General features: G+C 46.2%; 4 protein-coding genes, 1 non-coding gene and 1 pseudogene across 10 annotated transcripts; 1 reads left to right on the top strand and 5 right to left on the bottom strand.

Moving 5' to 3' along the window:
* The first annotated feature begins 13,256 nt into the window (after positions 1 to 13,256).
* Positions 13,257 to 13,335, top strand: TRNAL-UAG. The gene has a single exon. It is a non-coding gene; the product is annotated as a tRNA-Leu (tRNA).
* Positions 13,336 to 37,154: 23,819 nt separating this feature from the next.
* On the bottom strand, positions 37,155 to 44,858 carry LOC120665335 (protein transport protein sec24-like). 2 transcript variants are annotated; one of them, XM_039944876.1, is made up of 15 exons: positions 44,368 to 44,858; positions 44,223 to 44,294; positions 43,793 to 43,846; positions 43,503 to 43,678; positions 43,312 to 43,420; positions 43,204 to 43,281; positions 42,910 to 43,055; positions 42,675 to 42,829; positions 42,479 to 42,560; positions 42,284 to 42,399; positions 39,644 to 39,739; positions 38,892 to 39,015; positions 38,165 to 38,430; positions 37,717 to 37,931; positions 37,155 to 37,619 (listed from the first exon to the last, which is right to left on the bottom strand). In XM_039944876.1, the coding sequence occupies exons 1-15, from the start codon at positions 44,693 to 44,695 to the stop codon at positions 37,393 to 37,395; spliced, it is 2,244 nt and encodes a 747-aa protein (XP_039800810.1). In that variant the 5' UTR covers positions 44,696 to 44,858; the 3' UTR covers positions 37,155 to 37,392. The 2 variants fall into 2 exon arrangements, with proteins under 2 accessions (XP_039800810.1, XP_039800809.1); XM_039944875.1 differs by having other exon boundaries at positions 43,204 to 43,420.
* Positions 44,859 to 49,585: 4,727 nt separating this feature from the next.
* Positions 49,586 to 53,604, bottom strand: LOC120665337 (glucan endo-1,3-beta-glucosidase 14-like). Its single transcript, XM_039944877.1, has 4 exons — positions 53,423 to 53,604; positions 51,280 to 52,325; positions 50,946 to 51,092; positions 49,586 to 49,923 (listed from the first exon to the last, which is right to left on the bottom strand). Exons 1-3 carry the CDS (start codon positions 53,487 to 53,489, stop codon positions 51,042 to 51,044), a joined length of 1,164 nt encoding a protein of 387 aa, XP_039800811.1. The 5' UTR covers positions 53,490 to 53,604; the 3' UTR covers positions 49,586 to 49,923; positions 50,946 to 51,041.
* A 3,390-nt stretch (positions 53,605 to 56,994) lies between these two features.
* On the bottom strand, positions 56,995 to 58,373 carry LOC120665339 (ferredoxin-6, chloroplastic-like). The gene is made up of 2 exons (XM_039944883.1): positions 58,081 to 58,373; positions 56,995 to 57,724 (listed from the first exon to the last, which is right to left on the bottom strand). The coding sequence occupies exon 2, from the start codon at positions 57,692 to 57,694 to the stop codon at positions 57,239 to 57,241; it is 456 nt and encodes a 151-aa protein (XP_039800817.1). The 5' UTR covers positions 57,695 to 57,724; positions 58,081 to 58,373; the 3' UTR covers positions 56,995 to 57,238.
* Positions 58,374 to 59,316: 943 nt separating this feature from the next.
* Positions 59,317 to 62,975, bottom strand: LOC120665338. Of its 4 annotated transcripts, XM_039944879.1 has the most exons (6): positions 62,919 to 62,962; positions 62,669 to 62,815; positions 61,496 to 61,628; positions 60,722 to 61,369; positions 60,445 to 60,565; positions 59,317 to 59,895 (listed from the first exon to the last, which is right to left on the bottom strand). In XM_039944879.1, exons 2-6 carry the CDS (start codon positions 62,743 to 62,745, stop codon positions 59,870 to 59,872), a joined length of 1,005 nt encoding a protein of 334 aa, XP_039800813.1. In that variant the 5' UTR covers positions 62,746 to 62,815; positions 62,919 to 62,962; the 3' UTR covers positions 59,317 to 59,869. The 4 variants fall into 4 exon arrangements, with proteins under 4 accessions (XP_039800813.1, XP_039800812.1, XP_039800814.1 ...); XM_039944878.1 differs by having other exon boundaries at positions 62,669 to 62,975; XM_039944880.1 differs by lacking the exon at positions 62,919 to 62,962 and having other exon boundaries at positions 59,317 to 59,948; positions 62,669 to 62,888.
* A 2,963-nt stretch (positions 62,976 to 65,938) lies between these two features.
* LOC120665336 lies at positions 65,939 to 69,726 on the bottom strand (annotated as a pseudogene). The gene is made up of 8 exons (XR_005671147.1): positions 69,547 to 69,726; positions 68,233 to 68,935; positions 67,792 to 68,091; positions 67,153 to 67,243; positions 66,847 to 66,971; positions 66,655 to 66,747; positions 66,451 to 66,516; positions 65,939 to 66,380 (listed from the first exon to the last, which is right to left on the bottom strand). The product of XR_005671147.1 is annotated as a cell division protein FtsZ homolog 2-2, chloroplastic-like (transcript).
* Positions 69,727 to 70,004: the final 278 nt, after the last annotated feature.

Below are 70,004 nucleotides of genomic sequence, written 5' to 3'. Positions count from 1 at the left end.
CTGCCCCGCAAATTCAGCAAGCAAGACTACCCTGAAACCGGCTGCAACTACTTCATCAGTGGCTTCAACCGGTAGAACAAGGGACGTTCAATGTCACCGGTGCAAGGGGTTTGTACATGTCATGCGTGACTGCCCAAGTAAATGTGTTTTGATTGTAAAAAATGATGGTGAGTACTCCTCTGCTAGTGAACTTGATGAAGATACACTTGCACTTCTTGTGACTGACCATGCAGGTAGTGAGGAGTGTCCAAAAGAACATATTAATGCATGTGCAGCCGACCGCTATGAGAGCCTCATTGTGCAGCATGTGCTGAGCGCGCAAATGGAGAAGGCGGAGCAGAATCAGCGGCATATATTGTTTCAAACAAAGTGTGTCATCAAAGAGCGTTCGTGCCATGTGATCATCGACGGAGGTAGCTGCAACAACTTGGCTAGCAGCGACATGGTGGAGAAGCTTGCACTTACCACCCAACCGCACCCACATGTATATTGCATTCAATGGCTGAATAATAGTGGTAAGGCAAATGTAACTAAACTTGTGCGAATCAATTTTGCCAATGGATCCTATAAAGATATTGTTGAATGTGATGTTGTACCAATGCAAGCATGTAGTATTTTGCTAGGAAGGCCATGGCAATTTGATAAAGATTCTATGCATCATGGTAGATCAAATCAGTATTCCTTCCTATACAATGATAAAAAGATTGTGTTGCATCCAATGTCTCCTGAAGCGATTTTAAAAGATGAATTTACTAGAGCTAGTAGAATGAAGAATCAGGAACAAGCTAAAAGTGAAAATCAGATTGTGGCAAACGAACTTGAGAAGCACAAAAAGAGAAGTGACAAATCTGTTCATGATAATAAAAATGAGATCAAGCTGAAAGGGGCATGTTTCATTGCTACTAAATCTGATTTGGATGAGATTGATGCTACCACCACTATTTGCTATGCCTTGATTTGCAAACAAATGTTGTTTTCACTTGAGGACATACCTCTTTCCTTGCCTCCTGTTGTCACTAACCTTTTGCAGGAGTTTGCGGATGTTTTCCCAAAGGAGGTGCCCTCGGGGCTGCCACCAATTCGTGGGATTGAGCACCAGATTGACCTTATTCCTGGGGCCTCCTTGCCTAACCGTGCACCATACAGGACAAATCCAAAAGAGACTAAAGAGATTCAGCGCCAGTGCAAGAATTGCTCGACAAATGTTATGTGCGTGAGTCCCTTAGCCCTTGTGCTGTTCCCGTGCTTTTAGTTCCTAAGAAAGATGGGTCATGGCGCATGTGTGTGGATTGTAGAGCGATAAACAATATCACAATCAGATATTGTCATCCTATTCCTAGGTTAGATGATATGCTTGATGAATTGAGCGGTTCAATTGTGTTCTCTAAAATTGATTTGCGTTGTGGATACCACCAGATCCGCATGAAGCTAGGAGATTAATGGAAAACCGCATTTAAAACTAAGTTCGGCTTGTATGAATGGTTGGTCATGCCTTTTGGGCTCACTAATGCACCTAGCACTTTCATGAGATTGATGAATGAAGTTTTACGCGCTTTTATTGGCAGATTTCTGGTAGTATATTTTGATGACATTCTAATCTATAGTAAATCACTAGAAGACCATCTTGATCATTTGCGTGCTGTCTTTGATGCTCTATGTGATGCACGCTTGTTTGGTAACCTTGAGAAGTGCACCTTTTGCACAGATCGAGTATCTTTTCTTGGCTATGTTGTGACACCGCAGGGAGTTGAAGTTGATCAAGCAAAGGTTGAAGCCATTCACAGCTGGCCGGTTCCCACAACGGTCACCCAAGTGCAAAGCTTCCTAGGACTCGCTAGATTTTATCGTCGCTTTGTGAAGGACTTCAGCACCATTGCAGCCCCGCTGCATGAACTCACCAAGAAGAGTACGATATTCACATGGGCTGCAACGCATCAGAATGCTTTTGACATGCTGAAAGATAAGTTAACACATGCACCATTACTCCAACTCCTCGATTTCAGCAAAACCTTTGAGCTTGAATGTGATGCTAGTGGGATTGGTTTGGGAGGTGTGCTGCTGCAAGAGGGCAAACATGTAGCATATTTTAGTGAGAAATTGAGTGGGCCTAGTTTGAACTATTCTACTTATGATAAGGAATTGCTTGCTTTAGTTCGAACTTTGAAAACTTGGCAGCACTATTTATGGCCTAAAGAGTTTGTTATACATTCTGATCATGAGTCCTTGAAACACATTCGCAGCCAAGCAAAACTGAATCATAGACATGATAAATGGGTTGAATTCATTGAATCTTTTCCTTATGTCATCAAACACAAGAAAGGGAAAGAGAATGTCATTGCTGATGCTTTGTCTAGGCGTTACACAATGTTGTCCCAACTTGATTGCAAAATTTTTGGCTTGGAAACGATTAAAGCACAATATGCTCATGATGATGACTTCAAGGATGTGATACTGAATTGCAAGGAGGGGAAAACTTGGAATCAATTTTTTCTAGCTGATGGGTTTGTTTTTAGGTCTAACAAGCTATGCACTCCAGCTAGCTCCGTGTGTTTGCTATTGTTGCAGGAAGCGCATGGAGGAGGGCTAATGGGACACTTTGGTGTGAAGTCATTTCTTTTGGCCCAAGATGAGGAGAGAAATGGAGAGGTTCGTTGCTCGCTGCACCACATGCCAAAAAGCTAAGTCATGTCTTAATCCTCACGGTTTATACATACCTCTTCCTGTTCCAAGTGCAACTTGAGAAGATATTTCTATGGACTTTGTTTTAGGATTGCCTAGAACAAAGAAGGGGAGGGATAGTGTGTTTGTTGTTGTGGATAGATTTTTGAAAATGGCCCATTTCATACCATGTCATAAGAGTGATGATGCTACACATGTTGCTGATTTGTTCTTTCGTGAAATTATTCATTTGCATGGAGTGCCAAACACCATAGTTTCTGATCGTGATGCAAAAATTATTAGTCATTTTTGGATAACTTTGTGGGCCAAGCTGGGAACTAAGATTTTGTTTTCCACTACTTGTCATTCCCAAACTGATGGACAAACTGAAGTTGTGAATAGAACTCTATCAACCATGCTTAGGGCCATTTTGAAAAAGAACATAAAAATGTGGGAAGAGTGTTTGCCTCATGTTGAGTTTGCTTATAATCGATCACAACATTCTACTACTAAGAAATGCCCTTTTGAGATTATTTATGGTTTTATGCCTCGTGTCCCAATTGATTTGTTGCCTGTTCCGACTTCGGATAGACTGAATTTTGATGCTAACCAATGTGCTGAGCTGATGTTAAAAGTGCATGAAACCACAAAACAAAATATAGAACAAATGAATGCTAAGTATAAACTTTCTAGTAGCAAAGGAAAGAAGCATGTTACTTTTGAACCAAGTGATTTAGTTTGGCTCCATTTGAGAAAGGATAGGTTCCCTGATTTATGAAAGTCGAAACTAATGCCTAGAGCCGATGGTCCTTTTAAAGTGTTAGAGAGGATTAATGATAATGCATACAAACTTGAGCTGCCCGCAAATTTTGGGGTCAGCCCCACATTTAACATTGCAGATTTGAAGCCATATTTGGGAGAAGAGGATGAATTTGAGTCGAGGATGACTCAAATGCAAGAAGGGGAGGATGATGAGGATATCTCTTCCATTAATACAACCACACCTGCTACACAGCAAGGACCTTTAACTCGAGCAAGAGCACGACAACTCAATTATCAGGTAAAGTCATTTCTTGCTATCCAAACAAGTTCTTCCATGAATGGGGTACTACTAAATCCTTGTGATGATTTTCTTATGCTTAGGAACTTGGGACTTGAACCAGATTGGAGGGAGAGCAAACACGACAAGAAAGCGAGTGTGGATGATCAAATCGGACCATACCAGTTCGGAGCTCTAGGCAGGGGCAATTTTGGAAGGCCATAACTCTTAGCTCTGAATATTGTTTGAATCCCATGAGTACTTGTTGGAAAGCTCTTGAAGTCTATTTTCAGATGGATCCAACTTCATGGCGAAATTCTAAAGGAGCTAAGAAGAATCGCCAAAACGACGTTCAGTCTTCCAGTCTTGGGCTGAGGCCCTTGTATCTAGTTCGGCCCACTAGGGGCCCTTTCTAAGTTAGGGTTTACCCCCCCCCCCATGCCTATTGGCTGCCCCCTCACCTATAAAAACCACCAACAGCCGTCATTTGAGAGCTGGGTTTTGTTTTCATGAACTAGCACTTGCTACTTCTCCTGGAGCGCGCGTGCTGATCCAGCCGCCCATCTCCTTGTATTCGGAACCCCACTTTCGTTCAATCCAGGCTGAGTTCTTGTTATTTCCCTTGCGATTTCAGTCCTTGTTCACTTGTTCTTGCGAGTTCTTTGATTTGCTTGCAGGTTCAAGGTTGTTCTTGGTACAACAAGAATAACACAAATCGGAGGCGGTGTAACTGTCGCTAAGACGCAGCGCAGCCCTTGTGGTGTTGTAGTCGGGCAGCACAACGTTGATCCTCCACAAATCGAGTTATCCCCCCCCACTCTCATCGAAAGATCGGGAACAAACCCCAACGGGTTCTATCATGAACGATATGTGCGAGACCATTGAAGACTTCGGTGATTTTGATAAGTTAGGCCAAGGTTTTATATTGGCTGATCCTTTAGAAAAGGTAGATATTGGAGATGGTTCTATTCCTAGGCCAACTTTTGTAAATGCAAACTTATCGGATCATTATAAAGCCTATTTAATAGTTATTAAAAGAATATATCGATTGTTTTGCATGGGAATATTCTGAGATGACTGGTTTGAGTCGTGATTTTGTTGAGCATCGGCTGCCGATTAAGGCCGATTTTAGAACTTATAAATAACCTTCTAGGCGTTTTAATCCTGTTATGTATGACTGAATAAAAGAAGAAATCAATCGTTTGTTAGATGCTGGATTTATTTAGTCTTGTCATTATGCGGAGTAGATCTTGTTGGCATTTGTTAACGCAAATAGATAAATCTACAAGCGCACGGATGCCATTGTAGCTTTCACCCAAGAATATTCTAGGGTATCGTATTTATCCTCAGGGAAGCAATGGTTAAAGAAGTTGATAGATAGCCATCACGTAACTGCTAGCTAGTATACCGACTAGACTATTATGGGGTAAGAGAAGGAATAGGAAGTTTGGATAAGTGACACACACAGGAGAACTCCAGGTTAAGATAGCAAAGCAGAAAAGCAGAGCTAGGAGGTCAACGAGAGAGGTCAAGGTTCTTATTTACTTCTCCATTACTACGGTTCTACTCTAATTCACACCAAAGGGGTGAACTAAGCAAAGGTCAAACAAAGCGATCACACCTTAGCACATCGGGGCGACGGTACCTTTCCAATCCTCGACAAGACTGGGAAGGGGTGATCGGGGTCAGGTTGCCAACAGCCCTACAAAACACCAACCCGAATGTGGTGGAATACAAAGGCCTGGTCGGAGCTGTCACCTCCGGGGCTACCACAACTATCCGTGGGGTTGGGCGCAACCTCAGGTAACCGAAAGTATAGACACCACGTCTACACTATCGATTACTACTCTAGCCACAATTGACAACCAGAGCATTCGGTCGAACGGAGATCCCGTGCCAAAATATAAACACTACACTTAACCATGCTTAACTAACACACTATGGTAAGAAATAGATAACCATAAAGACATTTCAGTAAATAGAGAAGAATAAGATAAAGCACTTGAGTCTTACAAAGGGGCCAAGACAAGATTTGCCAGACCGCCGAGGGCTCCTCCGAAACCTTGCACTACTCTCCCTAACTCCCAACTCCAACTAGTACTACTCTACTACATCTTGTAATGGTGGTGTTGCTCCTTGGTGGTGTGTGTTGGAGTGGAGGTGTGGGTGTCCATTTATAGCTCTTCCAAGGCGGTGCTAAAGCTAGCGCGTGCACTTCACGTAGGTAGGTCGGCAGCTTAGCTTCCACGTGAAAGATGGGCTCGAGGTGTGACAAAGTGAGGCCGGCCGGCCTCCCCTAGGCCGGCCGGCCTGGGATCTCCGCCAAATCTGCACCGCCTTTTCGTAGACGCTCTTGATCACTCCTGGAGGTCGGTAGTGGTTGCGTCGGGTTGAGGCATGACAGTTAGTAAGCCGGCCAGCCTCTCCTAGGCTGGCCGGCCTGGGATTGGCTCCTCTCAGCCTTGCTTTGCACCAACGTGTCCACCGACGATTGTGTGTTCCTGTTCGAGTTGGTTTGGGTCTTGATACTTAGTTTGGTCACTTTGGAAACCCATTGGAGGGACATATGAGGCCTTTCAGTCATAGTTTCACTTTTGGCTTGCCTCCCATGTGTTAAGGGACCATTGGTGAGTCCCTAATGGTCCTGTGGCAAGGGAGGATGTGTTTGGCAAAGGTGTCGGGCCGGCCGGCCTAGGTGAGGCCGGCCGGCCTGTAGCCTCTGCACAACACGTGTCCGAAACTTGTAATTTGCATAACTTTTTGCGTCTGGACTCCAAATTGGGTGAACCAAATGTCCAATTCGATCATCTCGACGTGCTCTTCAACATAGCAATGTCAAATTTGGCATTTGACAATGTTTATAATGGTGTCATCTTATATCCATGTTTCACCATCCTTGTAGATGCTCCAATTAGTGTTGTTTCTTGCATATTCTGGGCATAATCCTGCAAAACATCTCAAACCACCAAAACTCATGGAATTCGTTAGTAATAACTCCTACCACTACTATTTGTTGTTCATTCTTCATGTCTTTCTGCAGGAATTGACGGCATATATTTTGCACTTAAGGACCGTCAACAAATCTCTAACATTGTGCCCGTTGAGAAGAAAGATTCAGGCAAGATTAGGGTGTGCATTAATTTTAGAGATCTTAATAAAGCTATTCCTAAAGATGAATATCCTATGCCTATAGCCGATATGTTAATCAATGAGGCTTATGGACATCGTGTTATCAGTTTTCTTGATGGTAATGTGGGTTACAATCAAATATTCATGGCCGAAGAAGATACGTCTAAAATGGCTTTTAGATGTCCTGGTTTCGTTGGTTTATTTGAGTGGGTTGTTATGACTTTTGGATTGAAAAATGCTGGTGCTACTTATCAAAGAGCTATGAATTTGATCTTTCATGATTTGCTTGGCATTATATTAGAAGTTTATATTGATGATATTGTGATTAAATCGGCCAGCTTGAGTTATCATTTGGCTAATTTAAGACTTGCTCTTGAGAGGATGCGACAGTATGGATTGAAGATTCCGCTCAAATGTGCTTTTGGTGTATCGACTGGGAAGTTTTTGGGCTTCATTATTCATGAGAAAGGCATAGAGATTGATTCAAAGAGAATTGAAGCCATGAAAAAAAGTAGAGGCTCCTGCTTGCAAAAAGGACTTGCAAAAGTTTCTGGGCAAAGTAAATTTCTTAAGGAGGTTTATATCTAATTTGTCCGGAAAGATAGATGTTTTTACTCCTATTCTTCGGTTGAAAGATGAAGCTAATTTTACTTGGGGGGCAGAACAGCAAGAAGCTTTTGATAAAATCAAGAAGTATTTGTCTTCACCACCGGTTCTCAAGGCGCCTAAGAGAGTTGTTTCTTTTAGGCTTTATGTGGCTGCGGAAGATAAGGTTATTGGTGCTGTTTTGACTCAAAAAACCGAAGGAAAAGAGTATATTATATTATTATCACATATATTGGCCGGCGGCTTATTGATGCAGAAATAAGGTATACATTTATTGAAAAAGTGTGCTTATCATTATATTATGCTTGTACCAAGTTGAGGCATTATCTTTTATCAAGTACTTGCATAGTTACTTGTCAAGCCGATGTTATTAAGCATATGCTACAAAAGCCGATTTTGAGTGGTAGAATCGGAAAGTGGGCTTGTGCACTTGTTGAATATGATTTGGCCTATGAGTGTTTAGGAGCTGTTAGAGGCCAAATTATAGCGGATTTGATTGTTGAACATCGGATTAATGATGAGCATGATTTGGAAGTCGGCTATGTTACTTGCACACCATAGAAGTTGTTCTTTGATGGATCGGCTGGTGATGATGGTCAAGGAATTGGTGCCGTTCTGATCTCTCCGAGTGGTACTATTTTTGAGTTCTCAAACCGATTGGAAGAAGAGCGCACGAATAACCAAGTTGAGTACGAAGCACTTCTATTTGGCTTGAAATTCTTGGAATCAATGGGTGTTAAATATGTGGAAGCTTATGGTGATTCACTTCTGGTGGTGCAGCAAGTATCGGTATGCCAATGCTATAACGGATCTTTAAATACATATCTTGATAGATGCATTGATATTATCTCTTACTTTGATGAGTTTGTAATCCGACATAAGAAGGCAAATGCTCTGGCTCAGCAAGCATTGGCTATAATGTTACCAAAAAATATTTTAACATGAGGAAGTCGATGCGAGCAAAAGCCGAGTTACTAGTTCTGGACGAACCGGTCAGACCGGATGCTCCGACCGGTCTGACTGCTGAAAACAGCAAGTCGGCCGATTCTTCTGTTTGCAAAGAGAAGGCCGGGGTTGCTGATTGGAGGGTACCTATTGTGACATATTTAAAGGACCCTGGTCATGGTGCAAAAAGGAATATTTGGCATTTAAATATATTTTGATCGACGATGAGCTTTATCGTCGGACCGCCGAAGATGTGCTTCTCAAGTGCTTAGATTCTGATCAGGCCCGTGTTGCTATGGGAGAAGTTCATGAAGGTATCTGTGGTACACATCAATCGGCTCCTAAAATGAAGTGGTTGCTTAGGAGAGCCGGTTTTTATTGGCCAACTATAATGGCAGATTGTTTCAGGTATTACAAAGGGTGTGAAGAATGTCAGCGATTTGGTAATATTCAGTTAGTGCCTGTTGCGTTATTACATTCTATTATCAAGCCATGACCATTCAGAGGTTGGGGGTTGGATTTCATTGGTCAAATTAATCCCTCTTCTTCAAAGGGACATCGCTTCGTATTGGTTGCTACGGATTATTTTACTAAATGGACCGAAGCAGTTCCTTTGAAGAATATGACATATCGGAAGATAATTGAGTTTATTACAGAGCATATTATTCATAGATTCGGTATTCCTCAAACTTTGACAACGGATCAAGGTTCTTCTTTTATTTCAAAAGAGGTACGTGATTTTGCGGAATCTTATAAGATCAAAATAATCAATTCATCCCCCATACTATGCTCAGGGCAATGGTCATGCCGAGTCTAGTAATAAGATCTTGATAATGCTCATCAAGAAGAAGATAGAAGAAAATCCCAGGGGGTGGCATGAGGTATTATCTGAAGCATTGTGGGCGCATCGTATATCTAGACATGGTGCTACTAATGTTACTTCTTTTAAGTTTGTATATGGTCAAGAGGCTGTTTTGTCCGTTGAGGTGAATCTGGACGCTTATAGATTGGCTAAACAAAATGACCTTACTGTTGTTGATTACTATGACTTGATGATGGATAATATCGATGAAGTAAGCGATAAGCGGTTGTAAGATTTGAAGGAAATTGATAAGGACAAGCTTCGGGTGGATAGAGCTTACAACAAGAAGGTAAGAGTAAAATCTTTTCAGGTTGGTGAGCTGGTTTGGAAAACTATATTGCCTCTTGGGACAAAGAGCAACAAGTTCGGCAAGTAGTCGCCAAGTTGGGAAGGAGCATACAAGATCATCAAGGTTATCTTCGGTAATTCTTATATGGTGGAGACGATGCAAGGAGAACGTCTTCCAAGGGCTCTTAATGAAAGATACTTGAAGAAATATTATCCCAGCGTGTGGCAAGATGCTTAAAGACGAAGACGGCTGGTATAGAATATCGCCCTTAGCATTATTTTTAGCCTTGTATTTTCTGTGTAAATCTATGTATCTAGGCTAGTTTCTGGTACTTGCTTTTTGGCTTGCAAAGCTCACCAAAAAAGCAGAGGGCATATGTTGGCAGCCAAAATTGGCAAACACCGAGGCAAACCGGTCTGACCGGTTGGGCCGACCGCTCAGACCGGTCTGGGTCTGTGCAGTATGAGTAGAGTTAGGTTTGTATTTTGAAATCCATTTGTAACTCAATTTGGAAGGGGTACGTCTTCCCCGGCCTATAAATATAAAGGCAACGACCGATTGAGGTCCTTCTACCCAATCGAATCAATCAATTTACAATTTTCCTATTTTTCTTCAAACCCTAGTTTTTCCAATCTCGTGTTGTTCTTTGCTCGTCTCGACGGCGTTCAAGGGCGTCTTGGGTGGTCTGCCGACTTTAACACAATCCTAGATCTTCGAGCTCCGACGGGGTCCCTCCCGAGCTAGGTTCTAGGTCTCGCGGGATTTTCTGCGTCCAATCGGTCTGACCGGTCGCCGGGTTTTCTCGCTGTTGTTCTCATCGTTGCGATCCGCGAGTTCTAGCGCTTGTGTGTTGACCAGAACTGCATCAACACTAACCAAACTGCTGAATGAGTGTTTCTCCGAGCTAAAGCAGCTAATTCATGAGCAACAATATTACACTCTCTCTTTACCTTGGCTATTCGCCATTCTACCAGTAACCGTGCTTGATCTTTTGCCTCCGATAGGACGAAGCTGAGCGTAGATCGGTCTTTCTTGGCCTCCATTGCGTGTGCAATTCTCGCACAGTCCGTCTCGACAATGACCGATCCTTGAGCCCATTGGGCAGCCAGCCGAAAACCCTCTAAACATGCCTGCTCTTCCGCCGCCTCCGCATTGTGACATCTAAAGAGGGCACGCCAGGCTGTAAAAATGACTTGCCCTCAGCTGTCCCTTGGAACCACGCCGGCACCTGCTTTCCTGTCCTGGGCGACGAAAGAGCCATCAAAATTCACTTTGATCCAGCCTGAGGGGGGAGGCTCCCAGGCAGTCCTTCCCAGCGGTTTTGAACCAGACTTGCTGGATTTTGCCTTCCCTGAAACTACAGAGGGACACTTCCCTTTGGCCGAGCACTTGCCATTGGAGATCGAGATATCAGTGAGTGTGGACTGCATAGAGATCAGAGAGAACACTGCTTCTGGGATACTCGTGGATCCTGCCTGATAGGTAATGTTGTTGTGGACAGACCATGTCTTCCATAGTAGCAACTTGACGAGATCGCGCACTTCTTCTGAACATCCATCAAGTAGCAGTAGCAGCCAGTCCGGTCCAGTATACCGGAACTGTTCCTCATCCGGCAACGGCCAGTGCTCACGCATAGCATGCCGTAGGTCTTGTGCTCGGGCGCAAGTGACTGTAGCATGGTAGCTTGTCTCCGGTTCGCGATCACAGAGTGGACAAATGTCATTTGCCACTAGTGTCTGATGTTCTTTGCCCGTTGTGTTGGCAGGATGTCTCTGGCCAGTTTCCACATGAAGACATTAACTTTTGGCGGCCCCATCCCACTCCATATACACGACCACAGCTTCCTTGATCCATCTGGAGCAGAGCTTGAAGATGTCGCACTCTGTCCTTGCTTGATTTTCAGGGCCAGGTTGTATGCACAACTTACTGTAAATAAGCCAGTTTTCTCCCAATGCCACGCAATGAAATCCTCCATCCGCCTGGCCGGGATTTTAATTTTAGCAAGTTCCTCTACATCAGCAGGATTGAACACATGGATAAGTTTGTCAAAGTCCCAGTCCTTCCCCTCTGAATCCAACAGCTCAGACACCCAACGGAGTTTGCATCTGCCTGGTCGAGTTGATACTTTCAGCGAGATTTCCCAAGGTATCCACGGGTCTCACCAAATCTTGATCTGGCTGCCATCCCCAACTCTCCAAATGATTCCTTGCTTGAGTAGCTCAAGGCCATGCGTAATGGCTTGCCATGTCGGAGATGTCTTGGATGAAAATGCCGTGTCCACTATGTTGCCCCTTGGGAAGTATTTTGCCTTAAGTAGCCGTGCGCATAAACTTTCAGGGACTGAATCAGGCGCCAAGCCTGTCGAGCCAGCAAGGCTTGGTTAAAAAGCCGTAGGTCCTTGAACCCCATACCACCACAGCATTTCTTAAGGACCAATTCCTCCCAAGCTATCCATGCAGTTTTCCGTTTACCATTCTCTGCACCCCACCAAAAGTCACGAATGATGTTGGTAAGGTCGTCACATAAGCCCAACGGTAGCTTAAAGACGCTCATGCTGTAGGTTGGTAGCGCTTGGGCTACTGCTTTGATCAAGATTTCTTTAGCAGCAATAGACATATGTTTTTCAGTGTAATCCCGTAGTCGTTTGCTTAGGCGTTCCTTCAGGTGCTGGAACCGCTCACCTTTCATTCTTCCAATCGGAGTGGGTAATCCTAGGTATTTCGCATCAAACACCAATCTATCAATTTGGAGTATGTGTCTGACATACGACTGCAGGATCTCTTTGATTACCATTGCTTGCTCCGGCACAGATTTGAAAAAGAGGAGCGTATCATCGGCAAAAAGGAGGTGCGATATGCCAGGAGCATTCCTGCAGACTTTCAGCTCCTGCAACGCGCCTGTGCTAACCCTGTTTTGGATAAAAGTAGATAATCCGTTAGCCACAAACAGAAATAAGTAGGGCGAAAGAGGATCACCTTGCCATAGACCTCGAGTTGGTGCAAAGGGCGCCGACATGGCACCATTGAAACGAACTGTATAATGAACCGAAGTGACACATGTCATGACTCGGTCCACCCAAGAACTCTGAAAGCCCAGTTTCAGTAAAGCATTGCGAAGAAAGCACCGTTCTACTCTATCGTAGGCCTCGGTTAAATCCAACTTGTACGCACAAAACTCACTTCGTTCTCCGGCATTTGAATTAATAGCATGTAAACACTAAAAAAGGCACTCTGGTTTGGGGATATCAGATCTTGCAGAAGTGGTCTCAGCCGGTTAACTATGCATTTTGACACCACCTTGTAAATGACATTACAAAGACTTATTGGTCTAAAGTCCTTGAGGAAATCAAAAATTACTTTGTTGGTGACATGAACAAGCCAAGTCAAAATTGCTTTGTTGGTGTTTAAGCTCATCATAAATATTATGCTAGAAATAAATCGAAAATGTTGGCTTCGCCAATTTTGTAGAGTCATTGATTCGAGTCTCCAACTTAGAATGTTTATACGACTAATTATTCTTTCTACATCAGATAACATATCTCTCCATAGGGTGGCTCCTGTTGCGACCTAGTTAATCTCAAGATATGCTTGCTCAATCTCTCTTAATAATAAAATTATAGGTTCAGATGAGGGTGTGTGTATGTGTGTTTTATGGTATTATAATAAACACAAGTTATCAAAGCTTATTTTAATTTTGAATTACAAAGATTTTCGAAATTTTCATAAGGTGATAGTTTGGCCGAGTGGTTAAGGCGCCAGATTTAGGCTCTGGTCCGGAAGGGCGTGGGTTCAAATCCCACAGCTGTCAGTATTTCCACTTTTACAAATCCCTTTTAACATAAACAACTAATCATTGTTTCGTTCTTTCATTTTTTAGGCTTAACGCTTAATCCTGGATTAGGACCTACGTCATCTTTTCTTTTTGTGCGAGAAAGGCCTACATCATCACAAACAAATTATCATAGACGAACAGAAAAGCCACATTTTGATTCGTTCTTCCTTAGCCCATCAACCAGTAATCGTATGATGCAATTAGCATTAAACCTATGATGAACAACATTCAATAAAAAATTCTATCCTAGAATATTATTAGTTTTAGTATAAATTTGCCTGAAAATTTTACTATTTTTAAGTTTAACCATGCTTTTACCTATGAACGGTCAAAATAACAATTGTATGTTATAGCTTACGCACCTGAATTGTCGTGGTAGTGAGCTTTGGGCACACCTGAATTGCGGCACCTATAAATTTATCATTTCGGTGGTAACATTGAATTTGCACATGGCGGTAATTTTTTTTTTCAGTTGTGACTGGATTTGTGTGGCGACAGATTTGTGATTGTTTTCTCTGCTCTGATTGCAGTGATCTCTTTTGTTAATTTCGCAACTTTATCATGCCAATCAAATCTGGCGGCAACACCCTGAAGCACTGCATGATAGTGCAATTTTTTTGCTTAATTGGCGGTACAATAGAAACTTTGTGATCGACGGACATGACATTTTTATAGAAGTTTTGAAAACATTTTGGAGCTAGATAGCTTTTCGTTGGCAATCAATTTTGAAGTTTACTACGATCTCAGCATCTCAAAGTCAGAACATTGCACAGCAGATTCCTTTTGGAAGTTGAATTTTCTTATGATCGGGCAGGTTATGATCTGGCAAGGCTCACTGAAAAATGAACTATGTGAAAGAGTGTGTAGCCTAGTGGTTACACGTGTCTCGGCAGGGTCGTGGTAGACAATGTTCCATCAACAACGAAGTGCTTGTGGTGACTTCGTCAATCTTAAGTATTTGCAGGCTCAATCTTCGAAGACGCTCATAGAGGTAGAGTTTGCGCTTGTGCGTTCATAGGGGTGAGATTGTGTATGTTGTTAGTTTCTAAGTTGTACTGTGTAATCTAAAAAAAGATTGAACTATGTTGTCCAGCATTGACACCACAATCTGAAAAAAATTGTTTTGAACGAATAACACTCGACGAGTGCTTTTCTATTGATATAGCAGAAAAAATATAAGATTATATCCCTAGGAAGACATAACCAAGCAAACAAAAAAAGAAAAAAACACGAAAAATAACACCGGCGGGTTGGATTGGGACATCAACACGTACTGAAAAAGACTCAACTCAAACCACTCAGGCTAGTTTGATTGGGACATCGACGAAAGCCGCACAACGCATCTCCATGAGACAACTCTGTCCGGTTGGATTAGGATATTGACACGGACATCAAACAACAACCCCGCCCCATCGGGAGTGGCACCCACCAATATTCACGCTCACGTAATCGCCGAAACCTCGTCGACAAGAAACCGACAGAAGCAGACTGCACCACAACAAGAAGGCTACCTCCCTACGGGACCCTCCGCCGTAGTGCCGTTGCAACACCATACTCCACCTAATAAAGTGAGACCACCAAATCCGTACCTCTCACAGGTTGCCTCACAGTTGCCACCATGATAACACAACATGTGGGGGGCCTCACTACATCCGCTTTTGGACTCCACCTCGCTCTCATCGTCTAGAAGAAACACCAAATGTGGAGATCTCGCCACGCCCTCCACAGTACTCCATGACGGATCCATTTCTAAAGTCATAATCAAGATGACGAGCAATGTTGCCCCGCTTCCCTAGAACTCTATCAACAACCGAGCTGTCATCACAGGTCGACACCTCCTTGCTTCACCTGCCATAAAACCTCTGCTACCATGCTAGCAAGCCAAATAAGTCGCTTGCGCCAACTTCCAACGATGTACCACACCAGATAGTCAAGCCAAGCTAAGCAACCCACCATGGTTTGTTGCAAACCAAGTCGTCCCATGATGTTGATGCCGCAAGCGTCGTCCTCCGAATTGTCCCACGCTGCACTGACCATTGCCAAGCAGGCACTACCAAGAACTATGTGACAATCTCTGGCCGCTACCATAACCATGGACGCCTCCACATGGGCATAGCAACACCCATCCAGCTTGCCACGCGGCTAATGTTGGGTGAGTACCACGAGCAGGGATTCATGAAACCCCCCGTTTAGAGATTCGGCTAGGGGCTGAACATGCTGATCTCCTTGGACAACACAGATGGTGAGCACAGAGAGATTTTACCCAGGTTCAGCCCAGAGGATAATAGGCCTATGCCCTGCTTGTCCGTATATTTTGTGGTTGTGTATGAATCAGAGAATACATGGGGAGGGAGATCGTCCTTGAGCTCCCCCCCCCCCGGTCTCCTCTTTTATAATCCAAGAGGAATCCCCACGTCAGTTTGTATACAGACAGGGGCGGGCCCAAAGTAATTTTAAAGGTATTCAAGTGAATACGCATTATTTTTAGCAAACAGACTTGTATATATAATATATTCTGCATATATAATAAAAAAATAAAAAATATGGTATATCAGGCCTCTCGTCTCTCCTCTCACCCAGACCAAAAAACGGAACACCTCCACCTCCCCTGGTCCCTTTCGCAACCAGATGGTTCACAGGGCCCACACGGCTAGAAGCGAAGCTTGCCTGATCGAGCCGTGTGGGCTAGACCCCTAACCAAACCTCCCGTCTCCACAGCTGAGCCCGAGTCTAAGCGACCACTTAGGAAACCTAGACCGCCAGGCACTGGTAGGCGACGAAGGACTTCAGCCAGCCGCGGACACAGGGCGGATACCGGGGGTGGACACTCAAGATGGCAACGGGTACAGAATACCCACAAATCCGCGGATACCGAATCCGTTGGGCGCGGATTCGGGTTTGGGTTTGTACTTGCGAGCACGGGCACGGGTACAACTTCAAACCCAACGGGTATTTGCTAACGAATTTCAAAATTTGATATCCGAACCCGCAAACCCGCAAATCCGCTAACATGTGGGCCCAAATACATATGTATATAAAAGAGCTTCTAGGGTTTCTTTGGCACCGGCTCCACCATCCACTCTCTGGTTCCCAGCCGCCACACAGAATCCCACCCCGAGTCGCAAACCCGGCGCCCCAACCCCTTGACACTGGCTCTCCCTGGCGGGCTCCCCCTCCAGGCGCTCCTCCTCCGGCCGTCGCTCTCCCTGGCGGGCTCGACGTCTCGGCGGCCAGGTGTCCAAAGCTCCGGCCGCCGCTCCGCCAGGCGGATCTCGAAGCTCCGGCCGCTGCTCTGCCAGGCGGATCCCGAAGCTCCAGCCGCCGCTCCGCTAGGCCACCGCCGGCCGACGCTCCTCCAGCACCCGAAGCTCCGGTCACTGCTCCGCCAGACGGATCCCGAAGCTCCGGCCACCACTCCGCAAGCGGATCCCGAAGCTCCGGCCGCCGCTCCGCCAGGCGACGCAACCAGGCGGCCAAGCCCCCGACGCCAGCAGTCCAGTGCCTTGCTCTTCGTCGCGGGTAGACGGGCGTGCCCGCGGGTACGCGGCTATCCGCGGACAACGGGTACGGGTCTAGGTGTCTACCTGTTGCGGGTTGCGGGCGCGGGTGCGGGCATGGGTTTTGGCTTGCGAGTGTGGGTTTCTGAAGTTAGTATCCACACGGATTTTATCCGTTGCCATCTATAGTGGACACCAATGAGATGTGTGCAGGCTAGGTTGAGCTCTGCATAGCAGCCGACAGCCTAGTGCAGGAACGACGCTCGGCGGTGCCACGCCCAAGTGCCAAGATCGTGCACGGCCCAGGGCAGTCTCCACTAGTTGTGGGTATGCTCGCGCACAGCCAGGGACCCAGGGCAACAGCACCGCAGCAAGCCGCAGTACAACAAAAGTTTTGGGGCAAAATAGATATTTTGGTCCCTCAACTTTATCCTGAGGGTCAAGTTCATCCCTCAACTTTCAAATTGGCCAATATAGTCCCTCAACTTTTGTTTTAAGATCAAACTCATCCTTACATTGATATTATGCTCCATAATAACATGAGATAAATGCAAAAGTTTTTTTTATCCTTGGTTTCTTTTTACCCTCCTCAATTTAGTGTTACCCTTCTCTCAACTTTCCACAACATTTTTTAAGGTAGTACGTAGTTATGCAATGTAGCTTTAATTGTACTCTCCATGAGTCTGCAATACAATATGATGTATGCGTAAATAAAATTCTCTATTCCAAACTAAACACTTTGTGATGTTCAGCTCCTAAATGAAGTTAGAAGGGGAAGGAGCCAATTTGACCTTTTGCAAACTATTTTTGCAACCGTTGAATTCTCGTGATTTTTTGATAAATTGATAGTAATGTAGTGACCAAAATGTTTGTGGTAAATTGAAAGTGAATTTGTGCTTTGACCGTTAAATCGGGCGAGATGCCCCGCCGCCGCCATCCTAGAGGCCCATGCGGGCTTCCAGATGCCCCTCCGGCGGCGGCAAAGGAACGGGAGAAGAGGACGGGTGGTGACGGCGCGGTCTTCAGTCGCCGCCCGAGTCACCCGAGCGGAGACGACGCGGGGGCTGGGTCTTCTCTTGCAGCTCCCTGAAAAAATAGAAATAACATTGATATGCTTGTAGGATATGCTTCAGCTAGCTTTCCCTTCTCAAGGAGCTAAACCTGCCATATACAAATTTAGAAATGAAAAAAAAACTAATTGGAAAACAGCGAAGGTGAAATAGATTCTGAAGTACCTTGGTCCATGGGCATGTCAGGCAGAATGGCAGATGATGGAGGTAATAATAAGGCCGTCGGTTATAGGTCCTTGGTCATGTCAGGCAGTAAGGAAGTGCAGGAGGCGGCAGCCCTGGTCATGCGCGGCTGCAGAAGAATAATCTTCCGTTCATCCTGCTTTAGGGCACATTGGATCCGGCAGCTACCTATTGTTTAGATTCCAAAATTTTACACTAAAAAACATCACATCAAATATTTGGGCACATGCATAAAGTATTAAATAAAATTTATTTGTAAAACTTTTTTCACGGATGGGTTGTAAATCGCGAGATGAATCTAATGAGCCTACTTAATCCATAATTTACAACAGTGATGCTACAATAACCATCCGCTAATTATGAATTAATCATGGATTAATTAGGCTCATTAGATTCGTCTCGCAATTTACAATGCAAAAAGTTTTGTAAATAAACTTTATTTAGTGCTCAAAAATAATAATATTCTCTTCCAAAAATTTAAGCCAAAAAAAATCTGAACACAGCGCCTCAACCGCTCGTCTGCGAATTGGGGAGGGAATCGACAGCTCGGCTACTCAACAGTTTACTGATGCAACATTTGCATGGATCGGAGTTCGTCCGATCAGTGTCCCTTGGTTAACTGACGGTAGTTGCATTTACTTCCATTGATGGCCTGGATCATGTTGGGGTGGGAGGAGGAACTGATCGGTGGGAGTGCTAGGGGGAGGGGAGATGAGGAGGCCAGGAGGAAGTGGAGGACATCGCTGTGCTTTGTTCGAACCATGGAGCTACGTAAATGGTCAGGAACTCTCAGCAGGATGAAGCGAACGAAGGGAACAATCTGATGGGCATGGGCTTGCTCTTTTTAAGTTTTAAGTGACGTGATTCGCTCTATTAATCTGTACGAAAAAGTTCAAGCCATCTAAATCGACGTCCAAAAGCAAAATTCAAATTTAAACGAAGAATAAAGGCCCCCGGCCAGCTGCACGCCGGTGAACAACACCACCAGAACAATCCGTTTCGATTTTTCCGCGTGGTGACTGACGAGACATTCAAAGGACACAGCTCAGATCAGAAAACCAGGATTTGAATGCACCATCAACGCCTTCCATATTCTTGCCACCATCAAATGCTTTCCATTCTGCGGATCGAGCTGGCGTATAAAGTGGACACGATGCAGCGACGGTGCGGCAGCTCCAGCCAGTCTCTTCACCCTCACCCTGACACCTCTTGTGATCTTGTCTTGGTTGCAACAAGCACACCTCCGTCGAAGCTACGTCGGTGCAGAGGGCTCCGATCCATGGCACTGTTGCCGAGAGGTTGGTTGGCCTTCATGCCCCTGCTGCTCCTGGCCGCGGTGATCGCTGCCATTGCCGTGCCGGCCGTGGCAGCGACGGGCACGGAGTGGGCCAACGAGGAGCACCACCGAGGACGCCGCTCCCATAGGGCCCCGGCGGCTGCGCCAGCCGAGCCGCCGTCCACCGAGAGGCTGTACCCTTCCCATGGCCCGGCACCGGCGCCTGGCGGGACGTCAGGAGGCGCCCGCCCCGGCTCCCGAGGCAGGGGACCACAGTGACGGTGCAGCCGCCGTGCCGGTCGCGTGGCCGGTCGCTCTCCTGGCCGCCGCCGGCGTGGCCGCAGTGATGATGGTCTGAATTCAGCATGGATCGATAATTCGATATGAATCTTGTCGTATGGCACTGAGGGATAGAACCGGAGATAGTAATTCTGCTGTTGCAAGTGTCAAGTGTTTACCATTTCCTCTTCAATGCGTTCGTATTTATAAATTGTGTGTGATGTCCTATGGATAATCTGCTCGTGTTATCTTTGTTTGTATTGGAGTATCTGCCATGCGAGAGATGTTTTCTTGCACCTTGTGTTTCTCAGAAATTGATTCAGAAACGGTCTTTCAGACAGAAGAAATGGATTCAGAAATCCCTGATTACTAGTGATTGTCTGATCAGTTTCTGCTCTGGACATTACGTAGATAACATGCCTGCGTGCCTGACCACCTCAAGACCTCAACTGGAAGTCTTTGAGCAGTGCAACAGTGCAGATGTCAGCTTGTCAAGATCTAAAAAATATATCTGAGCATCAAAATTTAAAAGAGGAACATACGACAGGCTGATTGAGTGAATGAAGTTAATTTGCTAAACGAATCATAAAACATCCACACACTGGCACTAGCAAAAAAAAAACATCCCCACACTGGCGCGATGGCATGACAAATTTGAATGGTGTCCCAGAAATCAGCCAACCCACAGTCCAGAACAAAAAAAAAGAAAGAGGAAAAATCTATTTATGAGGGGTAAGAAAAATCAATTTAGGGCCATTCAACTATAGGAGAGTTTGGTTTGGCCATGAAACTCCAAAATTCAGATATTTTTAACCATCCAGCCATCACAACCGTTCATATTTAACTATTTAGTTGTTTTGATAGGCAGTTTCTCTTACATGAACGACATAAGGTAGTTGGACAGGTACTCTTTCTTTTTTGAGTAAATTGCACTCACCCTACAACAACTTGGCAGGTGGGTGCAAATTGGTCCAACAACTTGTAAAATGCTCAATTTAGTACAATAACTTGACAACTGGGTGCAGATTGATCCAACAACTTAGAAAATGCTTAATTTAGTGCAATAACTTGGTAAATTGGTGTCAGACCCGGGGCAGCGGGACAGCTTATAGGCATGGAATGTTCTAGAATAAGGGACGACGTATGGATGTACCTTACCTCTTTTTGTAACTACCCGAATAGGCGTAGAACTAGCTGTAGTACAAGGAAACCACCCGACCAGGTTATAGTAGGACTCCAACAGTACTCAGCTAGGACTTTCTATGTAATCGTGTCCCCCCAGAGTATATAAGGGCGGGTAGGGACCCCCTCAAAATAGAACAACACCTAAGGCAATACAAGTAACCACACAGAACGTAGGGTATTACGCACTTCGCGGCCCGAATCTGTCTAAATCTTTGTGTTTTTTGTACCATCGAATTTCAGAGCTAGTCGATCTCTAGCCTACAATCGTACTGCTAAGGGTATCCCTGACCAGGCTTAGCGGCTAAACACAGACAGCTGGTGCGCCAGGTAGGGGATTCGGCGAGTACATCAGAAAATTTGATGGCCGAATCAATCGACGTCAACACCGTGCCTGAAGGCACAACACTCGTCTTCGGTTCTTAAGCCTGTACGACTGATGGATCGGACGGCTTCTCTGGCCACCTGTTCCCCTGTAAGGAACCAGAGGCGAAACTCGACGACCCAACCGCCGGGACAGATGATGCTCCCAGACTCGAAGGAAATCAAGCTATACTTGAACTCGATTCGGAAAACATCGGGAACATGCCGACTCTAACTCACTCAAACGGGCCAGCCGAGTCCGACATAAATCCGAATTCCGAAAATTTTCACTTTTCTCAAAATTTGGGAAAATATGTGGCTTATTTCGAGTCAATCAAACGCCCTAAGATCTCCAACTCAGAACTACTCGATGGAGTATATCGAGCTTCACGATCAATCGAGGGGTGTATTAAACTTGCAGAATCTGCTCTGGGCTCATCCAAGACACGACAAAACCCAGGAATCTCGAACCCTCAGGACTCCCTAACGGGTGACATATTCTCTGGGATCGATCGAGTTGATTCCTCACTCATCGACTGTATTAACACTGTTGAGAGTACCCTACAACACAAAAATCAGGATTCAGTAGGAAAATCTTGCGGGAAACCCGAGAAGGTAATCCCCCAGCTTGAACGGATGGGACCGCCTCTCTCAGGGAAACCCCAAGATCCCTCACTACAACCTGTTCTCAAGTGGACTCCCAAACCAACCGACGTCTCTGATCCTCTACTTGATCAGGACTTCGACGAGTTCATGGAAAGTCTTGACAACCTCGAACCGTATAATGATCTTGAGGATTGGTCAGACAACGTCGACTTGTTCATGGATGCCATGTCCCAACTACCACACATGGCTAACATCCTCTCGGAAGAAGCCAAGCTCAAGAAGCAAGGAGAAACTTCCAAAACCCCAGAAAAGTCCAGCGAGTCAATATTCGACAAGCCATGGACAAAAGAGCTAGAAGGACTAACTCCTACCAAATCTTGGCTACATTGGATGAATGAGAACGCTCTCCGAATGGAGATGGGCATCCCGCTCCTCGCTCACCCAAAACACACATACTCAAAAATAGATGGCCTAAGAGCATCTCCAACCGGCCTCCTCAAATTAGGCCCCTATTCCCACTTTTGAGAGGCCTGCTCAAAATTTGTTGGGCCAAAATCAGAGCCCAACTCCAGCACAAGCCCCCAGGTCGGCCTGCAAATCAACGGGTCCCACTGTCAGATATTCTCCCCCAAGCCCCTTCGGCCGCGCCCCAGGCGAAATACACGCCGCCGCGTCCTCGGCCGGCCTCCATCCAGCGCCTACGTCGTGCGTGGCCCCGGCCTCTGTGTCATCGTGGCCGCCGCAACCTCCCCACCGGACACTCCATCCACACCGACGCCTCCCTCGACCCTCACCGCCGTCGTATTTGTTGGTCGCTGCCCTCACCCAGTAGGTCGAGCCGGCGTCGTCGACGACTCCGAGCTCCACAACAGCGTCTCCGTGCTGCCCGCCGCTAGTTAACGCGCTCGGCTGCTGCTCCCGGCGCCGCGTGCTCCCGGCGCCTCTGTGCTCTCGTGTCAGCTGCTGCTCGGCCTCCATGCTCCCGGTGCCACGTCGGCAAGAATGTCGTGCTGTTCGGGAGGAAGCTGTGCTGTTTGGGAAGAAGAAGCAGCAGCACGACGAGAAGAAGCCGGAGCTGCTGGAGCTCGATTTGCCCCCCACGGCCGTCCCCTCCTTCGATTACAACTTCACTGCAACTGAAAATTAGTTAAAGGTGACCTTTTGTTTCTGAACATTATTATGCAAATGTCCATTGTGAGTTGTTTTTTCGATCTGCATGTGTGTCATTATCGACTGGACTATGCATGTGTTAGAAACTCTGTCTAGTTCAAGAACATGTACCAACAGAGCAACATCATTGTGAGAGTTGCATCGCAGTATGTCTCCAGCCATATGCTGCCGGAGATGGTGCGGGACGGCGGCGCGTATCGATCCATGGCGCTGGAGATGGCGCGGGATCCGCTGGAGAAGCCGGATCCGGGAGCGGGAGAAGAGGAAGAGGAAGGAAGGGAGGAAGAGAAGGGGATGGCAGCGGCGGGCGGCGCAAGGGCGGGAAGGCAACGGCGAACGGCGCAGGGGCGGAGGTGGCGGGCGGTGCAGGGGCGAGACCGATGCGGGAGATGAGATTGGTGGGACCCACGTGAATAGAGGCTCAATAGGAGGCCTGTATTTTTGGGGGCTTGTGAGTAGAATTTGGAGGCCCATGCAAAATAAGAGCCCAAGTAGGAGGCTCACTGGAATTGTGATTTTGGGCCAAACTCCTAAAATTTAGAGTAGGGGTCCAAATGAGGGCCTGAGCTGGAGATGCTCTAACCAGTTCCGACTCCGAAGGCTCCTACGATTCGGAAGATGAGCTGGACAATCTAATCCAGTATAGTAAAGAAGTCGAATCCAATTCGACTACGAACTCCAAAACCGACCAGAATTCCTTGCCAAACTTGGTCATATATGCGACACCGGCAGGGCGGACGATGCGTCTGGGAGAGCCGGGGCTCAATAGTCGATCCGTCAGGATCACTGGTCCTCAGATCGACGAGCTCCCATTCCAGGAGAGCGTTCCGTTAGCTCCACCGGAAAGCATAGAAGATCAAGACATCAAGAATCTCTGTCACGAAATCCTCATGGTGCGCATCTCCGAGCTCCACAAATCAGATGATGATTCAATGGAGCGCCTCAACCTCGACGACTACAATTCTGATGACTACGGCGAGTACCTCTCCGACAACATGGAGACCACTCCCACAACCATCACTGAAGTTAAGACTACCATCAAGCAAGACCCGCCCTTAGCTCCACCAGCCGTGACGGTTACCGTCCAGCTGGAAGACAAGCCTGTGGCGGAGGATCTCTACGAACGCTGCCGCGTACGCAATCAAAAGCGGGCGTTTAGGTGCCAACGCGTCGCCAACCGTCGCCAAGAACAGCAGGGCGACAACTACGACTACTCCAATGGTGGTCTCCGCAACGTGGTCAACATCGGGCGTGATGCACGCAATGTGATCATCTCAAGAAAAAAGGAGCGTGAGGAAATTGAGGCTTCAGGGCTTGGCGGCTAAACACCGACAATTGGTGCATTCACAGTCCAAACCTTACACGACAATGTGTTTGCTAACGTCAGGTCACAATAAACAGTAAACAGTATATTCACGTGAGAATGTATTATTTGACCATAAATTTTCATGTCGCAATGGATGCCAATAATTTTATTCTCAGAATAAATTAATTATGATTTTATTAAAAATAATATATTATTTAACCGCCATTACAACAGCAACATATTAAGCACAGTAGATGAACGTCAATAATTCTTAAATTTAATAAATGGAAATTATTGATGGTGTAATTCTAAAAAAAATTATTAGTTCAAATTCAATCAAATTTTAGAATTACACCATTAGCATCACTGAAACACTGAAGTCGATAAGAGAGACCCTGAAACCTTAGGTTTCTCCTGCGCTCATATATTCAAAGATGCTCTTGTTTGTTTCTGTTTATTACTTTATTTAGCTCATTTTCCATTCTAACGAATATAAGAGGCTTTAAGAATATATGTACCAAGCTCATAAAAGGTATCAATAGTTTGTATCAATATATTGATTTTTGAGCTTAACAGTGCATATAATCAAACATATCGAAAACTGTGAGGGTGATTTTTTTCAAAATTGAATATCAAATTAAATAGTTTTAATCAAAATTAAATCACTATACAAAAATAATTACATAAAGACATAACATTAATTTCTAAACACTGAGGGTTCTTATCTTGGCCAAATATAATGCCATCCTGGTGCCGCACAAAAATCAATGGTCCAATAATACTTAAAAATTTAGTAAAATATATGAGCGGTCCTCGAACTTGTCTTAAGGTGCCATCTAGGTCCCTAAACTCTCAAAATGCATTTTCATATCCTTAACTTGTTCCAAGGTGTCATATAGGTCCCTAATATCTGAAAATGCATTTTTTAGGTCCATAAACTTGTCTCGTTGTGTCATGCAGGTCTCTAAACTCTCAATATGTCATTTTTAATTAAATATAAATGTTGTTTTTCTACTTTGAGTTAATGAAAAGTTCTTTTGCTACTTTAAATTTAATAAAAAATTGCTATTTTAATTTTTATTGAGAATGAGAACAAATTATCTTAATAAACTTATACAAAGCACATGCAAAATATAAAATAATTAGAAGAAAATATTCAGAATTAGCATTGATATCTCCATGTTAAACATGAAAACTATACATCGTTGATATCAATTGATCTAGATTAACCCACGATGTATGATTAATAAGCAGCTAATTCAGAATTAAAATGATCTTAGTGGTAAGATTTGTAAATGAATTGACTGGAAAAAATAGCTTAATAAACTATCCATTTTGAACACAATTAATTAATGGTAATTTTTAGGGATTTGAAAATTCACTATGAGAGTTTAGGGACCGAAATGATATAGTAAGACAAGTTTGAGGACCTAAAGATGCATCTCGAGAGTTTAGGGACTCGAATGACACCTCCGGACAAGTTTAGGGATCTAAAAATACATTTTGAGAATTTAGAGATCTAGATGACACTTTGAGACAAGTTCGAGGACCGGCCATGTATTTTACTCTTAATAATTTGTCCTAACGACGTGAATATACTCTTTATCCAGACCTTGCATTAGTTACATTGTTGTGTAATGTTTGGACTACGAATGCACCTATTTACCAAGTTATCGCATTAAATTGGGCATTTTACAAGTTTTTGGATCGATTTGCAGTCACCTGTCAAGTTATTGCATTAAATTGAGCATTTTACAAGTTGTTGGACTAATTTGCACTCACCTGACAAGTTGTTGTATGATGGGTTGTTGACAGCCTTCTTTTTTCCTCCCCCCACCCCACCCCACACACACCACCACTCGTGGCCGTCAGCGCCGATACTTGTTATGGGATGGTGGCCCTCCCTTCCCCTTAGCGATGGAGGTTGCTCCATGCGGTGCCCAGTGCCACCATAGGCTCGCCGTCACAGTTGGAGGTGGCGGGCTGGATCTGAGCCGAAGATCGCCGGTTTTAACTTACCATAACTCATCGGTGGTGAGGTTTCCGGCGAGGGAGTCAGCACCAGTAGCATCTACTCGACGAGGCGAATCCGTTTAGTGTGTTGACAATGCACTAATCAAGGGGGAGATTGAGGAACGAGAGTACTCTATCCTGCCTGTGATGAGTGAATTGTCAACCGTGCGGTGTGATCGTGCGCTTGGTCTTTGGATTGCAGGTACACGGGCGTCGAGTGTCGACGGGGAGCTGCCGTGGAGGTGCTGTGGCCGATGGACCGTGCGGTGGACGGCGGTGAAGGGCATCCGGGACCGGAGCTCGGACCGGGCGGCAGCTGTGGCGTCCACTCCTGGATCGAGGGCGCAAGCGGCGACGGAAGGCGGGTTTCTTGGTTTGCGCCACAAAACCAAGGAGGCGGACGGCGGTTGAAGACGCCAAGTCGTGGAGGCACGGGCGTCGGTCTCGGGACTGACGGAGGCGACGGGCGTCGACGGCGTCTAGGGCCTCGCTGCGGGCGAGGAGGTGACGGGCGTCGGGCGGCGTCTAGGGCCCTCAGAAGGCCGAGGCGGGAACGGCGTCTAGGGCCACGGCGTGGAGGCGGGAATCTTCCCGCGCGTGAGGTTTTGGCGGTTTTCTCAAAACCGGCCACCTACCCGGGTTTCGCGGACCCTCCAAAACCGCGGACTGGATCTTCATCAAGACGGCGGCATCGCAGAGAAGACTTCGTTTCGAAGAAAGAACCTCGGCCGTCGGATGAGATCGTTGTACAGGGGGTGCTGCAGGCCAACCGGTCTGACCGGTCCCTGGCACCGGTCTGACCGGTCCCGTGGGTATAAATACCCCTTCACTTGTCTTAGGTTAAGTGCGGCTTTTGTAATCTGTTCGTGGACTCTCTGTTTCTCCAGGCCGCTGCCCCTGCGTCTCCCTCCCTCTGTTCCTCTCGTTTGAGTTGATTTTGTCCATGGATTGTTGAAACCTTGTAAGGGATTTGATTGGGAAAGGAGGCCATATCCTCCTCGTGCCCTCTGGGCTTTTGATTTGATTCAATCCCCTGGTTTTGTGCCTTATGCAATGGATTTTCGATTTCTTTTTTGGCACACTTGATTGAGAGGAGGCCTTGAGTTCTTTGCTATGATTCCTGTGCTCCCAACTCTGATCTAAACCCTCTGGAATCACTGGCGTGTTCGAATTCGAGTTCTTGAGTGTTTGAGAAAACCCCAATCCCTTTTGATCTTCCCATAATTCTCACGATTCGTTGATCCTTGGGGCGAGATCTTTTGGGGATATGCTCACGGGGTAGGGGCGAAGCAATCCCCCAAGTTTCGTCGGATTTCGTGGTCGTTTGCTCAGGATTCACCATTTGAATCAAATTTCTCGGGGGTTTTCTGGGTGCTACCGGTCAGACCGGTAGGCACGACCGGTCAGACCGGTACAGCGCACCGGTCAGACCGGTCCAGGCAGATCAGTTCTGCAGCTTTCCTAATTCGCTTCTGTTTTGCTTCGTGGGTTCGCTCGCTCGTTCGAGGCCTTTTGTGTTGGGTTAGCTTTTCAATAGTTACCCCAAACTTTGGTCAGAATGCTTGAGGGCTTGGGCGATTTTGGGACATAGGCCGACGGTTTGAATTTCGGAAGAAATTTTGATCGGCTCCCATTCACCCCCCCCCCCCTCTGGTCGCCGGCTTCGGTCCCACAATTGGTATCAGAGCTCGGTTGAGGTTTTCAGTACCTTAACCGGTTCGAAAACCACTCGGCGACCATGGCGAGTCTTGGTAAGATCCCGGTGTTTTCCGGCGAGGATTATGCCTACTGAAAGGTTCGCATGAGAGCCTTCCTGCAGAGCATGGGAGCCGATGTCTGGGAGATTACCAAGAAACCAGCCCTACGAGGTGCTGGCTGTTCGGACCACGCCTCTTCAGGTGACCCAGCACGAGGCTAACGCCAAGGCTGTCAATGCCTTGTTCGCTGGCATTTCTCGTGCGGAGTTCTCACGCGTCCAGGGTTTTCAGGAAGCCCACAAGATTTGGACGTGTCTTGAGAACTACCACGAGGGTACACCTCAGGTGAAGGCCAGACTGTTCGAGACTCACCGGTGTGAGTATGAGAACTTCACACAGGAGCCGGGTGAGAGCATTGACCTGATGTTCAGTCGTTTTCAGTCGATTGTGAACAAGGTCAATGCGAACAGATCTGTTGGTGCCCTTGAGTACACAGAGCACGAGAAGGCCCTTAAGTTGCTTTATGCACTTGATCGCTCTGTGTGGGATCTCAAGGTGAACACCATCATTGAGTCTGCTGGCTATGAGACTCTGACGGTGAACGAGCTTTTCAGCAAGCTCAAGGCCACGGAGGTGGATAACCAGACACGAGCCAAGCTCAATGGTGCCCCTCCTTCCAAGAGCGTCGCTCTTGTGACTGGCCCAGGTGGATCGAGCTCTAACGCTAACTCTGCTCTTGGCTTTTCTCTTGCCTCTTTGCCTTCTGTTTCAGATGAGCAGCTGGAGACGTTGGGCGACGACGATTTGTGCCTCCTCATCAGCAAGTTCCAGCGCGTCTACCACAACAGGCAGAGGAAGAAGAACCCCGGGTGCTACAACTGCGGCGATCTGAACCACTTCGTCGCCGATTGCCCCAAGAAGTCCGGCGGTGGCTAGAACAATTCCTTCGACTACTACCGCCACCGCGACCGCGACGAGGGAGGCTCCAACAAGGAGCGTCGGTGCCACAAGCACCGCAGTCGTGACCGGGGAGGACGCTTCGACAAGGAGTCGCTCAAGAAGCGCTTCTAGTACAAGGCCAAGAAGCGGGAGAAGGCCTTCCTGGCGCAGCTCAGCGACCTCGATAAGAGCTCCGACACCGACCGCTCTTCTTCACCGACCTCCGACGACGATGACAAGAAGAAGAAGAAGCGGGACAAGGAAGCCACCGGCTTCATCGGCCTTTGCTTGGCGGCCGGTCGGCGCAAGAGCTTCTGCACCATGGCGGGCGAAGCCAATGGTGCCCGTGCGTCTTCGGGTGGACACGCTACACCGACGCACTCCGGCTCTTCTCCTGGATCCGAGAGCGATTCAGAGGTAAACTCCACGATCGACCTGCTTGATACAGAGGTTAGGGAGTTGTACGCCGCTCTCGACAACCAGAAGAGGCTGCTTAAGGAAGCAGCTAGAGAGCGTAGAAAGCTTAGGGCTGAGCTGGCTTGTGCTAAGGAGAAGTCTAGTGAGGATGAGTGCGCTGGCTGCATATCTCACATGAATGATCTTGTTGCTCTCCGTGCCAAGCATGATGAGAACGTCGCGAACTTAGATGTTGCTAAGACTTCGCTTTCTGACGTGTCTCATGAGCTAGCCAAGGCCAAGCATGAGCTTGAACTTGTCAAGGACGCTCCCATTGTTAGTGATGTGCTTGAATGCGATGAGTGTCCTATCTTCAAGTCAGATCTAGCTTCTTTGCAGTCCAAGTTTGCTACTGTTGTTTGTGAACTAGAGGAGCTTAGATCTAGGCCTGCTTTGCTTGGCGCTTGTAAGCTTTGTCCCACGCTTAGGTTGGAGCTAGAGGAGAAGAACGCTTTGATCAAGTCTTTTGGAAAGACTAAGGTCGTAGAGTCTAGCCCACCTATTGACTGCTCTGTTTGCCCTGGTTTGATTACTGATTTAGATAGTCTTGCGGTAGAGAAAGCCAACCTGGAGAATGAGAATACCTATCTTAGGGTGATTCTGAGTTGGGTTTCTAGCAGTGAGCCGCAGTTGGGCATGATGATTAAGCAGTTCAAGCGTGGTGATGGGTTTGGGGTCGGTTACACATACACAAAGTCAGACTTTGACAGGTTGTATGGTAAGATTGGCAAGGCTGCTAGAAACACTGCTAGCATGAGCACGCAGCCTTCGCTTGTTGACCCCGCGGATGGTGTGCTTAAAGAACCACCGAAAGCACCTCCACAGAAGCAAGTTTGGGTTCCAAAGCCCAATGAGCTGAGGAATTCCCTCGACACGCTCCCTGCTGCCACAGCCCAGGTTGCCCAGAAGAAGAGGGATGCTCCTCCCCGTCCGCAGGCTAGGCCTCCACCTCCCAAGCGTGAGGTGAGGTACCACTGCGAGTTCTGTGACAGGGAAGGTCACCTGGAGGAGTTTTGCCTCAGGAGGAAGCGGGCTGTGAGGAGAGAGCAGGAGAGACGGAACGCGGACATGTACTCTGCTCGGGTGCATGGTCCTTCTCGGCGTGGTGATAGGCGAGATGCTAGGGCGCGCCGTGTAGGTGGAGGTCAGGGAGACGGTGGTGGTCACCGTGCTCCAGCAGGTGGTCGCTTTGCTGGCCGTGCTCCTGGTCGTTTTCAGTACGGCTATGGACCACGAGACCGAGGCTTTGGAGGAGATTTTGAGGCTCCATGCTTTCCTCGCGGTGGTGTTCGTCAGTCACGCGGTAGACCGGATGGGGGATACGCTTTGTCTGGTTTTGCTAACCCTTCTGTAGAGCAAATGGCTCGACACTAGTTTGCTTCTCACTTTGCTAACCCCAGTGTTGAGACATTTGCTCACCCTTTGTCTCACTACTGATGTGCAGGTCGGAGGCTTGGAGAACAGGTGGATCATGGACTCCGGTTGTTCGCGCCACATGACCGGAAATCACAAATGGTTCTCCAGCCTCACCCCGATGCGCTCAAAGGAGTACATTGTGTTCGGGGATAATGGAAGAGGAAAGGTACGTGGACTTGGCGTTGTTCGGGTTTCTGATCACTTCACCCTGAGAGAAGTTGCTTTGGTTTCGAATCTTGGATTTAATTTGCTTTCGGTTTCGCAACTTCTTGATGAGGGGTTTGAGGTTCGCTTCAAAGAGAGATGTTCACGTGTTTTGGATTCCAGGGGAGATTTGGTTTGCCGGATTACACCTCATGATCGAGTTTTCTTGGTTGACTTCTCTGGAACTCCTTTTGGCCCTTCTCAATTCTTGATGGCTGGTCCTTCTTCTGATTTGTGGAAGTGGCATAGGAGACTAGGACATTTGAGCTTCGATTTGTTGTCGAGACTGAGCTCACTTGGCCTGATCCAAGGATTGCCCAAATTGAAGTTTGAAAAGGACCTTGTTTGCCATCCGTGTCGCCACGGGAAGATGATTGACACTTCACATCCGCCTGTTAATCAGGTGATGACCTCTCACCCTAGAGAGTTGCTACACATGGACACTGTCGGTCCTTCCAGGGTGATGTCTGTTGGTGGGAAGTGGTACGTGCTTGTGATTGTGGACGACTTTTCTCGCTATTCTTGGGTCTTTTTCATGAGAACCAAGGATGAGGTTTTCGAGTTTGTTCGAGACTTGATCTTGAGGTTGAAAAACGAGCTACCCCAGGCCATGCGAGCGATCCGCTCTGACAATGGCACAGAATTCAAAAACGCTCATTTTGACGCCTTTTGCAGTGATCAAGGGCTCGAACACCAGTATTCTTCTCCCTACACTCCACAGCAGAATGGAGTTGTAAAGCGGAAGAATCGGACGCTGGTTGAGATGGCGAGGACGATGCTCGATGAGCATAGGACTCCTCGCAAATACTGGGCTGAGGCGGTTAACACCGCTTGTTACGTGTCCAACCGCATTTTCTTGCGTGCTTTCATGCACAGGACTTCTTATGAGTTGCGGTTTGGACGCCAGCCCCGTGTTGACCATCTCAGAGTTTTCGGTTGCCGGTGCTTTGTGCTGAAAGATGGAAATCTTGATAAGTTTGAGTCTCGCTCGTCTGACGGTGTCTTTCTCGGTTATGCTTCTCACTCTAGAGCGTACCGTGTGCTGATTATTGATACTAACATCGTCAGAGAGACTTGTGAAGTCACTTTCGACGAGACTGCACCGTGCAATTCTTCTGTCTTTGAAGTGGCAGGAGATGATGAGCTCGGCACCTCCATCTTTGAAGATGAGGAGGAAGAAGCTGCAGATGGCGAGGCTGAGGCTACCACGCGGGCTGTGGACCCGGCTATCTCTGCTACGAGCTCGGACGATGACGACGGCCCCGATCCGACTACGTCTACTTCACGGGGGCTGTTCGAGGAGGTGACTCAGGCTTCACCAGCTGCACCTGAGGAGGCACCAGCTTTGGTTGAGGAGGAGGCGACTTCGACATGGGAAGCACCGCGACACATTCAGCGCCGCCATCCACCTCAACAGATGCTAGGTGATCTCAACGAGCGAGTCACCAGGTCCAAGGTAACAAGTATCGCTGGCTTTGTTCATTCAGCGTTTGTTGCCTCTTTTGAGCCCAAAGATATTGGACACGCTCTTTCTGATTCTAATTGGGTCAATGCCATGCATGAGGAACTTAAAAATTTTGAAAGAAACCAAGTTTGGGTTTTAGTCGAGCCTCCACCTGCTTATAATCCCATCGGAACGAAGTGGGTTTTCAAAAACAAGCAGGGTGAGGATGGTTTGGTTGTTCGAAATAAGGCTCGTCTTGTTGCCCAGGGGTTTTGCCAAAAAGAGGGTATTGATTTTGAGGAAACCTTTGCTCCTGTTGCTCGTTTGGAAGCTATTCGAATCTTTCTTGCATTTGCTGCTTCCAAGGGTTTTAAAGTTTTCCAAATAGATGTTAAATCTGCCTTCTTAAATGGTTTTATCGAAGAAGAGGTTTATGTAAAGCAAGCCCCTGGTTTTGAAAATCCCAAGTTTCCAAACCGTGTTTATAAACTTCAGAAAGCTCTTTATGGTTTGAAACAGGTACCTAGAGCTTGGTATGATAGATTGAAAACCTTTTTGCTGGCTCAGGGCTTTAAAATGGGATGTGTTGATAAGACTTTGTTCCTCATGCGATCTGGCACTGATTTCCTTTTGGTTCAGATATACGTGGATGATATTATCTTTGGTGGCTCTTCTCACGCTCTTGTCTCCAAGTTTTCTGAGCAGATGTCCAGGGAGTTCGAGATGAGCATGATGGGTGAGTTGCAGTTCTTCCTCGGGCTGCAGATCAAGCAAACTCCTCAGGGCACTTTTGTCCATCAAGCCAAGTACACTAGAGACTTGCTGCGGAAATTCGACATGAGTGACTTGTCTCCTGAGCCGACTCCGATCAGCACATCTACGGCGCTTGATGAGGACTTGGACGGCGAGGCGGTGGACCAGAAGGAGTACAGGAGCATGATCGGCTCTCTCCTGTACCTGACAGCGACGCGACCGGACATCCAGTTCGGCGTCTGCCTCTACACGCGGTATCAGGCTTCGCCGCGCACCTCCCACAGGCAGGTGGGGAAACGCATCTTCAGGTATTTGAAATTCACCCCTGAATTTGGTCTTTGGTATTCTGCGGATTCTTCTCTGGTTTTGGTGGGCTTTTCTGATGCCGATTTCGGTGGGTGTCGGTTGGATCGCAAGTCGACATCCGGCACTTGTCAATTTCTCGGTACATCTTTGGTGTCTTGGTCCTCTCGCAAGCAGGCTAGCGTAGCGCTTTCTTCCATAGAAGCTGAGTATGTTGCCGCTGCTAGCTGCTGCTCCTAGATACTTTGGATGAAACAAACCTTGCAGGATTATGGCTTGAGTTTCGGTAGGGTTCCCATCTTTGTAGACAACATGTCAGCCATTAGCATTGCAAAGAACCCTGTCCTACACTCCAGAACCAAGCACATAGACATCCGATTCCATTTCCTGCGAGACAACCATGAGAAAGGACACATAGACTTGATCCATGTCCCATCTGAGAGGCAAACTGCAGATATCCTCACCAAACCGCTAGTGCAGGACACTTTTGCTCGCTTGCGAGGGGAGCTTGGGGTTTGTTACCCCTTTTGATTGCTGACTTCTCTTTGGTTAGCTTTGTAGATTTTATTTGCTTCTCTTTGTTTTCTAGGTTTGGTAGTTGCATTGTGCATATGCATTGTACATGTTTGCATTTTGCATTGTCTCACTTGCACTAGCATTCTTGTATACATTGCTATGATCTTCTAGTGCCTGCTAGTGTGAGTTGATAAACTTGATCATGTATAGCTTGCTCCATTGTGTATATGACATCATCTGAGTTAAGCTATTTTGATTTGAAAATCTGAAAACATGATCACCCTGTCTTGGCTACTAGCATGTTAGGGCGTGTTGATATGCTTTGCTATCTTATTCATGCTAGTGTGGCCTTTCGTTCAGCAATTCATACTTGAAATGATCTAAATTTGATAAAATTGCTTGAACTGTTCTTGAAATGGATGGAAAAGATCCAGGTGGGATTGCTTGTCGCACTGATCGAGCTTTCGGGACAGCTCACTTTGCACTTGTGAGAACCCGGGCAAGGCTGTGCATGACTGAAACGAGTGCTTTAAGCTTCTGATTGTCTTTTGGCATAGGCTTGGCCTCGTTGCTAAGTAAAGCATGACAAGCTTTCAACCCCTGGCACTTGGAATTGCTTGATATAAAAAATTGATTGAAAAGTGAATGTTGGCAACTTGTTTTGGCTGTTTTGGCTCACCTGTATGAGTATGAGTAGCACTACTTTTCATTCCCTACTTGTTAGTGCTAGATCATGGGTGATGCTTTTATTTCTCATAAACTGAACTTGCCTAGCTCTAGACTGATATGATATACCCTGTTGAGCTAGATGCAGGTCTTGTTTTTGGATGCACACGTGCTTGTGACTAGATGTTGTTCATATCCTTGTATCCCTGAATGCTTTCACTTACACCTCCTGCATTGCATTCATTGCATAGCATCTGTTCAGGGGGAGTCTCAGCTTCAGGGGGAGATTTAGGTCTTTTTAGACTTGATGTGTGCATGTGCCAACAAGGGGGAGAATTTTTGAGAGAAGTGATCGAACAAGGGGGAGACTTGTTTGATTTTTGAAAAACTTGTTGTGCACAGGGCTTTGAGAGTGCATCATTTTGGGAGAGTTGCACATGTGAGAGGGAAAAACTTTGCTTGTGGAGTTTCTGCTTTGGTTTTGGCTCCTGGTTTTCTCGTTTTCCCTCTGCTGCTTGCATGACTGCGTCGAGCGTTACCTCTGTCTTTGAGGAGTCATGTTTTGGCTTTTGATCGATTGCGTCGAGCCGTTGCCCTTGTCTTAGGGGATCGATCTGTGCTTGAGTAAGTGACTGTTCTTGCCTTTCTGAGCTTTTTGTCACTTGCTTGGGTTCTTCGCTTTCTTGCTTCTCTTCTTTTCACTTCTCTTGGTTCGTTTGTGCTGTGTTGACAATGCACTAATCAAGGGGGAGATTGAGGAACGAGAGTACTCTATCCTGCCTGTGATGAGTGAATTATCAACCGTGCGGTGTGATCGTGCGCTTGGTCTTTGGATTGCAGGTACACGGGCGTCGAGTGTCGACGGGGAGCTGCCGTGGAGGTGCTGTGGCCGATGGACCGTGCGGTGGACGGCGGTGAAGGGCAGCCGGGACCGGAGCTCGGACCGGGCGGCAGCTGTGGCGTCCACTCCTGGATCGAGGGCGCAAGCGGCGACGGAAGGCGGGTTTCTTGGTTTGCGCCACAAAACCAAGGAGGCGGACGGCGGTTGAAGACGCCAAGTCGTGGAGGCACGAGCGTCGGTCTCGGGACTGACGGAGGCGACGGGCGTCGACGGCGTCTAGGGCCTCGCTGCGGGCGAGGAGGTGACGGGCGTCGGGCGGCGTCTAGGGCCGTCAGAAGGCCGAGGCGGGAACGGCGTCTAGGGCCACGGCGTGGAGGCGGGAATCTTCCCGCGCGTGAGGTTTTGGCGGTTTTCTCAAAACCGGCCACCTACCCGGGTTTCGCGGACCCTCCAAAACCGCGGACTGGATCTTCATCAAGACGGCGGCATCGCGGAGAAGACTTCGTTTCGAAGAAAGAACCTCGGCCGTCGGATGAGATCGTTGTACAGGGGGTGCTGCAGGCCAACCGGTCTGACCGGTCCCTGGCACCGGTCTGACCGGTCTGACCGGTCCAGCGTACCGGTCTGACCGGTCCCGTGGGTATAAATACCCCTTCACTTGTGTTAGGTTAAGTGCAGCTTTTGTAATCTGTTCGTGGACTCTCTGTTTCTCCAGGCCGCCGCCCCTGCGTCTCCCTCCCTCTGTTCCTCTCGTTTGAGTTGATTTTGTCCATGGATTGTTGAAACCTTGTAAGGGATTTGATTGGGAAAGGAGGCCATATCCTCCTCATGCCCTCTGGGCTTTTGATTTGATTCAATCCCCTGGTTTTGTGCCTTGTGCAATGGATTTTCGATTTCTTTTTTGGCACACTTGATTGAGAGGAGGCCTTGAGTTCTTTGCTGTGATTCCCGTGCTCCCAACTCTGATCTAAACCCTCTGGAATCACTGGCGTGTTCGAATTCGAGTTCTTGAGTGTTTGAGAAAACCCCAATCCCTTTTGATCTCCCCATAATTCTCACGATTCGTTGATCCTTGGGGCGAGATCTTTTGGGGATATGCTCACGGGGTAGGGGCGAAGCAATCCCCCAAGTTTCGTCGGATTTCGTGGTCGTTTGCTCAGGATTCACCGTTTGAATCAAATTTCTCGGGGGTTTCTGGGTGCTACCGGTCAGACCGGTAGGCACGACCGGTCAGACCGGTCCAGCGCACCGGTCAGACCGGTCCAGCGCACCGGTCAGACTGGTCCAGGCAGATCAGTTCTGCAGCTTTCCCAATTCGCTTCCGTTTTGTTTCGTGGGTTCACTCGCTCGTTCGAGGCCTTTTGTGTTGGGTTAGCTTTTCAATAGTTACCCTAAACTTTGGTCAGAACGCTTGACGGCTTGAGCGATTTTGGGACATAGGCCGACGGTTTGAATTTCGGAAGAAATTTTGATCGGCTCCCATTCACCCCCCCTCTGGTCGCCGGCTTCGGTCCCACACAGACAATCTCCCATCCTAACCCACTTTCAGTGTGACTCCGACGATCCTACGTCTCAGTGACCCACCCAACCCCAAAAACTTCACAAAAAAAAGACATGCTCCGCGCAATGCTTTGTCTTGTAGTATAACTCTTGTGCTTCTTTTTGCATCAACAAAGATCTGCCGATGATAAATTTTAGTGAACAAAAAACACTGGTACCGATAAGTTTTCCCTGACTAATCGTGCCTAAAGCAACTCTTTTGGTTATGTAACATACAGTTAGTTACTATAACATTAAGGTTAGAAGCATCCCTGTCGATCCAATCTGCAGTGGAACCAGAAGGGTAGCTAAAACTAGCTTCCAATTTCTTCCTGGATGATCTCTGCTGCAACATTCCTGACACTCTCGCGGAAGGCTACAAACCCTGAACCAGTTGTAAAGCCTGAACCATCAACATCTTGCTCTTCGATAAGGTAGCTCTCAAACAATGTTGAATCATCTTTCCCTCCATGGATGAATGTAAGCTTTGGTGTAATACACCTGTCCTGCTTCAATCTATTAATCGTTGTTCTCAACAGACCTGCAAGGTATGTGCACAGAAAATAGGTTGAAATAAACAAGTACTAGTGCTTCTATGCTCAAAACATGCATAACAAAATGCAAAATAATGTACTCACAATCTCGGGGTGGAGGAAAAGCGATTGAAGGATCAGCAGTTGGTGAATAGTAAACAATAAGGTTGGTAAAAGCATCCAGGAGGAATATTGGGCTCTCGCTCATTATTAGAGCAGCACGGCTCAAAGTGTGCCGTGGGAATGCTTGCTTGTCAGGTGAGGAATATGATATCAAAACTGGATATATAGCTTTAGCTAGAGAAGATGGCTCCAGTGCACTGCAAAAACAGTCAAGTAAAAAAATGAGGGTATCTGTTCACATCAATCGACGGTAAGGCGAAGAGATTGTTGCAACAGGAATAATTTATGAAAGTTTGTTCTTAAAGTGAGAACTCAATACATGAAATATTTCTTAGACATTAGTTTCGTAAAATAACAAATAATAATCTAACTAAACGAACACTATTTGAGACAATGTTAGCAAAAATTTAGTGTAAGAAAGATTATGAACCTGAAAAGGCATTGTAAATATATCCTGTAATCTGGGTGTACGCCTTCTTCGTGCAAGCGAAGAAGAGGACTTCTCAGTAATGCAAACACGAGTTGTGGTAACATTTGCAACTGTGGGCACTGTGAGAAGTCAACATCGATGCTCGATGGTGGAGCTCGAGCATCAGAGCTAAGGGCCTCATTATACCGGGCTGCGAGGAGGGCTAGCCAAGCATGCACTTGTTGTCTTCCTTCTCTAACCCCTTTATCCAAGGACTCTAAAATAACCTGGAGACAAGTGCGTAAGAAAAGAATTAGTGGATGACCATGTCAACTAGTGAAAGGGTACAGCTCAATCTTAAATGAGGAAAAATATAGTATTTTCATTGTGTTTATCAAAGGTGAATGTTCACTAATGTACAAAGATCTATAATAAGTGATTAATTTGATACCTCTTTTCGAAAGAAAATAACATCCAGAAGATATAATGGCTAATAAAAGTGACAACAGGAGAATCTTCCATACAGAAGCTTCACTATTCCCCTTACCAAATAAATTCAATCTTGATATCACAATATCACATCACTTCTTAATCTACCAACACATATTGTGATTAACCTCTTCTCTTCACGTGCTACAAGCTTTTTTTTCTATTTCAGTTCATCAATAGACAACTTCTAGAGGAAACAATGCCTGATTTAAACAAAAATTGAGCTTGACTATATGTATCTGGGGAAAAACAGGGTTACCTTATGAACAAGGATATGCAGCACAACCTCTGGATCTACACTGTCATAAATTTCACTGATATTCCTAGCAGGGCGGTACTGCAATGTTCTTAATCTCAACCGCCTCTTTAAACAAAACTTGTAGCTGCAAAGATATAACATTAGAATAAGACAAATGAGTTTGACTTGGATGCAAACAGGAAAGCAGCAAAATTAACATGGAAGAGGGCATGTTAATATGATTCATTTTGTGTACTAGTTGTGTAAACATGATGATCAGTTTGATAAAACATACTTGCTGATATCTGATAGTGATAGCACGAAGCAAACCCTGTTTTAAAAAACGTTTTAAAACTACGTTTAATCTTGATTAAACTCTAAACTTTGGTCTAGCGTTGCGTTTAATCACAGTGTCGTTTAATTACAAAAGATGTTTAATCTACGTTTAATCACAAAAAACTCTAAATCATAGGCTAGCGTTCACCTAGCGTCTAGCGTTTTTTAAAACCTTGGAAGCAAATGCAAGAAACCAGAAAGTTACTAGTTGAAAAGTCTGAATCTTAATTGATGGTGCAAAGCTGAAGGCATGTAACAAATTATACTGCATAGATAATGAAAATAGAACAGTGAATTGAGCAATATCAAACTGTTGATACTCCATGATCTATGCAATCGTTTTATTAATGGTTTTAGGCTGTATCTAGACAAGTAATGCTTGAGCTATCCTTTCTGCTGAATATGAACATAAGTGTCAATTTCTTTCCCATATGTACCTTGCAGATAATTGTGATTCATTGCCTGATGTTTCCTCAACAGGTTCAATCACACTGTACTGAAAGGCGATCTGTATAACAGCAGGGTCGGTGTGCCTGTAAATGTAAATCACAATATTTAACCACCGCTAACGAGTACAAAAGATCCTCATCAAGTTAACAGGTCCAGCAAGACGACGACGACAACAACAACAACAACAACATAGCCTTTTTTCCCAAGCAAGTTGGGGTAGGCTAGAGATGAAACCCGAAAGAAATAAGTTCAAGATTCAGGCACATTGATAGCTAGTCTCCAAGCGCTCCTATCCAAAGCTATCTCTTTAGAGATATTCCAATTCTTAAGGTCTCTCTTAACCGATTCATCCCACGTCAGTTTAGGTCTACCTCTACCCCTCTTTACATTATCGACCCGCTCAAGAACCCCATTACGCACCGGCGCCTCAGGAGGCCTTCGTTGGACATGTCCAAACCATCTCAGCCGATGCCGGGTAAGTTTCTCCTCAATTGGTGCCACTCCGACCCTATCCCGAATAACTTCGTTCCGGACTCTATCCCTCTTTGTGTGCCCGCAAAACCACCGCAACATCCGCATCTCTGCTACACTCAGTTGCTGGACATGTCGCCTTTTTGTAGGCCAACATTCAGCACCGTATAGCATCGCCGGACGAATTGCTGTCCTATAGAATTTGCCTTTTAACTTTTGTGGCACCCTCTTGTCACAAAGGATGCCAGAAGCTTGTCGCCATTTCAACCAGCCAGCTGAAATTCTATGCCTAACATCTTCATCAATGTCGCCATCCTTTTGTAACACCGATCCTAAATACCGAAAAGTATCCTTCTGGACCACCACTTGTCCATCTAGACTAACGTCTCCCCCCTCATGCCTAATCGCGCTGAAATCGCACATCATGTACTCGGTCTTGGTCCTACTAAGTCTGAACTCTTTCGACTCTAACGTGCGTCTCCACAGCTCTATCTAACTTCCTATTAACCCCTGCCCTACTCTCGTCAACTAGCACCACATCATCAGCAAAGAGCATACATCAAGGGATCTCACCTTGTATATCCCTTGTGACCTCATCCATCACTAAAGCAAATAAATAAGGGCTCACTGCTGACCCCTGGTGTAGGCCTATGTTAATAGGAAAGTCAGTGGTGTTACCATCACATGTCCGGACAAACGTCGTCGCATCCTTGTACATGTCCTTAATGAGGGTAATGTACTTAGTTGGGACTTTGTGCTTCTCCAAGGCCCACCACATGACATTTCTCGGTACTTTGTCATATGCCTTCTCAAGGTCAATGAAGACTATGTGCAAGTCCTTCTTCTGCTCCCTATATCTCTCCATCAATTGTCGTATTAAGAAAATCGCCTCCATGTTGACCTTCCAGGCATGAACCCAAATTGGTTTTGGGTCACACTTGTCACTCTTCTTAGGCGATGCTCGATAACCCTCTCCCAAAGCTTCATCGTATGGCTCATCAGCTTAATCCCACAGTAGTTAGTACAATTTTGAACATCGCCCTTGTTTTTGAAGATAGGTACTAATATACTTCTCCTCCATTCTTCCGGCATCTTGTTTGACCGAAAAATGAGATTAAAAAGCTTAGTTAACCATACTATTGCTCTATCTCCTAGGCATCTCCACACCTCAATGGGTATACCATCAGGACCCATCGCTTTACCTCCCTTCATCCTCTTCAAAGCCTCCCCGATCTCTACCTCCTGAATTCTCCTCACAAAACGTCTGTTGGTATCGTCAAAAGAGTCATCTAACTCAAGGGTAGGGCCCTCACTCTCCCCATTAAACAACTTGTCGAAGTACTCTCTCCATCTATCCATGATGTCCTCATCCTTCACTAGCAGTCGATCTGTCCCATCCTTAATGCATTTGATTTGGTTGATGTCTCTTGTCTTCCGCTCGCGGATCCTAGCCATCCTATAAATGTCCTTCTCCCCTTCTTTCGTGCCTAGCCGCTGATACAGGTCATCATACGCCTTACCCTTTGCTACACTCACAGCTCGCTTTGCAACCCTCTTCGCTAATTTATAGCCCTCGATGTTGGCTGCACTCTTGTCAAGGTGGAGGCGCTTAACAGGTCCAGCAAGACAAGAAAAAAAATCATATTATTATTATTCAGGGAAGCCTAACTATGCTTTCATGTACATACATTTGAGGAAAACAAGGGCTGCTTTTTGCAGAGTTGTCATTTGATGCAAGGCTTTCCTACAGGTAACATTTTTCAACTGTGAGATATTATGATGTTCACAGAAATTTGCCTTTTCACACTGTTAACCGGGAGGGACATCTAATTTCACAAAATGGAGCAAACTAAAAAGTTAGCTGCAGTGAGAAAATTCTAATTCCGGTAGCTTCTTTCCCAGTTCCAATAGCAGCATTAACATGGCTTGTGCTGAAACATAAGTTTGCAAGAATCTTTACAGTGTCCATATTACTATATTAGTAAATTGCACAAATTTCATTAGTAGAGGACCATAAGATGTTTGCAGATAAGAAAGTCAACGCGCTTAATTTTTGTGTTTTTCTCCTTAAGGAGAGAATAAAATATCTTTCTTTAACAAATACATCATTTAGTAGTCAGTAACCAACCATAGGGTCAAGTTAAAATATGATATACCTGGAGAAACCGTCGTTATGAACAAAGTCAAAGTCATATGCATAAGTGGCAAATGAATCACAGCAGATGATGTGTTGCACATTTTCATATTGAGGGTCAGGGAAGAAATGCCCATACTGTGAGAAGGATGGGTGAGTTAGAACTGGCAACATGTGTACAAGGGGTAGACTGAACATAAGTAGCTTGACTGCTTACAGAATTGCCTGGTTCGAAATCTGAAGATGTTCTCAGTCTTAGAACGCAGCCAAATGCATATGGTCGGCTTAGCAGGCGGTATCTGTTAGTGAAATAGCAAGAAAAGGAAGAAAAGATCATTCATATTAATTTGGAAGTTTGCAATTGGAATATTACGAGTGGAACAGAAGTAAAACATTCATTCAATCAAGCATACATGTCTTGGGGAAGTGTTGAATCATCAGTATTTGCATAGAGAAATAATGATCCACCACTTTCAATACTCAAAAACTTCAGTGAAGCCAAATCAGTGTACTCATCAGTTACAGCAAATATGTCTATGCATACTCCTGCTTGAACAGCAACAGCTGCCTGTTTCAAATTTTCAATAAGATCAATAATCAATATGGTAGAGACAGTGAAGCAATTAGTGACTTTTGACTCATGCTTACTAGGTCTCTGTAGAAAGGTATCTGTTCAGGGAGCAATGCAAGGTCAGCATCTACCCCCTTACTAGCATACTGCTCCCCAAATCTCCTGGTGTCTAGCAGACCAGCTCCATAATCAGGTGCACCAGACAGAAAAGCAAACACCCGAGCTGCTCTCCATTACAAGGGACAAATGTAAATTAGGCATAAAAATAGTATGTACTAAATTATATGCAAAGTTGCAAGCAAACAGCTTATGAAAGAAATTGTCTGATCAACACCAGATATCCACAAGGAAAGCAAAGTATGTGGACCTACCCAAAGCAAAAGTAGAACCATATTCTGAACTTAGATAGTCAATTAAAGCAGACATGGCTGTTCCAAAGCCTCGTCCACCAAGCAAAACAGTATCCTCCTCCTGTCCACCAAGCAAAACAGTATCCTCCTCCTGCCCCGACGCAGCACCTCGCTCCCATGAAGATGTAGGTCGCAGTGTCTCCAGGGCAGCAGTGATTCGATCCTTGCATGTGTCAACCTGCAAATAAATTATCTTACCATTAGACAAGCTCAGATTGTCTAAATTGCTTTTTAGTTCAATTGATAGTTTTGTAACATACTGGGGCTAAAAAAGCAAGTAGGGGCATGGCATCTTCAAGGGCAACAGGAAGACCATCTTCCTCTATGTCCGGTGGAATAAAAGCATTTTTCACGACTGGAATCGGACCTTGGACATCATACAGCCCAATCTTGTGGCTGAAAGTCATAAGCCCAAATAGGGAGCCCGGAATAAGAGCTGTTGCATGGTGAAAACCAATGAAGAAGAATCAAACTGAACTGAATTCACAAATAACACAATAATTCAAGGAACCATAACACAGGAAGTTTAAAATGTTCAGAATTCAATTACCTTCTAGGGCAGCCAGAAGCGCACTCTTGATGAGTTCCAGGAACTCTTCAGAACCTGATTATTTCAGACAATGCGACAGTCAAGTGACATATTACTTTGTAGCTCATAACACAAGATCAATAAACTATTTGCCGACACATAACATAATGTTTGATCTATGTGCGATGAGCCATCATGTATCTACAAACCTAACCACATAATGTAGCTGTTTTTGGTTGGTTTGAAATGGAAATAAAATTGTAAATTGAGAAATGTCTGTTCACTATATTTTGTTCCATCTATTCAGAAATTGCATTTAATTTTTCGGACTAGTTGGGTTTCCTTCTTTGGTCATATATGATCCAGAATTCACATGTAAGGTAGCTTCCCATCACTGCAACGGGCGGAAATTCCATGATCGGGGGGCGTACTGAGAAAGGACTGCACTTACATGCGAGATCCACTGCGGCCACATAAACAGGCCGCGCCTGCACGCCGTCTCCTCCACCCTCCGCCTCATCCACTGCAGGAATTGAATCCCCACATGTCAAGCTTCATCCCACATGACCCGCGCAGGCAGCTGCAAGTAGCAGTACCTGGGATCTCGAGGTCGACGAAAGAGGAGTTGAGCTCGGGGCACGCGTCGGGGTGCTGGAACCGGCGCGCGGTGTCGTCGTCGAATCCGTTGAGCGTGCCGCAGAGCGCGCAGGACCAGCCCCACCGCTCCAGATCGCAGTGGCTGCTGAAGTAGGCCCAGCAGTGCTCGCAGCGCGGGACGCGGTCGCCGCCGGAGCCGGTGGTCGGGGGCTGGCCGCGCTCGTCGGCGGCGGCGAAGGGCGTCACGGCGACGCCCCACTGGACGGCACACGACTCCAGCGCCTCCAGCGTGGCCGGGAAGCGGGAGACCGTCGCGCGCACCGCCATAGCCGCGGCAGGGTGGGGGCGGCCGAGAGCCCGAGCTTCCGGTTGGGCTCGCTCGGCGCGGCGGGGGTGGGGACGGGGGACGGGGACGACCAGGCGGAGAAGGCGAGGGGCGCGCGACTCGTCGAGTCGCGCCTGCTGCAGTCTGACGGGGCTTGGACGCGGTGATGGATTTCTGGGATTCTACGCTGGTCTCAGAGATGATCTCGATCGTTCGTTTGCAATCGGACGCTATGTCGGGGTTTAAATTACGTCACGACGATAGCCCAGAAATGTTTTCATCCCCTTCTCCTAGCGCTAGCGTGACTGAAAAAAAAAGCATTTTTTCCCGGGGGGGGGGGGGGGGGGGGGGGGTTGTGGAGGGACGAGAGGTGACCTCATGGGAAGACAAACGGGCCCCCACTTTCGTCGATGAAACCAGCCCACTTATACGGAAACCGGAAGGTCCAATATGATATCAGCCCAGAAGAGATTCTTGATGGGCCTATAGCCCCGATCTCACGCGCGACGCCAGGGTGGAACCTATATATCTTCCAAAAGTTTTTTTCTAATCATCTTCCAATGTTTGAGATTCGTACAAATCAACTGCAACCCTTGGATCCCACCTAAACCCTAATCCCCACCTCCTTCCTTCTCCCTCCTCCCTCTCACTGCCCACCGCCACCTACCGCCGGGGGCTGCCCCGCGGCCGTGTGCCGCCGCCCCGCGACCCCGACGGCCGTGCGCCGCCGCGCCCCTGGCCCGGACAACCCCCGTGCCTGCGGCCCCGCCGCCACCTGCCGCCGGGGGCTGCCCCGCGGCAGTGCGACGCCGCCCCGCGGCCCCGACGTCCCGGCGTCGCCGCTCCCCTGGTCTGGACAACCGCCGCGCCTGCGGCCCCGCCATCGTCCCCCGCGTCGCCGCCCGCCTGCTCCGAGCACCCTACCGCCTGCTGCACGCCACCGCCTGCTCCGCCGCCACCTCCTCCTGCTCCGCCGCGAGTCTACTCCGCCGCCGCCAGCTCCGCCACCGCGCCCGCGTCGCCGTCTCGCCGGGCCGCCGCCACCGGCCGCCGGCGTCGGAGAAGATGGTGGGGTTCAACATTTTCGAAGTATTAGTTCAACATTTTTAAAATTGTAGTTCAACATTTTCAGAATGCTAATTCAACATTTTTTCAGTAAAATGTTGAATACACTGTTAGATGGGCCTTAGTGGGCTTTATAGGTGAGTTGCTTAGCCATCTTCCACAAGATACATAGGGAACCCTCCCCCCGACGCCAGATCGAAGGCAGCAAAACTAATTTGATTGAGTGGGTATGATAGCCCAACCGTTTTTCATTTAAAAAACCGACTTTCCGATCCCAAAATCTGGGAGCGTCAGCGATGGGGATTTTTTTTACTCATAGAGGAAAATGCGCCCCACGCGGGATTTGAATCCCAAACATGTGGAGTGCTGCAAGAGTGCTTTGACCGGCTGATCTAGCATCCTTTGGCAGCTCAAAGGTAGTAGGTGGCTGCAACTATGCAATACTTTTGCTTTCTCAAGAAATAGAAACAAAATATAGGACTATGAGTACAAAGGGCAAGAAACATGGGGAGAACAAGTGCAAAGCTCCGTGAAACATAAGTCAACTCAGCAAGCAAGCCCGACCGATCTTATAAATCACGTCGAAGAGCAGCGACAATGCAAAGAAACTGAGTAGAACATTCACCAAACCACAATGAAGAGCTTATAAAAAAGGGCAAACAAAAACTTAAGAAGAAGGATAAACTAAAAGGAGGAGTGAGTAGTAGCATAAGGTGAGACGGCGAGCACAAAGCGTAATGATGGCATGAGGGAAGGTTATACATTCTGAGACTTCCACTACATAATTGCTAGTGATGACATAAGAACAAGACATAAGGTATCACCTTGTATATTCGTTGCTTTCACCTTCCCTTTCCCTCTAACCCCTCTCGGCCCCCTCGTCGTCCTAGGGCGACTCGAGTGGTGCCGTCACCTTTTATCCGCCGCTTCCACCTTCCCTTCCCCTCTGACCCGCCGCCGCCGCCGAAGCTCACCGGCGGAAGTCCGTTCGGCCATAATGAGGGCGGCGGCGGGTGGAACAGCACAACCTCCCCCACCCTCTTCTCTCTTGCATTTCTGCCAAAAAGCTTTCTATAATAACCATTAATGTACTCTCTAGTGTTCTCCTCTCCTTCAATTACTCCTTCTTGCTCTAATATGAGAATCCTTGTTTTTCTTCTTTTCCCGTTTGCCACCATCTGGAAGTACTTGGTGTTGTTATCCCCTTCCAACAAATCTCGTGTTTTTGCCCTTTGAAACCATTTGATTTCCTCTTCCCTCAGCAAATGAGCTAGTCTATCTTCAAGACATTGCTTAAAATCCAGTTCCTGCTGGCTTAACAACCTGTTTTCAGCTTCTTTATCGAGCCAATCAGCCTTTCTGATCAACTCCTATTTTTCCTTTTTATATGCACCATTCATATTAATTGCCCAACCTCTTAGAAACTGTCTCAAACTTCAAATCTTGTTTTGTCATTTCTGCATGGAAGTTCTGCCCCTCTTCTCTTTTTCCAGATCTTGGACACCAATTCAAAAAACCCTTCCCTCAACAGCCATCCTAGTTCAAACTTAAACATAGGTTGTTTTTTGACCGACTCCTATTCTCCACTATCAAGCAATAGAGGAGTATGGTCTGAAATCTCTCTAGTTAGGGCAACCACTGTGGCTAATGGAAAAGTGTTGCTCCCATACAGTGCTCATTGGAACCTGATCCAACTTTTCATATGTTGCGTTAGGTAAAGAATTAGCCCCAGTAAACTTTCAACCAGACATCTCTAATTCTCTTAGGTCCAATCCATCTATGATAACATTGAACAAGAAGGGCCATTTTGCATCAAATCTGGAATTGTTTTTCTCACTAGGATTCCTAATGATATTGAAATCTCCTCCTACTAGTAAAGGTAACTTCTATTTTCTGCAGGTTTAAACCAATTTTGTAAGGAAATTCTCCTTAAAGTTGGGTTGTGCTGCCCCATAAACAGTCACCAAAACCCACTGGAAATTGTCCTTTTTTTTTACTTTTAAGTCTGAACTTCACAAAATAATCCCCATCCTCAATACCACCGATTTCCAGCTCCTCTAGATTTACCCCAACTAGGATGCCTCCTGACCTACCATGAGGTTCAGTCCAATGCCATATGAAATTTTTTTCACCACACATGCCATTAAGCATTTTTTTTGACGTGGAGGCACCCTCCATTTCCATTATAGAACGGAAATATCACAGTACACAGAAGTGCATACAGAGAAATAAAGCAGGAATAGAAACAGTTTAAGGGCGCGCACCGGGCTGACATTCAACCCCTACCATGCCTGCTAACAGAAAAGATAGAGCCCCAGGGTTCCCAGGGAAGGATCTCGCAACAAAGCGAACAAGTACTTAGAGCAGGTTTAAACATAAAGCCACATAACAAGTACATGCCATTAAGCATTGATTGGCTAAAATCTTTCTTTCCTGTCTCCATGGTTATAAAATCCAATTTCTTTTCTATAGTTGTATCAGCTAGAAATTTACTTTTAGCCAAGTCACTAAGACCGATTACACCAAAAGAATTTTTGAACAGATTTATTCTACAAGTCCATTTTTTTCAATGGCTTAGCATTTGACTTGTATTCTTTCTTTCCACTCTTCAGAGTTGGCTTTGTTAAGGAATTATCCTCATCAAATACCTCCTCTAAGAGTTCTCCGTACAATTCTTTTAAATCACACTTTTCTAATTCTTCTATACTATCATCATTCTCCTCTTCAAGAAAATCTAATTCTACTAGTTCATTTACCCCCAAAAGTCCTATATAGCTTTTGTTGTCAAAAGCTACCTTACAAAGAGAATGCACTAACTCAGGTTGAGCTCAAATGCCCAACTGCAAAAAATTGGAAGACACAACATCTTTATCTACACAAAACAAAGACTGCGTAAGGTTGTTATCTGCTGATTCCAGATTTTTTGCTGCAGTCCTTCTCTTTGCTTTCTTCAGCCAGTCTTGGACTTGCTCGAGTTGGTGACACTACAGCTTCAGAAATTGCTGCCACCACTGGAATGCTCTTCCCCATCTCATTTTTGCTCAATTCTTCAGAATTTGGCTCTTTAAAGATTTGACCTCCATGTGTTACTTTTTTTTTCTGAACCCCTTAGTACTAACTATTGTTTGTTCAATTTCAAAACTGTTTGGCGGCACCTTTCTTATTTTTTTTTCATAACGCTCTTCTTGGGTGCTTTTTTTTGGCCACGTTATCAGGCGCGGACTAGTCGCTTTTTCACTATTTTTTTGACTGTCTTCTTAGCGCCTGATTTTCAGAATGTAGATCAGTCTCCTTCTCCAGCCTATCTCCACCATCCGACCCACACCACTCTACTTCCTCCCCCCCCCCCCATTACTTCATCTTGTTCTGCTATTACCTCGTCTGCTAATTCTCCCACGGTTTTGCTGACAACTTCATCAAGAATTTCATTAGCTTGCGCCTCGTGTACCACCAATTTCTTTAAGGGTAGTATATTAGTGCACATATGTACAAACCCAATTTCATTCCTAAGAGGTGAGAATTTCTTTCCACATCCTACTTAGGCTGTTTGGATTCTCGGCTCACCTAGGCCATTCAACTCTTCACTTAGTCTGACTTGGTAGATAGCTCAGTTAGCACTCCTCAGGTTTTGGGTTTGACTTCCGGGGGAGTGAATTTCAAGCTGAGGTTAAAAAAATCCCCTCGCTGGTAGAGGAGCTAGGGTTCGGGAGGTATGAGACACCTTTTCTGGTGTCTTTCTAAAAAAAATGGAACTAGTGGCTGTGATTGAGTTTGTACAAATGCACTTTTTAGTTAGAATTTTTTGTCAATGGTGAGAGAAACAAATATTCCGTCATCTGCAAAAGGCTATAATTGAACAAATCCCACAGAACTATCTGATGATAGACTGTTTCTAATACAATAAGATGAATGTATAATACAGTGAAAGAACAGAACTAAACAACCACTCCAAGTCACATGCTCGTTGTATCTATATAACCAATATTGGTACTTCTACAGTTCTATTCCATACTGTCAAAATTTTACAGCGGTTTGACTGATTTTCCTGAACAGTTGCATAGAAATGATGATGGTACATCCGCCTTCTCCTTCCTCTATATAGGACTAGTTACAATCTTCCAATCCAATCAATCAACTGATGAAAAGAACAAAAAATCTTGCTAACCTGCATATACAAATACAAAGTAGATAAGCAAACTCGCTCCAGCATGATGAGCTTAATTACCAAACCGAGTGTTGTACGCTGAATGGAATACTGTCTTTTCATTTTGAAAAGGTAGGTAGCGTGGAACTCTAGGAAAATGCCCTCATCTCAAGGTTTGGCGACAACAGCGAGCGCTCAACAACAACGGGCTCCAGATTTTGCCAAAGGAACTGTTGCTTCTGAAAAGTGGCCATCAGATGGAAGCATGCTGCAGCCATGCGTGTTTCCTTTCGTGACAATGCCTATTCGATTCTTTTCGAGATGATGCGAGCAAGGGCGGTCCTCTTTGGTTGGTCGGTTTAGAGCTGTCAGAGCATGGACAGCGCAAGAACCGATCAACCACCGGCCTGCCTCCCTGGGGAATAGGCTAACCGAAGACATCCGTGGCATTGGCAGTGGCAGGCCGCCGGAGGCAAAAACGGCCGAACACATATATGTTGCCTCCAGGGCAGGATGACCGACCACCTAACATCATGGCAGACAGGTTGACAAACTAGCTACTCGGTTCCATGGCTTAAACCTTTTTGTTCCCCTCAAAAACCAGGTTTTGTATGATGATGTGTGGAATCTACTTAGGATAATCTTTCTACTTCTAGTCAGAGTTTTGAAAATCGGTACTCGACCTCGTACCTTCTTGATTCTTAAACAGTTGTGCAGCCTGACGAGTACGTAGGAGCACCAGTTCCTTGTACACAGTTTTTGTAAATTGGGCTCTACACAACGTAGCAGTAGACTTGTTCCAAAACATTGCTCTTGTACAATAGTACGATACTACATAGTATTTGTTGTTTGCTATGTAAAGATAAAGATACTTTCAAGTAACTGCTACGCCTACGTCCATAAATAACAAGCCCATAAAGATACCTTCTTGATTCTTAGAAAGGCTAGCTACCGGAATAATCCCGGACATAACTGAACAGTTGAGAAAACAACTTTAGAAAGTAAAAACTATCTGAAGAGGAATACTATCCAGATAAGCTTACCTCAAAGTCAGATTATGGGCTTTGGTTACTAGTATGATGTCCGATGCAAGCACAAATGGGTTAGTCGCAAATCTTCTCGCACAATACTGGTGTAGATCATAGGAAAAAGCCGGCGAGTAGGACAACAACCGCCATCAGAAATGTAGTCTGCAAGCAGTGAACACAACGAGTAAGAAAGAAGAAGAAGCTCCTCGTACGGCGATGTTACGTTATCTACCGTCTTTTTTTATTTCTTTCAGATAATCTTTTTCTGTAAAAAACCTATTAATCGTGTGTGAAATTATGCGACTGAATTTGGATTCAGAGTTTTGTCACCCAGAGTTTAATTTCTTACCGTCGGCTTGGAAGAAGAGGAGAACGTCGGCGACGGGCTGAAGGATGCTCCGTTGAACCCGAGGTTGTACACCGGCGTGCCGTTGGGGTAAAACAGCCCGTAGTTCCTCTCCGACGCCGGCCCGGGCTTCATGTCCTCGTTGAAGAGCGCGAACACGAACACATCGATGGGGACGTCCGGCTTGAGCGGCGTGCCCTGGCCCATGGCGATCCTCTTCATCAGGTTCCCGTTGTACGCCGCGGCGTTGGCCACGGTCGCGCCCACCTCGTCGCCGTCGCCCTTGGACGGCCACCCGGTCTCGGAGATCCTGACGGTGAGATCCGTGTGCCCCATGGCCTTCATGGCCGCGTAGACGGCATCGATCTGGGCGTAGAGCATGTTGTCGTAGGTGAGGTTGGTGTTGGGGTCGACCACGCCGGGGTTGGGCTCGAAGAGCACGTACGGCAGCGACACGCTGCCGGGGCTCGCCTTGTAGGCGAAGAAGGGGTAGGCGTTGATGAGGAACGGCGAGCGGACCTCGGCGTGGAAGTTGAGGATGGGCTGGATGTACTGCGCGAGCTCCTCCCGGAACACGCCCGACGACGGCGGGTAGCTGCTGGCGAGGATGTTGACGGAGTGCGCCGTCGAGACGTTCACCTGGCCGGCGAGGCCCAGGTCGGACACGGCCTGGTGCATGGCCTGCATGGCCGGGAGGAGGTTTTGCATGGCGACCGTGTCCTTGCCGGAGAGCACCTCGTTGCCGACGGTGATGCAGGTGATGCGCGTGCTCGGGATGAACGGCTGCACGTGCTGCGCCACCCAGGCGCGGGCCTTGCCCGCGTCGGTCAGGTTCTGGAGGTCCTCGTTGCCGACGATGAACTCCACGCCCGTGCCGGCGAAGGCCGTGAGCACGGCCGGGTCGGCGTCGTAGAGCTTGACGCGGTTGACGTTGAGCGACTGCAGGAGGCCCGACACCTGCGCCGGGTGCGGGAGGTTGTTCGCGATCTGGCCGTAGTTGATCCCGAACTTGAGCGGCGCCGCCGTCGCCGCCGATACAACGTCGATGGCTGCAGTCAGGGACGGAGAATCAAATTTTCAGATTCAGGAAGAGGCTCAAAATGGCAAAAAAAAAATTACGTAGACTATTGACACAAGAGAAATTTTACAATGATTGATAAAAATAGAAGCCGTTCATCTGATAAAATCCTACGATGATGAAGATAAGAAGTACTAATGATAAAGTACCTGGTACTTCCAAAATATAGGATCAAGTTCCAAAAGTGGGACCGAATACTAATTTAATTTAGTTTTTATAAATACTTTTTCATAGACTAACGGCTAGAAAAAAGTTTAAGATAAAAATACCTGAAAATAACCATTGGTACTTTACAATCATCGTAAAAGAGCTCTTGACACAATTGCTGAAGAAAGAACTGCTTGTATATTATTGAGATATTTTTTTGAAAAGCTTCATTTTGAGATATTTGTAATTGCATCCTAGCTAGTGATAATTAGGTCGGCAACAGATACTGCTGGCATGCTGGAAAACAAAGCAAAATTTAGGGGGAAATTAAATGCGGTTCACTTTCACACATGAACTGGCTTGCGATGCTCATTGGTAGGACGGGCGTCGTTTTCCGAATAAAACGTGCACAGATCGGACGATATCGATCAGCAGCCGGCAGAAAATTTCAAGCAGATGTCAAAATCAGGCATACGTGATTCCAGCGAAGGGTCGCCGTATGACGTGGAAATTTAATTGTTCTCTCTGTCAAACACACGTCGGACCAGCCGGCTGAAAATCAAAACCAAATAAGAAACACACGAAAACGACCTCGCGGCGCAGCCAATGCCCCAGGCCATTTGCAGAAGAAAAGATCGAGCAGCTGCCTTGCTGCATGACACAGGAAGGATGGTCTCATCTCATCTCATCTCTTTTGTGCTAGAAAGATTCAGAAAGGAAAAAATGAAACAAGATTCTGCGATATCGTCCTTCACAGGAAGGGAACTGAACTCGAGGGCCTTCCAACTTAACTGAAACGATACGGGGAAGAAACCGGCAAAAGAAAAAGGAGTGCAATCAAGGACCAAGAGGCGACGAACGCATCTACCGCAGTAGCGACGCCATGAACGGGGAGAGGAGGCAAGGAGCTAGAACCCGTACCTGAGACTGCGAGGAGCGAGAGCAGGAGGACGCGCACGGCCACGGCGTGGAGCCCCGCCGGCGCCATGGCTCGTCTCGGGGCGCTCTCCCTCTCCCTCGGACCTCGGGCCTAGGGGCGGCGGGGCGGGCGCGCTCGCATTAAGTCGCGCGGTTCTCTCCTGCGTCGGGCCGTGTCGTCGCGCTACCTGTGCCTGCCCTTTATAGTAGAGCAGAGTCACCACAGCGTACGCCGTGTGCTCGTCTGTAAACGCACGGATACAGACACTTCCTATCTACATCTATACTATACCAAATACTAATTTGCAAGTTGCAAGGCTCCAGGCTCACATAAGGACGGGACGCGTCGGTTTCAGATCGTCCCTGATACGGCCTGCCGCGGTGCCGCTTGCCTCTCGCGGCCAGCCAAAACAGGAAGGCACTTGCGACTGCGAGGCTCCATTGGAGATTTTCCAGATGTTCCAAATCCAAACAGGATTTTCGTTTCAGGGAAACGGTCCTAAAATAGGAGGGGGGAGGTCTTTACGGGGACGGGACGGCGGCGAGCTCGCTCGTGCCGTCGTGCACGCCGGAGCGCCGCCTTCCTCCGGCTGCCGCACGTGCACGGCGCGTTGCCTGCTGCGCCTTCCTGCCGTGGCATCGCCGGGTGCAGCTTCGTCGAGGGGTTTTTGTTTTTTCTAATCAGCGGACGCGCGCCAGGAAGCTTGCTAGCGCCCGATTTCCGACAGCCCACTAAGTTTCATTTTCAGGAAACTTTTTTCATGCACAATTTTCTAGTTTTGAAACCTTATAATTTATGCACAAAAATTTTACATATAATTTTTTTTCCAAACAACTGGTCAGGGAATATTTTGCAGCAAACTTTCGTGATACACAAAACTTTTACTTATAACTTCTTTCAATCAACTTTTCAGAAGATATTTCACGATATACAACTTACATGCATAACTTTTTTAGAAAACTTGTCGGATGATATTTTTTAGCATAACTCCCACGATAATATTATTAGAAAAACTTCTCGCACAACTTTTATGCATAAGTTCACTATCCAACTTCCCATGAAAATACTGAAAAAAGGAACTTAGTTTAACAGCAGAACTCAAGGAACACCTTAGAAAAAGAAAATAAAACAAATGTTACTAATACATGTGCATGAGAATAAATATATTGGAAAGTAAAAGGAAAAATGAAAAAAAATAAAAGGTAACACTTGCTATTATGTAATATAAAGGGAAAAAATAGAAAAGAAAAAAAGAAAACAAATTAATACCTGGCTGTCTGTCACGTGGGTGGGGCCGATAGCTCCGTCGTTGCGTAGTGGCTCTGGAATCGCGCGCCAGGAAGCGCCCCAATGCGCGACTGCGGAATTGGATTCCGCTTCGTCGAGTGTGCTTTGGTGCCGGCGGCGCGCAGGCAGGGGGGGCTGGTCGTGGTCGCTGACCAAATATTTAAGCTTCCACGTCAGCCGGTCACACCTGACCGCGACCCTGACACTGAAAGATTGGCTCGTCTGATCTCAGTTTCTTGATCCTTTTTGTGGACGCCAGCATGATTGGCAGGACAAATTATCTTCTCTGGCTCATTGGGTATGCAAACATATTGCAGAAATAAACGTGGTTACTGAAGTCTGAATGCTATTGCGAATGTTGAACGTTCAAGGACAAACACGTGCGACGTTCAAGGATCAACAAGTCCAGTTTCTGAATCTTATCGAATACTATTCCCGAATTTGCTTGCTCGAGTTCCCGTCAAAAATTGTTTGCATGAGGGGCAAAAAGTCCGCCTTGCTTCAAAAGGGCACGTGCGTCGTTGGATTTCAAATGCAAAATTTTATAAAAGAGAACTCCTACAGCATGCATGTTTCATGCTCATTGTTAATGGTTCACGATCGGATGCGTCGCCTCGCCGCACCCTGACAACGGTCGGCAACAAGGAGGCGCGTTAATGCTGATCGACTATATTGCTACTGCACTGATATTCACCGAGTCGCAGGCCGTGCCCATGTACGAACAATTCATATCCAGTTCCAACCCAGGAAAACATTCTATGATCCAGGTAGTTAGGATAGTTGAGCTAAATAACATAGCACACAGGAATACCGACAGCAGTAAGCAGATCCATGCCCTGCATCTGAGCTCTGAACTTACCTTCTGAAAAACTAAAGCTGACAGAATTTTTTAGGGAAAAAGAACTCTACGGTAGGCAACAGCCGACCTGAACTTTGCCATCAAAATGGGATAAAGTTTTATACCTAGTAGGATTTGCGAAGTTTGACAGAGGACGGAGGGAGGAGAGTATTATATCATCGCAAGAAAACGTGGACAGTGAGAACAAAGAATGTAATGAATATGAGCATTCAGACTTTCAGAGCTTCAACATTCAGACTTCGGAAAGGAGCTATCATCCATCCAACGAACCAAGGGGACAACGTACAATAAAAACGAAAAAAAATATATGTACGGATAATTATGATAATATACAGTGCCAAATTCTGTTTTGACATTCAGCACAGCAAGCAGACCAGTATGCATAGAGGACAAGGCAAAATTTGCCACTGGAAGGTATCTGCAATTTAACTTGAGAAAACATCATTTTTCCCCCCTTCCCATAGCGTGCAAGTTTTGCCATTGCAGTTTGAACAACACTTGCAGTTTGGACTGCAAAACCATGTTCAATTATTGTCACACAACTCGTACGAGCCATTCATGTCAGAGCAATTCCAACTTAGGTCTTCTTTAGTTGTAAAATTCAAAATTCCAAAACTATCACATTGAAAGAGAATCTTACCTGCGTGGAGTATTAAATCTAGACGAAATAAAAAACGAATTGCATAGTTTGCTTGTAAATTGCGAGACGAATCTAATGAGCCTAATTAAGCTATGATTAGACACTTAATCTCTACAGTAAACATGTGCTAATAATAGATTAATTAATTTTAATAAATTCATCTCGTAGTTTACAGACGAGTTCTGTAATTAGTTTTGTGATTAATCTATGTTTAATACTTCAAATGTACAAGAATTTCATTTCAAACTAAACGAGACCTATGGAGAACGCATATGGCCAGGGTAGCCTGAATCAAGGTGTCAGATAAACAGCCAACGTGCACAGCTGGGTAATAACATATCGCAGAGGACAAACAGTAACCAGATGCAGATCCATGTCCTGCATCTCTGCTCTGAATCTCTGAAGTCATATTCTGTGAATCTCTGAAGTCACATTCTGAAAACCTGAAGCTGCAGGAAATAGTGAGGGACTGTTTGAGCAGGCTTTCAGAGGTTCAACATAGAACTCCACTTCAGGAAAGGAGCTGCTATGCGTTTGTTTTTTGTTTTTTGTTTTTTTGTTTTTGTTTTTTGTTTTGTGAAAAGAAAGAGCTGCTACGTGTCCAAACAATGCAATGGCGCTAAAATAAAATTGAAAACTATTTCCAAATAATGGTGATAATACAGTGCGAACTTCTTGTGTCACATTCAGCTTGAAGACAGGCCAATATTTTGACACTACTCTGAAAGAAATCTACAATTTAACTTCAAACATCAATTTTGCTGCAATTTAACTTCAAACATCAATTGTAACTTAGATCATAATGTGCACTTTTCGCCATTGCTGCTCAAAAAATACTTGCAGTTTGAATTTCAGAATCACGTTACAACAATTATTGTCACAGCTCATATGGCACGATCTCAACGAAACAGATGTTCAACAGTAGACATCAAGAGCTATCCCTTCCCCCACAACAATCGTCTCTACCATGGCATGGCAACCCATGGTCTCAGCCACTGCGCCGCCATTGAAGCTCACTGACGCACGAGCACTCTAGTACAGCTCCTCCTCCTTGTGGGTGTGGATGACGCAGTCCGCCTTGGGGTAGGAGATGCAGGTGAGGAGGTACCCCTCGGCCATCTGGTTCTCGTCGAGGAACGAGCCCTCCGACTGGTCGACCTCGCCGTCCGACATCTTGCCCGCGCAGGTGGAGCAGGACCCGGCGCGGCAGGAGAAGGGCAGCTCCACGCCGGCGTTCTCGGCCGCCTCGAGTATGTAGGTGTCCTCGGGGGCCTCGAACTCGTGCTCCACCCCGTCCGGCCCGACCAGCTTCACCTTGTGCACGGCCGCCGCGGAGGCCACGAACCTGCCGGAGAGCCGCGGCCCAGGCGCGCGGGCCGCCTGCCTCGCGAAGCCGACGGAGGGAGGGGCCCTGGCCGCCGGAGCGGCGGTCCGGAGGCTCGCCCCGCATTTGGGGACGGACAATCTCGGGGCGGTGGCAGCCGACATCTTGCTTGGCCCGGTGATCACCGTGGATTACTGGCGAGAGAGCGCATGAGAAATGATTACCACTGGATCATAATGAATTGACGAAGTGCTGGAAAAATACGGAGAAATGCAGATGGAATCTCAGAAATCCGTGTAACATCTATGCAATTACCACCAGTTCCTACATTTAACTACTCGATGTGACGACGCAATAACGCTATGGAGTGGAAAATCAAACCCAGCAACAGGGAGGGATCCGGCGGGCAGGCGGGCAAGTGCGGAACTGCCGCTACGCGGGGCCGAGGCGGGAGCGCGAGGGTCGCGTCACATCAGACAACGCGATCTACGACTACGACGGCTACGCCCTACGCGCGCGCGATCAAGGTGGCGGGTCGGTGGACGCGTACCTCCTCCCGACGATGCGGAGCGGTGGTCGAGGGCCGGGGCGCGGCGGAGGCCGGATTCTAGACGAGGCGGGGCGGCGGGGGACTGGATCGCGAGGTGAGGAGGTAGGAGTAGTCGGGACGATGGATGCGGCAGAGCACGCGCTCGGCGGCTTTAATAAGGGCAGCTTCCACTGGTCCGCCTGCCCGCCCGCGGCTCGGCGGCTGGCTGGGTGGCTGCCTGGCTCCGACCCCAACCCAACTGGCCGCGGCCGCGGCCGCGACGCCTCTGCTCTGCTCTGGGCCGTGGGTCGGCGCGCGGCTGGCAGGTCGGGCGAAAGGCCGTGTTGGGTTTGCGAAGCCGACCACGAGAAGCTGCTTAATTTGCGGGCGTGATGGTGGTGGCCTGGTGGGGTTTGGGCGATCAGGGCGGCTGCTTCGCGGGATGGGGCGCCTCTTGGTGGGGATCAGGGGACGGGATCGGTGCAGACAGCCGGAGCAGGTCTTACTGACACGAGGGGCCCATAGAGCTTAGGGTTTAGGCGATCAGTGATCAGGATCATCGAACTCTGAACTGAACTCGAGTACGACGGTTTCCCTTGGATTCAGACACGAAATCAGATGCGTGAATTTGGTAGGAGCCGAGCATCCACCTGATCGTATCATTCGTAGCAATAATTCACTAACTGGAGGCACAGATTGTGCTGAACTGAAGTTCGGCAAACATTGTTTTTGGACACTACTCCACATTCTATAGACGTGTTTAGTTATATCTTATATGTTGTATAGTTCATGTTATAACATTTGAATAAGGCTCAGAATCTCATATACAAATTCAGATAGAGACGATAACTGGACTCTCAAATCACGTCCACAATTTATATTAGTTTCCCAATAAAACATTTCGGATACTTCGAACTGCTTAGCTCTTTCTCAGTTCCATCTTTAAGATCAAATTCTTCCTAGGTAGCCATAAGTAGATGCGAGTCTTATTCCAGAAAAGGAAAAAAAAATAAGGGGAGAAACGAGTTTTTTTTACCTTTTTCAATTCACAACGAAGAAAAGCTTCTTTTGGATGTTCTTTTGGTATCGACAAACTTGTACTTGTTCTCCTACATATCACTGTATGATTGCGACTTGCGAGAGTTGACGGCCGCAGAATGGCACAACAGCACGGTGAACATATGCAGACACCCCCGAAAGGCCGTCCTAGCTCCATAGATCTGATGTAGTCAAACCAAAGCGGGAACAATAGGAGAGTTCCAGGTCCATAAGAAACCGAATTTAATACAATATCCCAGGTGGGGGCAGTTACAACGTACAAACCAGGTACAACACACTGAATCATTTTGATTCAATTCAGCCTTCCCTTCCATATCAAAATAATACACAAGGAAATTGCTCCCCATAAAATCTACACTCCAAATTCAATCTCGCTGATCTGGCAACCTTTAGTTATACCAGTAGGACGAGTACGAGTGAACACTACAATAGATCATGTCGCACAGTTTATAAAAGACATGGATTAGTGTTTTTTTTTCAAGTGTTGATGACAGGTCACGCTAATCACAAGCGACCACATCTATCAACTGCACAAAGATTTTTTTTTTCAAACCTGTGTCTGCTCTTGTAAAGAAAAACCTTTGTCTGCATGACATGACAATTTGGAGCACAGCATTGAGATGGCTTCAAAAGAATTATGGATCCTTCTCCATCAGAAACCATCACACAGCACAGCATATGATTGGTAGAGTACACCATGGACCGCGGTAATACATACATAACATAACAGCAACCAAAACTGGATTCACAGTCACCTCACATGGGATACCAGCAAGCCTGCATGAAGATCACCTCAGATAAGTGGGAGGGCAGATCTCAAGAAAATTATCCTGGCCCAATGTCAGTTAGATCAACAACAGAAAAGATTATCAGTGACAAAGAGTTTGCTAACCATTTAGCAGTAAAAGAACATTAAACACATAAAATGGCATTTCAAGAATCACAGAGAGAGTTCACACTAATTTCTTACTGTTCCATGTTGTCTTAGTTAAAGAAATAGCTAACATTATGCTATGAATCGTATGCAAAATGGATCTCGATTGTTGAGAATGTATTCTCAACACTGGACCTTTCATTTCCAGTAATCCAGATTTCAGGAAAGTTATCAGTTACCAATAATTGATGCTATAGCTATACTTTCATGACGGATGAATACCAAGAGAAATAAGGTTTTCATTCTTCGGTTTTCTTCAGGTATTCAACTATGAACAACTGACTTAAATTTTTTGTCAAACTAAATATCCTTTTGTTCCAAAAACAATATTAACAATCATAAGAGTCAAATTCTCAAAAGGAGCAGATGGCTGATGGAAGAAAGAAACTCACAGAGAATAGCTAGTGCAAATAGTACTGCTGTCACCAAACGAATCTGAGGACGATTACGATCTGTAAAATACTCAGATCTACTTAATCTCCTCTTGATGACCTCTGGCCAGAAATACATAACCTGCAAGAATTATGACTATAAAGTTATTACATGTGAACATTAGTGTATAGCAAATTTATTTGAAGCACCAACAAACTTTTAGCCTAAAACAGTACCAAGATTACAATATCCAGAAAATCAGAGGATGAAATAAATGATTAAAGAAGAGTGACATACCCTTCCAGACTGAGGTATATTGAAGGAAGGTAGTGTGTTTCCATTTCTCAAGCTATCCATATCTTCTCCATCCTTCCTCCTCTTTGTAAAGCTTTCACGAGACCGCTTTGTAAACCATAAGTTTCTTATAAAGCTACGGTATTGCCTACTGAGTTTGTTTTTGTCGAAGAGCCTCCTACCTACAGAATCATCAGTGTCCAAACTATACATACTACTATTGTTATGACCCCCTTCACATGCATTTTCTCCACATGAAGATTTAAGCTTGCCTGCTCCCTCCACATCTTTTTCTGAATTCCTGTGTTCATATGCTCTATGTTCTTGGGTGGAATGATAGCCATTTACCAAAGGTACATGGTCGAGCTTAAGCTCAACAATTTCATCTGTACCAGTGGAATTATACACATGGTCATCCTTGCTGGTACCAGAAAGAAAGGATGCCAATCCATCTCCATCATATTCACTCGAGTATAAATGTTTTGGAGTTCTATTAGAACTGAGGCTAAGATCCTCCAAACTTTCTTCCACCTGAGAAATCTGCTCCGCTATAGCTCTAATGAATTGTCTAAATTTTAAGATTGCATTTTCTCTTGACTTTGACTTGTCAGAGAATGCAGCTGCATTTACCTCCCTCTCAAATTGCTCCAGCTGCAAGTTACAAGAGCAAAGGCCTCAGGAGAAATAGAGATACAAATGGATGTTCTAAAACATAGTCAAATCATACAGGGCTGAGAGTGGTTGAAGACTCTATATGGAAAGCTTGACTGTTTGAACCTGCCATTTGGTAGTTCCAAGAGCAGTAATCACATCTCTCTCATACTGCATCGGAGCATGAAACTTTGCATCTGAAGTACCATCCTGCATAACTTTCCTTTCATGCAGGAGCAGGCGGTAGACACCCTCCATCCTATACACCAACCAAAATGATGCGCTATCAGTACCATCAGAAAGCTGCGCATTACTTATTATTTTGTAGAATGTAATAAGAAAGACCTTCAATTTGGACACTTAAACTGCTTAGAGACAATTTGCGGTTGTAAATCCACCCTGCGCTTTGAATCTAGCCATTTGCAGAAATCTTTACGAGTTCCAGAAACAGTTTGCTGTTATATGTTCTAAAGAGATGCTTCTAACTAACCAATCAATCCGAATCTAGCAAAAAAAAAACATAGCAATGCGAAGCCTAAGTACGAGTACTGTTCAAGATTTAACACAAATAACTTCAAGGTTGCATTAAGTGGACTGTACTTCGCCAAGATAAAACAGATAATCTGCACATTTCTTCCTAGTTCCTACTTCCTACTAGAAAAGGCATATACACATTAATTGTAAGCTCCCAGAAGGCACCACATTAACTTAAGTGAAAATCCATAAGTTTGTACATAAGAAAGTTCCAAATCTAGTCAGAACAAAATCTTCAGCCCTTGAGAAGACTGAGAAATCGCTATTCGTCTTCTACAGCCTTTCAGATGCATGAGCCAGGGTGCTGATAACAAAGCTAGTTTAGCGAAAAACATAAGCTAAAATGAGACTTGCACAAGCTAAATTCATGCTAACACTTGCCCGAGGTTTCACCAACAGATAGAAAGAACAGATTCAAGCCACTTCTCCCTGAACTGCTCCACCTCAATCATGAAAACGTTTGAATGCTTCTAGGGCACCTTTTATGCAGCCAAACTCGCATATTCCCATAACTTATTATGAAGAGCAGCCATGAGAGTTTAGGTAACGGCCATCCATGCAAACATAAAATCCTGGGCCTAGCTTATCGGTCTAAAACTATAATCCGCAAACAATTATAAACGAGCAGAAGAAAGGAGCTGTCCCGTCCAGAACCAGGCAACGAATTCCCCGAAATGGCCACTAATCTCACAAGGTTACGGCTACGAACGCGCGTATCCGGAGCCAAGCAGTAGATCAAGGCGGGAAAGCAGGGAGAGCCGGTACCTGTCGGCGGAGTCCTGCACGCACTCGGCGGCGGGGAAGAGCGGATCCGACTCCCACCGGCCGAAGCCCTCCGCCATGGAGCGGGATCCGGTCCGGCCCGCCGCCCGCGCGGACTCCAGACGGCGAGGAGGGGAAGCGCGAGGCGCGCTGCGACGAGGAGAGCGCGCGAGGGGAGGAATGCGTGCGTTGTGGATTTGGTGCTCGTTTTTGGAGTGGGGGGGAATTCGTTTCGTTGGTGGCGCTTCTCGCGGTTCCGTTGCGCCTCCTCCTGGCTTGTTCCTCTTTCGGAGGCCTTTCCCCTTCTGGGTTGGTGGTTCACGAACAGGTTGTGCTTCAGGTTATCTTGCAAAATGGCTCGAGAATAAGTTGCGAATTCTGTCTACAGGCTCGGTGTACCAAATCAGAGGGTTTGTCTTTTTTCTTCTCTAAAAATATGCAGGAGAGCTACGTATCATTTGCATTAAGAAGAAATAGATTGTTCAAAGTTTATAAGAAGAAAACAGAGGGTTTATCCATATCGTACGACTGACTTTGTTAAATTTTTATATGGAATTACAAATATGCTCATATGTTGCAACCGCCCATGATCTTGTATTTTGGAAATATTATATGATTGTGTGGACGGCTCTTACTGGTGTTGATGTTGTGTTGTCGACGTGTGAACTTACGCCCTGATCGAAGACCCAGCAGTCCCATGTAGCGCTTTAGCTGCGCCATCGCGCGTGAGGCGCGACCAGCGTGAGCCAGAAAAGGATTTTATTATGTTTCCGCGTTCTTTATTGTATTCAAGCCTGTTTAGAGTACAAGACGATTCGGGTCTACCTACCTATCAGTGACGCGAGTTAGATCAAGCTAAAATTTTTAGTAAAAATGTTACATGCTTTAAAAACAGATAAAAATAAAGATTAGACAACGATCCACTTAGAAGGCAGGCCCAGGATTTGGAATTTGGGTATTCAACATTTTCAAAGAATAATTCTTTTTTCATACAACCGTGCGCTACGTAGTTCCTAGAACCGCAAGCCGCTTGCATATCATCGCAAGCAATTGTCATCCGATATGCCGCTAGAATTCGCTACCACCGGCCAGAAGCGAGAAAAGGATGCAGCCACGCGGGAAGTGGGAAGTGGAATTGGGATGGGTAGGGTGGAGACCTAGGGTCAGTGGTGGTTCGAAGTCACGGCTGGGCCGTCGCGAGGAGAAGAGGCCATTTGAGCCAACGAGGCAAAATGAGATTAGAAAATGTCGTGGTGTGCAAACCCACAGCCGTGTGCGCGTAATGCACCCGCCTAAGTCTAGAGGGTGAGTACTCGAGGGTTAACTAGGACTAGTTCGATCTCGCTGGAAGAACATGATGAACACAGCAGGTTTAGAGTGGTTCGGGCCGCCGGAGCATAATACCCTACGTCCACTGTGTGTTATATTACTTGTGTCTACTTAGCCTCGAGAGAGTCTGGAAAGACTTTGTGTGTGCAGCGAGTGCCTCCCTTTTATATATCAAGAGAGGCGCGTACATGATCGTTGGGTCCCCGACAGGTGGGCCCAATCGATGTAGTATTAAATAACATACTGTTCATACATTATGGCGTTGCAGGCGAATGGGATCTCATTCCTGGATTTCCTTGCCTGCCCGCGGGATTCCTCCGTCCAGCATATCCATGCGCTGTCTTGTCAAAACGGCGCCAGGCGTAGCTTGCAGCGTTGCCTGCAGCGTAGCTGAACGGGCCGTGTACCTTGCGGTGTAGGTGGCATGATGGAAAAGTGTCGTGCCGCCGTATCCATTTAATGCGGCAGACGAGCTCTGCGCGGATGCGGCGCATGCGGCTGCAATGTGTACCTCGGTAATACGCGGTCTACAGTGAGACCTGACAAAGGCTGCCCCGCGTGCCGCGGCGGCAGAGCACGCCTCAACCTCCCGCATTGAATGCGGCGGGTGGGCGAGTCTTCCAGTGGAAGACCCGCGCCCGCGCCCGTGCCTGCGGAACACGTGGCGGCTCCGGACCCCCCGGCGGTATGTTGGTTCTACGCGCGTGGGAGGTCCGGATGGACGCGGGAGGCGGCTGTTGGCTCGGAGCTTCCCCTCCTCGAGGACACGTGGCGTCTCCGGACCCGCCCCAGAGCGGGGAGCGGGTCCGGGGCCGTTGGCCCGGTGAGGTAAGAGCCTGACCCGTGAGGCCCGGCTGCTCCGCCCCTTATGGCGTAGTTACGGATGACTACGCGAGTCCTGACTTGCTGCAGTAGGAGTGGGTATCCCTGCTACAGGGTACTGACAGAAAACCTATTTTGTAATGTTAGAATCATCTCTAAGATACGTCCTAAAGGCTATTTTAGTTACCAACTTAGAATTTTTAGTGAAAAACTTTCTCCAGAAGTACTCTAAAAAAATCAATCTCTCGAGGTAGCAACATCCTAAATCATCTCTCTCCCTTGTAAATCCGTGAAACAGAAATATTCCACGCTCTATGTCATGATTCAAACAATAGAATATCTGGTATAAGAAAACTACCACGGGACACATAATACTTGATATCCGGTATAAAAAATTACCATGGGGACACGATAATACAATACAGGGAGAAAATATTTAGAGTGACCCTCTACGTAAGGATATAGAGAGTTAGAGACTATAATTTAAGCATTCTTTTGGAGATGCTCTTATTTTCTATTTTTTGATACATACATATATGTTGTATAGTATGTATATAAATTTTTTAACAAAAAATTTTGGGTATTCAACTGAATACTCATGCATCAATAGTAGGCCCGCCTCTGGATCCACTATCTCTCATTTAGCACCAGAATTACCCGTATCTTCTTATAATTTCTGGTCTCGATCACATTTCCATATCCCACAGGCTACAAATGCTACCGTGTTTAGTTAACTACATTAGCTCGTTTGAGAATTTTTGTGAAACGAGGACAAATGCGGCCCAAGCCGAAGCACGAATTTTTCACGTTATCCAAGTCAGCAATATGATGACTCATAGTCCCGTATGCACCAAGATATGAACGAATAGATCCTCCCGAATCCAATAATTAATAAATCAATCAATCAATATCTCTGGTAATCGAGTTTTAGACAAACACACACACACGATGACACGAGGAACAATAGGATATCTAGTAATCGACTCTGTTCGCTGTTTGGCTCCTCCAGCCAGCCAACAGTAGTTTTCTCTCACATCGCTCCAGCACCAACCTCCAACCACCAGCCAGCCAACAGTATTTTTCTCTCATACCACTCCAGCACCAGCACAGCGAACAGAGTGAAAGAAAATCAGAGATAATCCTTCACACGGAACATTATAGTATGCTCTCTGGTGCAGACTTATTCATAGCTCTTATGGAGTTCAAATTGATCCTCATCTACTGCAGGTCCAGAAGCATAGAAGCCCGGCCCAATCTACTCAGGCGGCCTCTAGTTTGCACAGAGTCAGGGTTCCAACATCTGATCTAACACTACAGTAAACAACCAATATCTTGCTACAAAAGAGACCTAGAAACGGAAGCTGCAAGATACCAAACTACCAAAAAGAGGTGGGAAACCATGATAAAGAAGAGCAATGAACCAAACTACTGTAGCACGTGTTCAGACTCGCGGAAACCCTGAACGGCCTTTCCTCTGCAGGAACTCTGGGATCTGCAATCCTGGACCTTCCTCCTGGGAAGTGGGAGAAAACCAACCCGAGTGACGGCGGTTGCTGTCTCCAGCCTGAGCATGAACATTCATGAGAATACAGAAACGAAATAGGCATAAAGTAGGCAAATGATGCAATACGTGCCTGCGAAGATTGATTCTCACTTTCCTCCTGGCGTTTGAATCCAGTTGCAATCAGAGTTATGCTCACCTGAATAGTGTGTATCATGTTATTGGCAAGGACACGGGATCAAGTTACCATTGAGATCTTAACGGCCTCTAAATTAAAGTTGTGATGCATAAAATATTTTTCACCAAAAAGTGAAAACATTGTAATTCGATGACTTACTTGGCCAGTGTATGATGGATCTATAACAGAGCCAAAAATCAAATTTGCACCAGGGTCAACAAGATCGTAGATTACTTCAGCTGCCGCGTTCACCTGTACAAGACGATGGCCAGTGTGGTTTAGCCCGAATGTATTCTAACAATTACAGGGGGCATCTGACAGTTCAGTGATAAATATATGAGTAAATGTTACCTCTGTCAAGGTTAGATCATTCCCTCCAGTGATATTCCATACAATTCCAGTAGCTCTCTCAATACCAATATCAAGTAGAGGAGACTGTATGGCATTAAGTGCGGCATCTCTGGCTCGGGTCTTACCTGCAGATAGGTCAATAGAATTGGCAGGAGTGAGTTGGTTGTCAGTGTGTCAGTGGCCAGTGGGGGACAAGTTACAGATGCTTAGAAATGCAAAGACAACATTATAGGATGATCTCAAACAAACAACACAATTGTATTTGATTCTGAAAAAAATATGTTATGCTGAATTCTGAAATTTAACCTGTTGCTGTTCCAATGCCCATCAATGATGAACCTGCATCTGACATAACTGACCGAACATCAGCAAAGTCCACATTCACCAAACCTGGCACCTGCAAAGCAAAGAAGGTAGAAGCGACATGCTTAGCCATGTAGATCACATGTAATTGTTATACAAGTGAATATTTTGATGAAACTTATGTTTAAAATGTTTCAATTTCCAGACTCAAGAGTTTTCAACAATGGCATGTTAAGCATGATGCTGCAAAGTAGAACACTCAGGAAGAAACCAAGTGCACAATAATGTCAATTTACTTTCACTCTGTTGCTAGTAATGCAAATGGATAATATAAAAACGAAGTGGATAATAAGGCTTCTGTTTGAAGACCTGCACTAGCAGGCATGTCGACTTGCATTCATATGCCTTATCAGGAGAGCACAAGGTAATTAGAGGACATAAAAAAGTGTTTGTACTTAAAATATGGTCAATAAGATGTAAGAACTATTATCTTTAGCATAGTTTTTATATAGTATCAGCAATTGCACAGCTGTCTAGTATACATAATATTTTCAATCACAGGAGTGTTTGCAAGGAACATGAATGGAATTATTCTAAGAAAAGAGTAGGATATATAATATATCATGAAGCATATTCTCTTACAGTGATTATATCTGAGATCCCACAGACACCTTGCCGAAGGATATCATCTGCCAAATTGAATGCTTCTGTCACAGGAGTATTTGGGGATGCAGCAGTGAGTAACTTGTCATTTGGAATTACGATCAGTGTATCAACATTGCTTCTCAATGATGCAATTCCTTCTTGTGCTTGAAGAGCTCGCCTTCTTCCCTCGAATGAAAATGGGGTTGTCACGATTCCAACAGTTAATATACCCATGGACTTAGCAATCCCTGCAATAATAGGTGCCCCACCAGTTCCTGTCCCACCTCCCATTCCGGCCTGCAAAATGAATTTTGAGGATCAAATTCAAGGTTACCGTATTCTCTCAACGAAACGATAGGTATCATTAGTTCTATCAAATGAAAATATTATTTGATAAAACTGAAAAGAGTGTGTTATGCTATAGTGATATGTACTTACCGTCACAAAAACCATATCAGCACCAGAAACTGCTTGTTCTACCAACTCCTGGCTTTCCTTGGCTGCGTTCATGCCGATTTCTGGGTTCCCACCAGCACCAAGACCACGTGTCAGTTCCAGGCCAATCTGTAACCTATTTTCTGGGTCAATGGGCGATATCCGCATAGCCTGAAAATCAGTGTTCACGATCCAGAATTCTACGCCCTTCATGGAGCTTTCAATCATCCTGTTCACAGCATTAGAGCCACCACCTCCAACGCCAATGACTTTAATCCTGGGCTCATTGTAGCGGTAAGAGGCAGGAGCATCTACCAATCTTTCAGCTGCAGTGTCAATACCCTGCCCCTTGCTGGATACAGTAGCTGCACCATTATCCTCTCCATAGAGCAAGGAGATCTCAGGGTGAATGTCATATAAGGTATCCTTGGTACGCCGTGGCCCCACTCGACGGGAGTTTGCAGAGCACTCCAGTCGAGAAGAGCGATATGGACCACTAGAAAACCACTTGTTTCTCTGAAAAATTCTTGCACTTTCACCAAGAAGTGCCTTCCTAACATTTTTTCGGTGAAATGCCTAATGGGCATTGGCAATTGGAAACACTGGAAAAGACTAGCTGTGCTGCCATCCTTTGCTCTAAACCAAAATTTTGCTTGCACTGGTGAATGTAGCCTCCGATGCCTCAACAAATTCGCCTTCAAACTAGCTAGACACAAGAATATTAGCTGCATTCGGTTTTTGGTTTGTAAATGTAGCCAAAACAATGGAATACTAGCTGCATTTTGTTGCTGACTATAAAATGATACCAAATTTAGAAGAGAACACAGAAATAGGTTGCAGCCACATTAGTCCCAGAACTGGGGCAAACCAACAGTTCCAAGCCAACTTGGTGGCAACTGGCAATCTAATTTGGCCACTGTTTGGTTGGATTATAGTCGACACTTCAGAATTCAGATTTTAAAATGAGATGCACTTTCAGAGGAATGGAAAATATGAACTAACAATATACAACAACAAAATGGAATGTAGGTAAATTATATATCCATGAAATGAAATGGATCTGGAAAAATACGCTCAATCTGAGGCCAATGCATTAGGAATTACGACAGCCACCTGATCTTACCCTACTAGATGGTGGAAGCCCGCAAGGAGTATATTATTTCAAAGACAGGTTTAATCGGGGGGAAACACCAAGCCGTCAAAGATTTCAAGAATAACCCCCCCCCCCCCCCTCCGAAACCTCATCCAGGAAAACTATTTCCCCCAAGAATTGCTAGGCACGAAGGCAGGGGCGCATCTAGTGTAGGAGGGGCGTACCCGACGAAGACCTGGCGTAGGATGGCGTCGCTGGCCCAGTCGTCGGTGCTCGCCCAGTTGTCGCCGTCAAGGAGAGGGGGCGGGCCGGCTGTGAACGGGCCAAGGGGAAGTCGGCTCTGTTTGTTTCGTTCCGTTAGCTAGGCACGCGAAGCGGGCGCGGATTCCCGTCGCTTCGGCGACAAATTTGTGAGTTGAAGCAACCGCCGCCGCGCCGATAATAATGGGCTGCTCCGTCTGCTTTTTTATTTCTCAGCCCATTTGCAGTGAGCTTTTGTTTGCAGCGGAGAAGTGTGGCTGTGCTTTCTTACTCTTTGTTTTTTTTTCCTGCATCACTTGGCTGTGCTTTTTAGCTTTGATTCGATTAGGGGGAGCACGGATCAAGATTGGACAATCTTCAATCTCTAGCATACAACATGTTTTCTGCTTGTATTTCTCACAACTTTTGTTTTGTATTTCCT

This window comes from Panicum virgatum, chromosome 3N, assembly GCF_016808335.1.
Source record: "Panicum virgatum strain AP13 chromosome 3N, P.virgatum_v5, whole genome shotgun sequence".
In the NCBI taxonomy this organism is placed as follows: Eukaryota; Viridiplantae; Streptophyta; class Magnoliopsida; order Poales; family Poaceae; genus Panicum; species Panicum virgatum.
Note: the sequence above shows the minus strand (reverse complement) of the source record. Positions and strands in the feature narration are given on the sequence as shown.

Bases quoted from the DNA above. Each gene is read 5' to 3' on its own strand.
- LOC120665335 (XM_039944875.1), bottom strand. From the start codon at position 44,695: ATGGCGGTGCGCGCGACGGTCTCCCGCTTCCCGGCCACGCTGGAGGCG. The intron at 42,561-42,674 runs GTATGCTTGATT...TTTCACTAACAG, and splicing joins TCAACACTTCCCCAAGACAT to ATACCGCCTGCTAAGCCGAC. The intron at 42,400-42,478 runs GTAAGCAGTCAA...TCCTTCTCACAG, and splicing joins ATTTCGAACCAGGCAATTCT to TATGGGCATTTCTTCCCTGA.
- LOC120665337 (XM_039944877.1), bottom strand. From the start codon at position 53,489: ATGGCGCCGGCGGGGCTCCACGCCGTGGCCGTGCGCGTCCTCCTGCTC. The intron at 52,326-53,422 runs GTACGGGTTCTA...CCCTGACTGCAG, and splicing joins CTCGCTCCTCGCAGTCTCAG to CCATCGACGTTGTATCGGCG. The intron at 51,093-51,279 runs GTAAGAAATTAA...CACTGCTTGCAG, and splicing joins CCTCTTCTTCCAAGCCGACG to ACTACATTTCTGATGGCGGT.
- LOC120665339 (XM_039944883.1), bottom strand. From the start codon at position 57,694: ATGTCGGCTGCCACCGCCCCGAGATTGTCCGTCCCCAAATGCGGGGCG.
- LOC120665338 (XM_039944878.1), bottom strand. From the start codon at position 62,745: ATGGCGGAGGGCTTCGGCCGGTGGGAGTCGGATCCGCTCTTCCCCGCC. The intron at 61,370-61,495 runs GTTCAAACAGTC...TGTAACTTGCAG, and splicing joins TTGGAACTACCAAATGGCAG to CTGGAGCAATTTGAGAGGGA. The intron at 60,566-60,721 runs GTATGTCACTCT...TAATTCTTGCAG, and splicing joins ATATACCTCAGTCTGGAAGG to GTTATGTATTTCTGGCCAGA.